At 39.0% G+C, this 72089-nt stretch overlaps 1 protein-coding gene across 1 annotated transcript; it reads right to left on the bottom strand.

Moving 5' to 3' along the window:
* Positions 1-41037: 41037 nt before the first annotated feature.
* On the bottom strand, positions 41038-64578 carry LOC119799272 (tumor necrosis factor receptor superfamily member 14-like). The gene is made up of 7 exons (XM_038309092.1): positions 64320-64578; positions 56143-56260; positions 49170-49263; positions 43259-43384; positions 42830-42985; positions 42100-42187; positions 41038-42015 (listed from the first exon to the last, which is right to left on the bottom strand). The coding sequence occupies exons 2-7, from the start codon at positions 56161-56163 to the stop codon at positions 41970-41972; spliced, it is 531 nt and encodes a 176-aa protein (XP_038165020.1). The 5' UTR covers positions 56164-56260; positions 64320-64578; the 3' UTR covers positions 41038-41969.
* Positions 64579-72089: the final 7511 nt, after the last annotated feature.

The raw sequence follows: 72089 nt of genomic DNA, 5'->3' as shown, positions 1-72089 counted from the left end.
CTCTATTGTCTCTTACCAAGAATATAATCCATATATGTAGCCTACTTCACTTTTGTTTTTGATCCATCGCCATGCATTCTGTCATGTAACAACTTTTTACATTGTGCTAATAAAATTACAATAAAGGGGCCACTTGTCTTCCAGAAAATGTGTCTGTCTGACTTGTTTTCTGTATGTTTCCTGCACATCGCTAACCTTTTCCCAAGCTCATAATGCTTTCTGCAGCCACGGAGCAACTGCTGTTAAAATTAAATGTAACATCTAAGTAACATAGTACCTGTTTTCTGGATACACCCCCAATGGAAGGTGCTGCACCCATACCTTGTCTCCTACTCCACAATGAAAATGTAATTAGACTTCTGCACATTTGGTTCTTGTTCTAGTACACATAAGTAAAGGTATTGACTACTGATCAAAGGTAGTGTGAAATAGATAAATAGCCGCCTTTTACGTGCGTCATGATGGTACCGCAAGATGAAGGCTGATTGGTTTAAAAACACGCGAATTTTGACACGTAAGCAACACGTGATTATTGCGTTGTTTGCGCGCTGTCAACCTGTTGTCTTCGCCTTTTAATCAGCCACACGTGGTTAACTATGGCAAGCCAAGAAGGCCACTTTTCGCTTTGAATTACAGCGTTAAGATTGAAATTAACCAGCAAAAAACGCATGTTCTCCCGAGATTATGCCGCTTTTTACGCTGTCTTTTACCAACAAGCGCCGCCTTTTACGCGCGTCATGATAGTACCGCTATGGAAGGCCGACTGGTTTAAAAACGCACGAATTTTCACGCGCAAACAACGCGTGATTAACACGTTGTTTGCACGTTGTTTACGCGTTGTCAACGTGTTGTCTTCGCCTTATAATTGGCCACACGTAGTTAACATGTTGAGAGCGCGTAAAGAACGCGTCAACTACGAGTTGACGACACGTCAAATACGCGTCATCTACGCGTTGATTTCATGTGATTTTAAGCCATTTGGCCACGTTACCATTTTGAGCTGGTGAGTGTGCTTTTTTCCCATTGGCTGCTGAGTAGTAGGGTTAAACCACTTCTTGAAAGCCGGGGGTGGTTTGCCTGCAGCGCATACCACTCTATTCTCTTACCTTCTTCTGCTTCTTGAAGTGTATTTTTCAGTTGGCGAGAAACTGAAGGGGCGCATTACCGCCACCTACCGGTATGGAAATTGATACAGAAAAACATATTTTATCTTTTCATTTATTTCAGCCTTAAATTACGTCACTTGTGTAAATAAAAAAATATATACATATATAAAAATGTTTATACTTTTACTTCAGAATCTTTCAGCAAAATATTTGGGAGTTTAAATTTTTTCTTTCATGTTTTCTAATTCATTTTTTTCTATTTCACATGCCCCACATTCTAATACATGTTCTATTGTTTCCATTTCTCCACAATGATGACATCATCCTGTATCTTATTTTTTTTTGTTATTCCAAATAATCAAAAGTTATTTTGTCAATTTATGAACATCAAACAAAACCACAAGTACTTTCAGAAAAAAATGTCACAGTATAATGTTTAAACCCAGGGTTTGGATGAACAAAGGTAGTCAATAAACAGAAAGAGATGCACTATTATTTCTTTAAATACAAAACCAACACTTCCATGTGAAGAAATCAACGGTTTAGCAGATCACAAGGGAGTGAAATGTAGCCTCCATGCCTAACCTTCTAAAAACAACAACCAAGCATCCTGTGGTGAAATGCAGTTAAGTGGTTTTACCATTAAGCAGTTCAATGTGGATAAGACATTACTGCTCCAAAATGTCAATCACAGTTTGCAGTATATCTATTGCTAAACTTCCCATCGGTTCTTCCAGAGGGTCCACATCCTGTAGTTGTTGCATCTGATCATGGTTTGGATGAAACTGGTTATCAAGAATAATTACTCTTTCTGGACAATTTAGAGGGGGAACAACAGCAGTGGCATCTTGGGGAGCAGTGATGAATCCAAAATACTCTGCCATGGGCATAGGTTTGCATAGGGATCATACCAACCATCATACCAAAATTTTGGATCAACCTACTTGTCCCTACCAATAATTCGATGTGAACAACATGTTTATAATTTACTATACAGCATTGTTGCAGCAGTCGCTTCTTTTCCTCTTGCGGCTCCTCGGTATGTGTGCGCGCTTAAAGAGTGAAATAAAATGTAAAAAATTATGCTAGAATACAGCGGTTACCAAAACTAAATATTATCTAGGCTAAAACAGGCAAAAACTTCTGATTGCAATTTTCGATTAATCGATGAATCGGACAAAAAATATTTTTTATATTTTATACTCTTTATTCCAAACTAAACATTTTAGACAGAACAAACAAGCACACAAGTACAGGTTGCTCATTAAATGTAATGGTGCAATATGAAAAATAAATGTTTGTGTTAAAACTACGCAAACTTACATGAGAAATGTAGCTGTACATCCACAAAATATAGGCTACTTTGTTTCATAAAGCGCAAAAAAAGGCATTTTTTTTTTTAAAAGCCCCTAAGGGCTTCAAACAATAGCCCCCCCCCCATTTCAACAAATGAGTTTTTTTAGACTAGAAGAGTTCTGCCTTTTAAGACAGGAAAGTATAGCAGTTAAAGTTGCTTCTTGAGAAAATACTGAACCATAGAGATAAAAATAGCCCTTTGATTCAAATTATAAATTGTATTTGGAATAAAAATGAGAGAACTAGGGGTGCTAAAAAACACATCCTCCAAAGACAGATATTTACATGGGAATGTGGCAGATAATTAATTGACATATTACTGATCTTGTTGGATTTTATTCTGCTTTACTTCCATAAATTGCAGGATCTTTACTTTATTTTTGCCAGAAGATTTAAACTTTAAAAGCTTTGCCCTCATAATTTGCAAGTTAATTTATTTATAAAGTAAATGTAAACGCTGCTTAAGCTAATTCAAATGAAATTAAAAGTAAAATAAGTAGCCAACCTTATCACTGTCTGTAACCTACTAACACGGTAAGGAAAGCATCAGATGAGCTACCTGAGAAACTAACGTTACGTTTCCCCACTTTAAAACCAAACAAACATGGTGCTTCCGTGCCATGTTCATTTGTTTTGACAAAAGTTGCATGTTACGACTTTTTTCACTTTACAAAGCGCAGGCTATTTTAATTATTGTGATCAATTTGCGCCGTCAATCCCGGTGCATGCGCGCTTCATTTGCAGTCTGGACGCTGAGGGTAAACATCCTGCGGCTCTGACTGCAGCTGAGAGGGACTCCTGTGGGAGAACGGGGGGAGGCGGCCCACGGCAGAGTAGGAATGATACATGCTTTCACGTAAGAGTCTGAAAAGTCGCTGAGTTGGCAACACTGCACCTGCGGTGCTGGCTCGCTCTGCCGTATTTTTTCTTCTTCCCCCGCTTCAGTCAAGTGGATGTGATGACGGCGGCGGCAGATGACGCATTAATCGCGCGACACAACTAATCGATGATGAAATCCGTTGCCAACGCTTTTAAAAGTCGATTTTTATCGATTTTATCGATTCGTTGTTGCAGCCCTAATTCTGAGTCAGACAGGAGTTCAGAAAACTGCTGTTAAAATGAACAAAGACTAAACTGTCAACATTTCTGATTCTTTCACCAATATTTCTATTTTTTTCATGGCAGTTCAGGTATAAATAGCAGGTTTTATTTATTTTCTAGATCATAACAACACTAGACGGATGCTGAAGATCTGCTATTTTTGGTTTCCCACATAAAAATAGTTTTATTTAATTGACTTCTACTTCTAGAAATAGGATAAAGGCAAAATGGTTAAATTTTTTTACAGTCTTGGTTATAATTCCTGCTCTAAGTGGGTTGCTCTGTTGGCTAAAGGCACATTTTAGTGGCCCTATACTCCAGTTAACAATTAATCAATTACTAAATTAGTTGATGATTATTTAAATAATCCATTAATATGATTAATTGTTTCAGCCCAAGATAAAATACATTAAATGGGCGACACAGAGTAACTACAGCCCAGATGTACAACTTGTAGAGTGAAGTTAATATTTCAAAATGCTCAGTGTCATTTCCTCTTATAGTTCCAGTGCTCATGTAAATACAAAACATTTATTTGCCGTCCCTTTAATGTGTTATTTGGCGTGATACAGAGAGAGCATATTGGATAAAAAAATAAGAGTATGATTTACCTCTGTTTACCTCTGCACAATTCTATATCTTCAAAATTAAACAGAGGATAAATTCCCATATAACAGACATTTAGACTATATTTGGTTAAATAGGCACTGTCTTAGGTCACTGGTAAGTTTAAATGCAAACATTTTCCGAGTGGAAAAAAGTCCTAATTCTACATTCATCAGAGCCAGTTATACTTTAAACATTGATAAACAGCTTATCAGATTTGTATTAATGTAGCAATAAATGCTTCTGTTCTCTTTAAACAAAATGTGCCCTGATGCTCACATTAAGCATAAAAAACAGAGCATGCATATTTTTGCAAAGGACCAATGACATCAGACCAGTGAAACTGAAGACCAATAGTGTCCCTATCAAAGTTGAAACCAAACCTACGCCTTTGACTTCTGCCATGGATGTGTTTCCAACCTCAGAATTGAGGATTTGAGTCTGAGTTTGTTAAACCTGCTTTGTGAAACAGGACTCAAGCATGAAGGTCTAAATATTCCTGGATTTAAAAAGAGGGGGATCAGACATTTTGTACCCAGGCGACCTTGCGCTAGTAATTTTGGCCTGCATATGAGTACATCAAAAACAAAATTCATATTTGCAAGCAAAACTTTCACTGATAAATAGGGATCACCTCTTTCTGCTGCCACTGAGTGTGTAGGTGTCAAAAGACAGCATTCAAGGGTGCACCTTAATGATAAAAAGTTTGGGACCTATTTCAATATATGCATCAGGGTCATCATTATTATTTCCCCAACTGTAAGTTCTTCTCCATTGAGTTTTATGTTCAAACTGATTTGACACCAAAGACATTGTTACTGACCCACTTGTCAGGGCAGCAGTATCAATAAACTTGAGCCTTGTTGACGGATTTTGAGCAATTCCAGAATTGGCTCTCTCTAGAAACTTGATCCCTATTCCTACTCAAAAGTTGAATCAAATATTTTTCACTTTAGAGCTCTGTGAATTATTATACTTATGTGTTTAATTAATGAGTCAATGCATCAAATGGTTTTCCTTAGATAGAAAACTTTAACTAATATGACTGTGTGATTTGATTGAATTGTCTTTGTAAACTGCCTTGAGATGACATGGGTTGTGTATTGGCGCCAAATAAATAAAATGAACTGAATTGAATGCACCAGAACGTTTCCATGTTTGTATACTGCCAAATGGAGACAAACATACTTGTCAAATCTAAACAAATATATTTTAATGTACGGTAATCTCAAAACTAAATTAGTGATAAAAATAAAGCCTACTTACCTCAGATTTTCGTATTAAAACTTTTCTAAATATAAAATACATTCAATCTTTTGTGTCCTCAGATTGATAATATTCACATGTCAATTTCCATAAGAAAAAAGGACTGGCAAACAGGGCATGCTAAGTATATGATATGACCCCAAACATTAAATTTAAATCAAAGTAAAAGCCTACATTTTACAAAAAACTGTAAGAAAAAAAATTTATTTATATGACAGAATTTATAGAAAATGAAGATAAAGTAATTGTTGCCATATGGTAACATTGTTCAAATTGCTGGTATTGTTGCTGAATTAAGTGTGCAGCTATTTGATTTATGAGTACCTTTGATGATCAAACTCCTGCTTATACCTTTCAACAAAATAAGTACTATAATATTATAATGTGACATTTTTTCAGAAAGTATGTGCAGTTTTGTATGAAGTTCATAAATTGACACAGTATCTTTTCAAATTAACCAAAACATAGATTGGTATTTTATTCTGGTGTAACTTAGCAGCTACTCAATTGTTGATGACATGATGTGAAATTAAGGACCACTGATTGGTGTAAAAAGAAATGATTTGCAGTGAGAGAGCAAAGCAATGTAATGTATCCGTTTAAAAATATATTTAGTTTTACAGTTTATTTTTGGCTTAACTGTGATCCAAGTATAATCCAACTGTGAGTTATTTTTTAAGGCTTCTTTTCTTACAAAGGAAGAACAGTTAAGACCGTGCTGGGAAAATGAAAAAAGAATAGAAAAAAGGAAGATGGTATAAGATTCAAAAGGTTGGGGGAAATGAGAAGAGGAAGGAGAAAGGAGGCAAGAAATAATGATTAAATTATTAAGGTTTGGCCACACAGGACTTAATGATACATTATTTGTAATAAAAAAAATAAGATACAGGATGATGTCATCATTGTGGAGAAATGGAAACAATAGAACATGTATTAGATTGTGGGGCATGTTGTTGGGATCCGGAGGCTTGCCCACAAGAGGGTGCCAAGGATCCCTTCCTGAGGGCTTGTGCTCACCTGCAACACCTGTTTTCCATCTGCTCATCAAGAGGTCCCTACTTAAGGAGGTAGAGAGCTTCACTCCGGTGCCAGAGTGTTTGCCAGTTATGGTTAGTAAGTCTGAGCCAACCTGCCTGTCTGAATCTTTGACTCCCTGAAAACCTGAACCAGAACCTGATCTGTTTTGTCTTCTCTGCTTCCCAGGTTGAACCTGTCTGAAACCAGAAACCCTGAAGAGTTTCTCTGTTGGAAATCTGTCTGTCTGATCTCTGAAGAACCCTGGAGAATCATTCCTGCCAAAGACCTGCCTGCCTGCTCTCTGAAGAATCTGGAAGGGAAACTCAAATCTGTGATCTGCAAGCACTCAAACCAAGCTCTGCCTCCGCCAAGCCCTCAGCCTGCCGACAGCCTCTGGACGCTCCTGGTTCCCCCCCTCAGCCGCTAAGCTCTAACTCCAGAACAGGTACAGACCTGCACCTTCACATCCTGCAAATTACCTGGACATCTGCTAACTCCTCTGTCCCCCTCTGCAGTGAACCCAGTCGTGACCAGTCCTGGATCGGATAACCCCCTGCCCATTTTATTGTACAAATTCTTTAATAAACCTTTGAACTTTTTCCCAGTCTCTTGAGTGTTCTGCGTTTGGGTTAGGAACCTGAAACCAAACATGACACATGTGAAATAGAAAAAAAAAAATGAATTAGTAAACATGAAAGAAAAATTAAATCTCCCAAATATTTTGCTGAAAGATTCTGAAGTAAAATTATAAACCTTTTTATATATGTATATATTTTTTTATTTACACAAGTGACATAATTTAAGGCTGAAATAAATGAAAAGATAAATACGTTTTTCTGTATCAATTTCCATACCGGTAGGTGGCGGTAATGCGCACCTTCAGTTTATCGCTAACTGAAAAATACACTTCAAGAAGAAGAAGAGAAGAAAGTGGCATGCGCTGCAGGCAAACCACCCCCGGATTTCAAGAAGTGGTTTAACCCTACTACTCAACAGGCAATGGGAAAAAAACACACTCACCAGCTCAAAATGGTAAAGTGGCCAAATGGCTGAAAATCAAATGAAATCAACACGTAGATGACGCGTATTTGACGTGTTGTCAACGCGTAGTTGACCCCCTCAACGTGTAAACTACGGCTCTGTTCGAAATCCTGGGCTGCATCCTCCAAGGACGCGGTCTATCTCTAGACTGGATCCTTCGAAGTCCGTGAAAATAAGGAGACCGGAAGAGTTTTGGCTGTAAATACGACCAGGTCTACCCTTCGGCGGGTTTTACCGCCGTATGCTCTGTTGCTTAGCAACCGTGAAAGTTGACACACAAAGCAGGAAAAGAATGAAAACCGAAGTTTTCAAAACTGTTTGTTTATTTATTTATTTTTTATTATAAAGTGAACAAAGACTACACTCACAAGAATCCAGAGTGGAATAAAGGTTCCAACCACCGGGAGCAGGAACAAATAGAATCAAATGTAATGATAGAAACCTTAGTCAGTTAAATAACCTGCTGCTCTCATTCTGCACATCTCTGATGTTGCTGCTATTTTCAAATATCCATTACTGTAAAAATGTCCATAGCTGCATATTGGTTATTTATTCTCCAGTTTTATATTGTTAAAACACTTTACAGTATTTTATTGTTTATATTTTAACTCTTCCCTATTATGTTATTCTAATACATTTTTCTAAGGTCCTCATTTGTGTGACTATTTTCAATAATCTTTCTGCTGCTGTAAATTTGCCCATTGTGGGACAATAAAGGGATTTACTATTCTATTCTATAAAAGGGTTAGAAATATATAAGTAAATCTAAACAATGTATGTATAAAAATATATCTGCAATATCTCAGATATTCAACAACAAAAAATACTTAGTTAAGCATATTGTGCAAAACAGCAATAAAAAATAAAAGGTAAATATGAAACAACTTTCAAAACTATTTGTCTCTGTATGTCTCTTTCTGGTATATTTTGTGTCGTATAGATGAAATCAGTAGCCATTTAAAACTAAGCAATATTGATACAAGAAAATAAAAAAAATCAGATTTATAGTCCCCACACTGCAGATATATTAGAATCTGTCCTTAAATTACAGCCAAACCCATTTAATCAGTAACAGATAAAAACCTTTAGATAAATCAAACATTACCGCCACATATCTGACTCAATAACCATTAAAACAACTATTTTCATTCATTTCAGATGGAACTATTCACAGACTAGATTATATTAAACTGAACTTCTAATATTCATCACTGTTCGGCGCCAAGTAACATTTCCTCTGATCACGGAGCAGCCGGCTTGCTTGGACTCGCAATGAATCCTGGGATATCCAAGAATACCGAGGATACATCGGACCCGTCCTTCAAATCGGGCAAAAAGAAGGACGCATTTTAAGGCCGCATAACGAGGACTCTTGGAATCCGACCAGACCTCGGCGCCGCGCTATGACGTAATCGTTCTCGAATCTGGCCTTCTAAGGACGCGTCCTAGGTTTTCGAACAGAGCATAAGTGTGGCCGATTAAAAGGCGAAGACAACACGTTAACAACGCGCAATCAACGCGTTAATCACGTGTTGTTTACATGTCAAAATTCATGTGTTTTTAAACCAATCGCCCTTCCAAATGTTACGCCTTTAGCAAGCATGCGCGATTCACGTCGCTTGCGCTGTGCGGAGATGCAGGGGAAACCGTATCTAATGGGGAAACGCAGCTCGACGTAACACCAGTATTTGGGGAATATCCAACTTAAAACTAACGCCAACAATGGCATGGAGCGCTCGGGTCGGTGGAACATAAAAGGCTGTGGTTAGAGCTTCATTAGAGTAGGATTGTACAGTTGAATTTGTTGTTTATGCTACTTTTGTTTCTGGAATATTAAACATTTTCAGTTCATGTACAGGTCACCATTCCCACATTAATGCCACATTAAACCAAATACATCATCTTGTCCAAACATTTCTCCGATTGTAGAATAATATAGTCCAGGTGTGAAGTTTCTCAGTATGGGGAGGATCTAGAAAAATATTTATGGGGTGGCGAGAGGGGGGCAGGAATTTTTGAAGGGTGGCAACATATGGCATTTGTTTGCACTGAATTTAATCACAGTTATCACAGTTTGGTGAAAATAGTATGTACAGTAAGTATTTCATGTGAAACAGTTCATATTAGAAATACATCGTACAATGTGATCTCACTTAATAAGGAGATAGAAGGATGATAACACTACTTCTAGAGGGGCATTATGACAGGAAAGGTATTAAGGTAAGACACAGGTGCTGAGTGGCAGATGTGTGAGATTGACTGTCAGAGAGGCAGCTTTGCAGCATTTGCACAAGAAGAAACTTTAGAAAGAAAAAGTTTCCCATCAGAGATCTATGGACTGAGCTGGACTAAAGTGAGCAGAACTACACAGTAGAAATAAATGGGTCAAGCAGTAAAGGCAACATGAAGGGAACATTTCATGCATGTAAATATGCTGTAGATAGAGCTGCTGTATCAACAAATCAACAAAAAGGCAGGTACTGTATGTTACAACAAAATCTCCACAAATCTGAAAAGTAGCAACATAAAAAATACGTTTTGCTTCCAGTCTGAAAAAGTACAAAACCTTTTGTGAGTAGGTTCATACAGGTCACTTCTGGATAGTTTCATACTATATATACAAAAACAGAAACAACACTGCTTCATATTAAGCAGGATTTACACCAGTATCACATTTTTACTTTACTTTTAACACTTTTGGTTTTATTAAAGGAAATATCAGATTTTCTCAGGTCCTAAAACAAAATGTAGCAGCTCTGTAAAGGCTCACCAGAGAGCATAACATAAAGTTACCATGACTATAACAGCTGAATGCGGTAATGTTGCTCAGCAAAACGCTTCACTAATTTATCCAAATTTGTGCGTTTTGATTTGAGTTTAACCAAACTTGATCGTCTCTTTTCTGTCATAGTTGACCGCAAATATGTCTTTATGAGCCTGAGACGTCAGGCCTAACTAACATCATAGATAGAGAAATAACGTTCTGCAACCTGATTTTTATCATCTCTAAATCAGCATTGCAGCTATGCTAGCAATATTGTGCTTTCATTATGATTTAATTCCTCAATAGATAGTTAATCAGTTTCTACCTGTTTCATCCTGTGTCTCCTCTCCCTGTGACCCCTGCCCCATTCTGTTTTCAAAACAAATCAGTCTCAGTCGCTCTCGCGTCATCTCGTGCTGCATTCAATGCCAACATTGGAAATTACTGGTCGTAATTCTCAAATTATCCATAATTTATAAGCCTCGCCATACCTACAACCAACTGGGGTGGCAGCAGGGGTGGCAAGGCTGTCATTTAGGGTGGCATTTGCCACCCTATGCCACCCCAGTAGATCCACCTATGTAATCTAGAGCCAGACGCCGACGCAGCGCTGAAACAGGTGTCGACCGTTTCCCAAATCGAAAGAAAAATTCAGTTTCATAAAACACGTATAATGACTGAAACAGTAACTGTTATTAACACCATAGATTATTAGAACCACATAATTTAAACTTACACTTAGTAAACGTACCTTTAGCAGATAGTAATGCTGATATTCCTCCACTTTGTTCAGTTTCTGGAGCGAAATCTTTTTTCTCCTTTGAATATTTACTTCCTTGTGTCGTGAGCGTTCACTGCGCGTAATATGCCAAAAAGTGACACTCTGCCAAAAAGTCACACTCTGCCAAAAAGTGACACTCTGCCAAAAAGTGATCAGGCGCGTCCCCGCGGAGTAACAGGAAGAGGGGCTGGTTTACAACAGCATTGAACCCAGCATTTCTATGTTTCAGTGTCTTTCTCGGTGTTTTAGATTTTTAGATCAAACACTATTAACACCAGTAAATCAGTTATATTTCTATGACCAAGGTTACAGCAGGTTTCTCCTCTTCTCATCTGCAAATTCTAAATGGACTTTAGCAATAAAAGAACCTTTGAGCATGTTTCTGCTACGTTTGATTCAATTTAGTACTACTCTGTCACCTTACTGAACTCAATAAACTACTTACAATAAAACGTTTTTGTCATATAATTTTTTTTATGGGGGATATTATTTATTGATCTTGAAAAATGTAAGTACAGATGCACAGTACAAAATGCCAAATTAAAAGGAAGAATCAAAGTTTAATCTTGATTTGAATTAAGGATAAATTAATTAATTAATTAATTGAATAGAGAAAATATGACACCTTAATTCCCCAAAAAGTGATAAAGAATTATTATATGACTATTAAATTTTAATTCCTGCCTAACTAAGACATAAAATTAAAAATATCTTGGTGATCCTATCCCCTCCAAATCTAAAGTAATCCACAAAATACACAAACAGGGTATTTTACTTTCCAAAAGAGGATTGACGCTTTTTTAAACCTGTAAAATGTAAATCTTGTTCGTGAAATTGCTTTTTTCCAACTCTAAGTCATAATATGTCATATATCTTACTCAACACACCCCCTCATACATGGAAATAATCCACAAAATATGACTTTATTATTTGCCAAAAGGTACGGAGCCCCTAAAGCAAGGGTGGGCAATTCCAGTTCCTGGGGGCCGGTATCCTTCAACTTTTAGATGTGCCTTTGGTTCAACACACCTGAATCAAGTAATTAGTTGATTGAGAAACCGACTGCATACTGAGGAGGTAACTCAGCCATTTGCTTCAGGTGTGTTTGATAAAGGAAGGATGTAAAACCTTCAGGATACCGGCCCTAAGGAACTGGAATTGCCCACCCCTGCCCTAAAGGGACACTGAAGAGAAATTAAAAAAATTATACTTTCTCGTACGCATGACTTAGTTTCACGTGCACACCTGATATTGTCTCTATTTTTGTGTTGATGTTAAAGAGATGGCTGGCGAAGGTTTAATAAACTTTTTGAAAACCCAAAATATTCCCGACAATGTCGCCGAAAAACTGAAGGAAGATAAGGTTTGTTAATCAACATACTATGTTTGTAAAACATTAGCATAATATTTAATTACAGTGTTGTAATATCATTTTAATAGGCAAATTAGCAATAGCACGGCACTTGCCATCACACCCTTCCTCTTCAATCAGATACTATTTCAATACTATTTTACAGTTTTTTTTTTTTTCAATAATTATTAGTTTGTCTGTGAGATTTTCACCAGGTTCGAACAAGAAATGAAGGAGGAACAAGACACATGAATGTTCAGAAAACTGTTACAATGGGGGAACTGTTGGAAATGGGAAAAGGCCTGTTCTTTCCAAATGGAAAATCTCCCAAAGGATCAGCAGAGGATTCCGTCTTTGACATAAGTGATTTTAGTCATGAAAACGTTCCACTCAAAAGCAGTTAACCAAATGTAAGAGCAGACCAAGGTAAAAATGCTGTGAATTTACACCTGCTCTTGAGAAAAGGAAAAATATCTACTGATGAGCAGTTTTCACATATATCTTCGGATTTTCAGGAAACAGAGAAAGGCAATCAGTGGTTCGGTGTTGTAATGTAATTCCAAATAAAAATAATGCAGTTGGATCTAAGGCATGTAATGATTTATTGTATTTAGCCATTAGCCATATAACTGAATCACAAAGCAATGAAAATGTAATTTTTTGCATTAGTGAAGTAAACTTGAAACGTTTTTAAAATCCTGTGGTGGAAGAACTGTGGATTTTTTAAAGCCCAGATTCAGTTCTGTTGCTTCAGCAACACTTTCTATTCACATGGCAGCTAAATTTTAAAAACATGTCAATAAATATTCAGAATGTATGAACAATAGTATAAAGCGTGTATAAGCCTGCTGAATAATGAAACAGCTTTTCATTAAAAGATAAACATCACAACTTGTTCATTCAATATAGGACAGGACAATCCAGAGGCAGTCTGCAAGGAAACAAAGAAGAAGATACCATGAAAGGACAACCGATGATCAAAGGAATCAACCAGGGATATCTGCAGGGTCCCGATGTTATACCCACTTTTTCAGCACATGAAGAACATGGAGAAGTAAGCCCTAATGGATTTATCAAAATCCCACTGAGGTGATGCATGTTCTACTTTATTTAAAAAAAAAAAATAAAAAAACTCTGGCAATGTAGGAATGAAACATCTTATTTTATAATTATACCCAAAATCACATAGTCGGTACTCACATGCTATTTTGCTAATGGTTAGGTTTAGGGTTAGGGCATTGAATGGGTTGAAAATGACTGAAAATCAATGGAAGTCAATGGGAGTCAACACATGGTCCTCACTACGATGGCAGAACGAGTTGGGCGTGTGTGTGTGTATCGTAATAAAGTGATACATTATCACTATTTAAGAAGAGGGACCAATTCAGCAATTCTTAGCCAATGTAATAATGTTAATTTGTAATGAGTCAGACTATTACATCATATTCATTCATTTAACTTTTTAGTATGTTTCCACGGTGACATACAATATTAATATTATGTTTTCTTACATTTAGAAGCCAATATTGCATTAATACATAATGCACCAGATTACATAAGTATTACAACCTATAAGTAAAACGTTTTGAATGTAGGAAACACTTAATGACAATGTCTTAAATTTGGTGACCTAGAATGATAACTTAATGTACTTTTTTCTTTTAACATTTCAGAAATAAAATGAAACAGTTCACTATAAATTGATTGATTTTACTGTGTTTATTGACAGACAGACAAATCAAACAAGCAATCCCAGTCACCTTCGCTTGAAATAATCTATGAAGAAATCCCGGATTCTTCATTTGAAGCTTCTGGAACCCATCTTCAAGAAGCTGCAGACAATTCAGAAGCTGAGGATGATTGTTTAATTATATCCAACACTCAAGATGCAGATAAAGTTCTTCAGTTTCCTCCAGTCATGGCTATTAATGTATCTGCTGAATATCTTGAAATTCAATTTGGGCCAGTTTCCAGTCATGATGAAGAGAGTCTAGACTGCAACCTTCCTTTGAACCAAGATGACATTAACTCCTCTCAGGTAAATATAAAACAACTTTCTAAACTAAGTTTTGTCTCTCTATGTCTCTTTCTTTATTTTGTGAAAATGAAATCGGTAGCCATTTAAAACTAAACAATATTGATACAAGAAAAGAATTCTGTTTTTAAATTTAATTTATGTTCAATCCAGACATCCCAGGTTCCAAAAACTCATTTCAGGGAGATATTGATCCTCGGTCAGAGTGCATCGGTGCAGCTCAGAAGGTTTATTAATGGAATAGAAGCAGGTACATTGGAGATGATGGTACAGATGATGAGGTTTACATTTGGTTTTTTAGGGATATGTATATGGATGTGTGGTTATCTGAAACAGAATAAACAACAAAGATACATATTTATAGCAATGCAGGCAAAACGGGTGCATATAGATGCAGAATGAAATTGACTTGTAATACCAAAGAAATCCACTGGAGGGCGCCATAACATCACACAGGCATTATTGGTCGAACGTAATAAACATTTAACTGACAGAACCGTCGGAAAATATGAAATGAACGGCAATGCCCTCATTTAATAATGATATGGCAATATATCTAGCAAAGTGTGACAAAGAACTTGAGTTATTATAAGTATACTCTTGCATTGTCAGTAACCAGAGAAACTAAAGGACAATTTAACCTCCTGGGATAAAACTGACAGAAAAACACAATATCGGACTTGTATACTTACATCGTAAAAAACGCACACAGGTTTCATACACACTGGATTAGAGAAGGATTAATGGTGGATGCTATTTTGTGCCACCGAACCACCCAGAAGCACAGAAAACACAACTTGCTCAGCTGCGTGAAATTAGAACTACAAAATGAAGAGATGCATCATGGGTAATGCGGTACTAAACAAACGGACGGACTTTTAACATTGACAGTCCTACAAACCAAAAGCTTGAGTCAAAACAATGATTTAGTTAATCACAGTGGTTTGATGTTCAGTTTCTGTATTAAAAACTGCAATTTTTAAGTTAAATTATTTTCAGAAATTCCTGTTTTACCATTTTCAAAAGGAGAAATTTACTTTCCCAGTTTTAGAATTAACCAAATTCTAAAACTGATTTCATCCCTGTATTTTTTTATACCACAGAACCCGATAAAGGGTTAGATATTGACAAAATAATGTCAGTTCTTTTGTTTAATAGGTGATGATAACTTTCAGTTTTGTTCAGAAGATTTTCATATCCAAAGTAACATTTTGAATATTATGTGAACAAATAAACACACAAATGTTCAACTTGCCACTGAGTTTGTTTTTGAATAAAGGTCAGGTTTCTGAATAAAGTCAGAAAAAATTAACTATATTTGCCTTATTGAATAGGCAAGGTCATAGCAGTCATTTCTAAAAGAAAGAAACACAATCTTCTTAGATAAAATTGTTTACAAAGATACTGAACAAACATTTGTAAGTCACTAAAACTTATAGACTAGTTCTAGTACTAGTTCTCAAATGCAAGTACAGATCTATTGCTTGGAAACCATCAGATGGGAGCTGCAAATGTGACTCCACCATCAGAAAGTTGCAGAGATTGTTGTCTGTGTCACATGGTGTTGCTTGTCGAAATGTAAGGTTTGTAGTGCAGAGTTGTACATCATCACTGTTTATTGGGGAAATGTAATCTCTGGTTGAGTAGAGGTCTGGAAACCTGTACATAATTTAAGGTCGGCCACTTGGTACTCTGTCATGTTTTGATGGTTGAATAATATGTGAATCCCACACAGAGGTCATCTCATCCAACTCATCCTGATAAAACCATGTACACAGAGTCAACTTAGTTATGACATTTCAAAATGTGTCCTTATACTTTTCTAGCCTGGGTGCCAGTCAGAACTTAGTCCCGCCCACAAGGTTTGAGTTCGGGGAAGTTCGGTCTGGCTCTGCTCCATAGTAGCGCGAGTATTATCGCCCACTGTCAGGCGATCCAATCAAATTGTCAGGGCGGGCTTTATACGATGATGGACAGATGATCAAGAGTAACGTAATCAACCACGTGACCAAAGCGCGCTAGGGTGACAACAATAATGGCTGCCGCTGGAGAGTTTGGGTGAGTAGATTCTGCTATTAGGTCTTTTCTAGAAGATATCGACAGCAAATTAATTTTAAAAGAGGAACAGAGAAACGCGATCAAGGCTCATCTTCTTATTCTAGGCGTGAAACTGCACGCTTTGATTTTTGTGGACAACAACTATGCCTCGCTTAACATACGTCACGCACTCCGTTGCTCTTATTGGTTGTAGATCTATCCAATTGAGTGCAGATGCATTTTTTTTCCTGGTTCGTTAGAAACACGCCCCATAATCACAGCTCTATGGAGCAGCATCAGACTCATTCTGACTAGAATTGAGTAGGACTATGTCAGGCTAATACTTTTCATTTTAGTAAGAGAGATTAAACAAACTCGGTCATAACTTAGAAAAGAAATTATAAGAATAACATTATTCCCTAATTTCCCAGTACATGGACATCAACAGTCTAATTTTTAAACCAATAGGAATAAAATGCACTATTGCATAATGCCAGGCAACCATAAAAATAATACTTATATTAAGGAAGTTGCCTTAAAAAGTTGCTACAATATTAGGAACAGGCACGAGCAATCAGTCAGGAACTTGTTGGTGGTCTAAACTCAGGGAAGCGGATTTCAGCTTGAGCTGCAGTTTTCCGCTTGATCCTAGAGCTCAATGAATGTCTGTGTACTGTAGCGTACATGGACGTAATTATGGGGGGGCGGGGGGGACATGTCCCCTGCACTTTTTCAAACGTCTGTTTTGGTCCCCTGCACTTTTTACTGTCCAAAAACAATGTTATGCTCCGGTGCACCAACACTCGTCGAGCACTAGGACCAAGCAGAAAACCACACCTCAAGCTGAAGCCTGCTTCCCTGAGTTTAAACAGCCCACAGGTTTCTGATTGGCCCACTGTGTTTTCTTGTCTGTCACTGCTTTCAGTTCGGAGAAGCCCCCTTTACACACATCTGATGCACCCCTGAATTGGGTCTGTGATTGGAAGGACAAACATGCTGAAGTTAGTTATATTTTTAAAAAATTCTTGTATCCCACACCCCAACCCTCCCACCCCTCACACACACTTCTGAAATCAAAATGTCGTCCATGGTAGTATAACATTGTTTTTGGACAGTAAAACGTGCAGGGAACCAAAATAGACGTTTGAAAAAGTGCAGGGGGACATGTAACCCCCACCCCCCAAAAAAAATCAAAAATTAAATCCATGTACGCTGTTTGATCCCTGTTTTATGTACTTCTTTCTTATCAAATGGGCTGTTCAGAATTAACCCGCTGATTCAAACCAGTTTTGATATCTTGTACTATTACTGTGGAAATAATGCGTAGCAACCTGGAACGTTTCTTTATGTAAAATAACCAAGATAACTCTGAGTCTTACCCGTATAATGCCCAGGAAGGAGAACTTTGCCTCGTCTGTTCCTGTTTGGCTGTGACTCCATCCTGGAGAGAAATATCAGCTGTGCTGCTGCCATCAACACCTTTGTTTATAGATGTTGGAGATCGGCCTGTTTTCCAGTGTAGTCCTGTTTCTCTGACCGTGACTGGCTGGATGTGCTCTCTTCATCCTCTGACATGGGAGCTGGCTCGGAGCTCGTCTGCCTGGCTGTGTGTTTCCTGGACCAGCTGCTTTTTCTATGTCTGCTTCTGTCTCCTTGAACCCCAGTGGGCCTCAGCAGATGGCCGCTCACAATGAGCCTGGTTCTGCTGGAGGTTTCTTCCTGTTAAAAGGGAGTTTTTCCTCTCCACAAGCATGCTTAGTGTGAGGGATTGCTGAAGAGTCAATGAGTCGATGCAATCAACTGGTTTTCCTTAGATAGAAAACTTTGAATCAATTTGACTGGATGATCTGGTTGAACTGTAAAGTGCTTTGAGATGACATGTGTTGTGAATTGGTGCTATAGAAATAAATTGAATTGAATTGAACAAGGCTTCTGTCCAAGTATCCACCGTTGTACAAACCACGATCCTTAAGATCAACCAACAGAGAAATATAGAACTCCATTGACTCCCTCCTGAGGAAACCCCACCAGCTTTCAATTCTCTGGTTTGATGTGCTTGCCCCCTATATGTAGCTGTCAATGTCAGAGTCATCCTGTATATTTCGCCTTAGAAAACGTTGGAAGTCCCTCACTCTGACATTCTCCGTGCCCCTGTCACCTCTGACAATCCTTGGGCAGCCAGTCTATTTTCCTAACTGCGTCCATGAAGTAGCCTCCAATAATCTTTGGGTCACTGCTGGTGGTGAACGCATTCATCCATATGATTTTCCTAGAAAACCCATCAATACAGCCATTTATGCATATTCCAAATGGTTTCAGTTTGTCATAGGAGTCTAAATGCCAGATGTAATTCGGCCCCTTTGCAAAGTAGCTACGGCGATGAAGACGTCTGGTTCTCCTAAGATCCACACCTCTTGGATCAAGTACTTTTAATATAACACGGACCTCTTCTTTTTTTACCTTTAATCCATTCTCCACACATTTGGTAAACATCCATCTATATCCATTCAGCTGACCTGTAGTTTGGAGCTGTGTCTGAATGAATTCCACAACATATTCAAGGTTTGTGTATCCTTTACGCCGAAATAGACCGCAGGAATTCAGGATGCGTTTTATGTGACGTTCAGACACAACATAACTGTGACGTCTTGCAAGCAATGCAGCGATGTCTTTGTATGGTAGCCCAAACTGAAAATATAGCTCAATGAGTTCATCTACATCCATTCTATGAACACGGTTGTCCGAAATACTCGTGCAATCATGCAAGAAAATATCAGGTGCGCACGAGAAACTAAGTGGCGCGCACAGGGGTCGGCAACCGGCGGCTCCGGAGCCACTGGGGCAAATGGAGCGAATCATTTGCTTTCATTATCAATGCGGAAGGATTGCCTGTATTTTTGCTTTGTAATGAGAGGTTGTCAAAAAATAAAAATCTGGAAAGCCATTTCCATGGAATGCTAAATACACAGCCGACCACCAAGCTGGGAGGGAGAGAAAAAGTGTGATTGCAGAACTTCTGGATAAATGAGAGGAGAACAAAGATGTGGATTGCATCTCCAAACTCCACTACTGCTGCTAGTTTGGTTGCAAGGATGGAAAACCGTCCACAGATCAAAAAGGTAGAGCTCTGATGCAGGGATGGGAACTTTCTTCTATTTTTTCCCCAAATCCTAAAAACATAAATCACACCAAGGAACGATGGTGACGGAGGATGTGAGATCTCAGAGGTAGGGAGCAATAATCTGATGGAGGTCAACTGCTCCCAACAGAAACACGTTCACTATAGAAAGATTCCTTTATTGTGTTTCTTTAATTTCACCAATACAACCATAGATATCCATAATAAAGGCTAGATGTCTTACGGCGGAGTCTCAAACGTCATCACCGGCGGCCATCTTGCCTCAGGCAGGCTTTCTGGTGTGCTCTGTGGTACCTAATGTAAGGTGAGTGATCAGCACGAACACAAATACTCTTATCTCATTGAATTCTTGACGGATTTACAAACAGTTTGGTTTCTTACAAACATTATGAACGTGGCTATAATTCTTGATGCTTGAACATGTTGAAATTGCAGATTTTCTTGTCGAAAAATGACTTAATCGTGCAGCATAGTTGTGCATCACGGCTACTTGCGCAAGTTATCAAGGCTGAGACTATTGGTCAATTATATAGGTTTTACTGACACCAATTACGATTGTATGACAATTAATCTTTGGTGTAAATTACAATCTTTGTGGATGTGGTTGTAGTTATTAGTTGGCTAATAACAATAATCTGAGTGTTGTTGTATTTTCATTATTAGCCTAATGTTAGCTGGCTAATAACAAGAAGCTACAAAGTGAGACCTAACGTTCGTAAGTTAGCAGCTAACGATACAGTTTAGCTAGCTGCTAACGTTACCAGCAACTTTACATCAGTGGAAGAGGCAGAATTGCACATGATTTCCAATCGATTTGGTTTGTCAAAACATCTTACATTATGTTACAGGAATTTGCTGGGTTTATTAAAAGGAAGATGCCAGACTTTTGCTATGACACAAGATTGTTGTTGACTCAAAGCTTTTATAAGTTTGTATTAGTTTCATTTGGACAACTTTTTATAAGTAGTTTAGTGTGGTTGTGTTATTTTCAAGTGCATACATACATACATACAATTACCCCAAACAAATTTCATTTAGGTGTGTCTTTTTGTGCTTATCCTTAATGTTGAAAGAACGAAAAAGGGTTGGAAATGTTGACAATAATTTATACATCTGGGAACATTTCTCACGTTTTTAAGGTTTCCCAAAAACAGAGAGATGAGGAGGCTGTGGGAACTTGCCCTAAGAAGGGACGGTTTTGCTGCAAATGACAGGCGTCTTCACTGCACTTCAGGAGTGAGGATTTTGACTGAACAGGGCAGACTGTCCGACTTAAAGATGGTGTTGTGCCAAACATTTCAGCTCATCTTCAAAGGGCATGTGTATCATTGAAATTTAATCACATATTGATATACCAATCTTATACACTGTGAATTGTTGTTGGTCACTTTTGTTTTTGTTTCTGCAGGTTATATAATGTGTAAGCAGGAGGAGAAGATCTTCCATCCCCATTTGCTGACATTCCTGCGCTAGTACATGACCACAGCTACCTTCCTGTCCGCTTTGATGGCCTTGTGGACAACGCTCTCTTGTACATTACACAGAAGCTCAATAAAACCTTCCTTTTCAAAGGGCTTTAGCCAAGCTATGTTTTTTGGGTCATTTTTTAAATCTCTGTCTTCCATGTGTATACCATCACAGTAGTGTAGGTGGGGATTTCAACATGCTACATCTGTATATACTTGTGAAGGGGACTATTGTACCAATTTTAATAGCAAATAAATGTCACTTTTATAATGGTTTAAAAATAGGAACTTTTGTGTAATTACCCCTGATATATAATCCGAATAGTCTACATGAAACTTCAAAGTGTTACCTTTAATTTGAAACCTGGATTATGCTTCTACACCAAGAGGTTGCCACACAATAAGCCTTTTTTGTCAGTATTTCATATTTTATTATAACAATAATATTCATATTATAAAAGTATGTATGTAAATATATATAAATTAGGACTGTGAAATAATTAATTACACCCAAATAAAAGTGTTTTATATATATATATATATATATATATATATATAGATATATAGATATATATAGATATCTATATAGATATAGATCTATATCTATATATATAGATTTATATATATCTATATAGATATCTATACATAGATATCTATCTATCTATATATATAGATATCTATATATAGATAGATATCTATATATAGATATCTATATAGATAGATATATATCTATATCTATATAGATATAGATCTATATAGATATCTAAATATATATATATATATATATATCTAGATATATATCTATAGATATATATCTATATCTATATAGATATCTATATCTATCTATATAGATAGATATCTATATAGATAGATAGATATCTATATATATATAGATATATATAGATATCTATAGATATATCTCTATATATATGTTGCCATTCAGTACACTGAGTTTTAATAGCATATATTGATTTAACATAAATACCTTGTCCATGTGTATATTTATTGCACCTGTATGTTCTATTCAATGTTCTTTTCATATGAAATTCCATGGTTATAATTATTCAAAAGTGTGCAGTATCATAACTACATGTCTGACTTGTGTTTAACAAACCAAACAGTTTGAGAATCGTTAGACAATTGAGGAAGTTATGGTTATTTCAGTACATGCGCCTTTAAAACACAATGTTACGAATGAGCAAGCTGCCTGTGGCAAGATGGCCGCCACGTGTGGACGTCGACCCCCATTGGCCAGCAGCGCGGACGAGACATCTAGCCTTTATTATGGATATCTATGAATACAACAGATTTATGTCTTGTTTTTTTTGAGACAATTGGGTTGCCGACCCCTGTTTTAGAGGGTATATCTGCTGGTATACCGACATAGTTTCTTTACTGCGTTGCAGAGTTTATTGCAGAGTTTATTGTTTAACACTTCAACTTTCCTCTTCACAGAAGTCAAATTTTCATTGAAAAGCTAACAGCTTTGATGTTGAAGGTGAGTAAATGGGATATGATATTTGTCATAATCCTGGCGCTGATGGTTGGGTTTTTTTTCCTCTGCTCCTGCTCACCTGCCTAATTGGCCCTGTAGCTGATTACAGCCAATCTGATTCACCTGGTCCCTGCAGCTATTTAGGCTGTTTGCTTTCCTGCCAACAGTGTTGGGTTATTCAACCTGTGTCAGTGTGAGTTACCCAAGCTGTCAAAGTAAGTGTTCTGTTCTGTGGAATTCTTCTAATTTTTTTGCCCATGTGCTTTTGGTTTTTGCCTTTTTCCCTGTCTGCCCTGCTCAGTTTGGTTTTTGGCCTGACTGCCTGGATTTTGCCTGTTATCGAACTTGGACAGTTTTTCTGACCTCGGGTTGGATTCTCCCTGGTTTCCTCTTCGGCTCTCGGATCTCCTGGTTTCTGACACTGCACTGGACTGGTTTTCGGCTTCGCATAATCCCTCACGGACACTGTAGCTCGCTCTGCGTCGGCTGGCGCCGCCTCCCCCGCACTCTGTTCTCTGAAGTGGTAACGACCGCAAGCGGTGGACTGTTTCCCCTCGGGTTTCTCCTCTCTGAGTTTTGGACTGAACTCTCTACCAGGTCAGTGACTTTTTGTTGTCTTCTCCACTCTTCATTCTTGTCACTGACTTGAGAATCCTGTCTCAGCAGAGAATCAGAGAACCCGCTCTGAGGAGCTTCCATCGTCCTCTTTCTGTTATTTTTGAAATAAACCTGTTTTGAAACTTTCTGTTGTGGACTCTGGAGCTGATACAGTGATACAGAGTTTATGGATGGGGACCTGGCCAGACGACTCGGCATAAAACTTCTTCCCTCGCCGGACCCACACAAGGTACTAGCCTTGGATGGCCATCAATTTAAACATTAATCTCTTATACCAGAACCGGTAGAGCTAGTGGTGGGTGGTAACCAGGCTGAAGTCATTTCCTCCCTAACCAATGATTTACCTCAGGTTCCAGTTGCTTTAGGTTTAACCTGGCTTACAAAGCACAATCCACATATTGATTGGCAGAGTTTGAAGGTTTTATGTTTGGCTACTTCCTGTCTTGGTTCCTGCCTACTCTCAGCCAAGTCAGTTAACAGTGAGGATGATGACTGTTTGTCATGATTTTATCAAGAGCTCTGACCAACATGGAGAAAACCAAAACAGAGAGACCAGGGAAAAGTTTAACAGGTTTATTTTGTTGGATGAGATGAGTCCAGTGCTGCTCTGAACACTGTTCAACCGGAACTGGAAAGTGAGGGGAAGACACTGCGGTTAGTTCAGGCTCAGTGGGAAATCGGACTCTTGATACGTAGCTGACTCACGTTTCCAGAAAAATTGTGTCTCTTATTGAATCCAGTCAGTGTGGGTTGTTCCAGTGTTTGTCTTGTTCGATGGAGGACGGACCGTGTTTACCCAGATAGCGGTTGTTCCTTGGTGAATGGAGAAGCTGACTGCCACATAGATTTCCTGCGGTACTTGAACGGGCTGTTGTGGAGAAGCCCCAAATGATCTTTGGGGGAAAAGGTTGATCCAAACCACAAACTTGAATCCTCAGCTCAGTTTGGTTCTTAGAAGATTCTTCCAGGGGATAGAAGGTCCGAAACATCCAGTTTGCAGAATGACTTCCTGCTGAGAGGCACAGACAAAAACAGCAAGGTTAAACTCAGGTAGACAAAAACTCAGTTTGACTCAGCAAAACTCAGCTTGGCTAGAGTACCAAAAACTGGCAACACTCTGGCGTCAAGGTAGTGGCAGTCAGCAGCCTAAAAGCGCTCCGTTAAGGAGGTAACCCTCCGCAGGTGTGTGAGGAGGCCAACCAGAACCAAGCGCCACCCGGTGGAGGAAGGAAGACAAACACAAACCACACAGACTGGAATCCTAACGCTATTATACTGATCTTTCTAAGGTTCCTGAGGAGTATCACTGTATCCGGGGTTGTTCTGTCAAGCTGCCGGGTAGCCCCTCCTCCCCTCCCATCAGCAGGGAGGCACCAGGTGGAACTAATCTCCCAGCAATTTGGGCGTGCCAAGGACCTCTAAAGAAAAGGACCAAGAACTGCTGCATGGCAGAAATGTAAGCAGCTCATGTTTGGAGACAGCCAAAATTCAACTCCATTGTGACTGTGCAAACAAGTCCTTCTACAAAAACTCTGAAAGACAACCGGTAAGAGTCTTAAAGCCCTTGATTCTCTAGCTGGACTTTCAAATCAAAGAACTTTATTAAGGTTAATACGGACTGTGGTTGGACTGTTATTATTATTTGTGGAAATGTTTATGTTGGTATGTTAACAAATTGATTTAAAGAAAAGATGGTTTAAAAGTTGCATTTGTTTGTAGAAGTACATTTTGTTTTCTTAAATTGTATAGGATAACATTAAAAACTTTTGAAAATGTAGAAGTTAAAAACTATAGTTTGCTAAAATATTTAAACTAGCTAAAAAAATATACTGTTTAATTTATTGGCTAAAATTTAAGATTTAATTCATTTGGCTAAAATTTATCAACTTAATTTGGCTAAGAAATAAAAAAAAATAAGTTACTTTAAATTGTTGATGTATTTAAAAAAATATGTTTGTTTATTTTAGAACATGGTGGGAAATATTTTATTTAAAAAGGGCTAAAATGCTTAAATTAATGATGGGTACAATTTTGTTTTAATCTTTAATGACTAATTGTTTTGTATTACCTTCTCTTTTTGAGGTTTTTCACCTGCCTACTGCCAATTTTCAATAAATAAATAATGAAATGACTATCAAATGGCTGTTCATTGAGTGAAATCCAGTTGGAATGTAGAGGACTATCCTTTTCAAGTGGGGAATTGCACAAGAAACCACATTAATACTTGACAGGGGTTTTTTAATAAGAGTAGCGCCACACTCTACCTCCACACTGTCCTTCTCAAAGTGGGATTGATTTACTAACCGGTGGCACATCCCCTAGGAGAAGGTTATTTTCTTTATCTGCCCCTGAGTCTCTTGGCATGGAGAAATACTTCTCTGAGTCACTTAGAGCAGATATTATTCGTCCCTCTTCTTCTCCTGCTGGTGCAGGCTTCTTTTTTGTGGAAAAGAAGGCCAGATCCCTTTGATCATCGCTGCCATGTCCCTCTGATCAGCTCAACTTTTGATCAGAAACAGGGGGCTTAGATTTTTTCTAAGTTAGGTCTCCATAATGCATATCACCTCTTGCACTTCTGTGAAGGTGACGAGTGGAAAACTGCTTTCAACACCCCCACCGGTCATTACGAGTATCACAGCTGATTTTCATTGAAAGCTGATGAACAGGTTTTGCTTAACTGCAATCATAAGATTTAGCTGTACAAAAGCTGGGAAACCACAAAAACTTGCAGGACAGCATCCCTCGAGGACCGACTTTGGACACGCCTGCTTCAAACTTTTAAAGCAAAAATTAACCACTGATTAACCAATTTGAATGTTTAAAGCTGTTTATATTTGTGTTTACGTTCTAAATGAGTAAAGGCAGGAATATATGTTAATAGATTAAGATAAATTTCCAAATGATTCATTGCATAAGGTAAAAAAAAGACTTAAACAAACTTTATTCTCATTTTATATGTACAGATTTTATTGCATACTGCTTTCAACATTGTAATGTAATATCGCAGTTGCAGTAAATAAACATTACCAATATAAAATGCAGAAGTGATCAGAATGTAAACAATGTAGGAGAAAAAAGAAACTGTGCAAAAGGGCATTGATATAAAAATGTTCAGTGCAGTGCAAAAGTACATGTGGTGCCAAATACAGAACAAACATTTAGTTGTGTCCTATTTTAAAGGATCATAAATGTTCAGAAAAATTGATACTGCAAAATAATGTGATGCCGAGTCTTCCAGTCTGAGGCTCTGCAGCCTCCACACCACACAGTGAGACAGCTGGTCAGAACGGTCTATGGTGCTTCTGGAGAAGGTGGGGAGGATGGGTGGGAGCAGGAGGGCTCTCCTCATCTACAGGAATTCCAAGCGCTTCTGTACCGTTTTGACCAATGAGGTGGTGTTTCCAGTCCAGGTGAGGGTGTCTGTGATGTGCAGCCCCGGTTCAGATATATGACATATGCCTTAGAGTTCAAAATAGCTCTTTTGGAAAGTAATATACACTTTTTGTGTTTTGTGGATTACTTTAGATTTGGAGTGGATGAGATTAGCAAGATGTATTTAATTTTATGTCTTAGAGTGACTTTGGGCAGGAATTAATATTCATATAATAATTCTTCATCACTCTGCTGAATTTAGGTGTGCTATTTTCTCTATTCAAGGAATTTATTTAGTATGGGAAGTTCAAATCAAGATAAATAAACTTTAATTTTCCTTTTAATCCTGCATTTTGTACTGTGCGTCTGTACTTACATTTTTCAAGATCAATAAATAATATCCCCCATGAAAAACTAAATATGACAAAAACGCTTTATTTTCAGTAATTTATTGAGTTAAATCCATCACAGTAAAATAAGGTGACAGAGTTGTACTAAATTGAATCAAACGTAGCAGAAACATGCTCAAAGGTCCTTTTATTGCTAAAGTCCATTTAGAATTTGCAGATGTTCACGAGGACAAACATGCGAAACGAAGCCATTCATGAGGAGAAGAGGAGAAACCTGCTGTAACCTTGGTCATAGAAATATAACTGATTTACTGGTCTTAATAGTGTTTGATCTAAAAATCTAAAACACAGAGAAAGACACTGAAACAACTCAGAAACGTTAGGTTCAATCCTGTTGTAAACAAGCCCCTTCTGTAACTCCGCGGGGAGTGTCACTTTTTGGCACAACACGCGCAGTGAACGCTCCCGACACGTAAATATTCAAAGGAGAACAAAGTTTTCGCTCCAGAAACGGAACAAAGTGGAGGAATATCAGCATTACTATCTGTTAAAGGTACGTTTTCTAAATGTAAGTTTAAATTATGTGGTTCTAATAATCTGTGGTGTTAATAACAGTTACTGTTTCAATCATTATACGTGTTTTATGAAACTGAATTTGCCTTTCGATTTTGGGAAACGGTCGACACCTGTTTCAGGTGCCGTCAGCGTCTGGCTCTAGGTTAAAAACTACAATACTTAAAAACTTCTCACCTGGACTATATTATTCTACAACAGAGAAATGTTTGGACAAGATGATGTATTTGGTTTAATGTGGCATTAATGTGGGAATGGTGACCTGTACATCAGTGGCGGCTGGTGAAAAATATTTTTGGTGGGGCTGATATAGCCTAGTGTATGTCTCCAACTAATCCGGAATAAGAATTCAAATAAACAATTGGAAATGAAATACAATTTAACAGTAATGATTTATTTTACTATATAATAACAGTAACAGTGATGATTTTGGTCACTGTGACGGGGTTCTTTGGCCTCCAAGAATCCAGGCTCAGTCGGGTTACCGGTGTTGGTGATTTATTGAGCTCAAAAACTCAAAACAGGGTGCAAAAGAAACTAAACATGTACAAGATATTCTGGGCCTCAGCCTCCCTCCAGTTACCAGCAATGTAACAAAGAAACAGAAAACAGAAATTGCCGCTCTTCTTCCCACAGCCCTCATTAAATAGTTTAAGCCCCTCCCCTCAGGCCCTCTTATTTCTGATTTCTTCACATTAATCAGTTTTGTCCATATATTACCTCCACAAACAATTGATATACAAAAACTAAACATTTTTACAACTTAATTCCTTTACACAGATTCATTGACTTGTTTAATTACACCAAACTGGGTTTGAACCCAGCAAAGACGCCGCTAGATAAAGATGAAAAGTCCCTAGCAATTAAACACAACACATGTACACACACCACGCGCAACAAACCAACCGCACACAAAACCACACACACACCACACACACACAAAAAAAACCCCACACACATGGTTTAACCCCCACTAAAATTTTTAAAGTTTTGCACCCTAAATTTACAAAAAGCGGGGTAACCAGGAACAGCTTGTGTGTTTTAAGTTAATGGGCTATGGGCTCAGAAACGAGTGTATTTTCTTCACAAGCACAATATAACGGGAATGTGTGTGGGGCCCACGAAAAATTTTTAAGGGAGGTTTTTTTTAAGTGAAGAGGTGGATTCGTACAGTAACAAAAAACCAGACATAAAAATTTTCCCTCCCCCTAAACGGGGATTTTTTTTTTGGCAAACGAGTTGAAAATAAGGATCTCACCAAATTTTAGGGGGAAAAGTGCAGCTCGTTACGTTCGCCATTTGTCCTTTTTAATTGTCTCCCTTTTGCGTTTGGGGTGCAGATGCCCTGTTAAAGGGCAGTATTTTCGGGCCCCCCAAGCCCAAATTAAAAATTCTGAGGACGCTGGTTGGCCATTAAAATTTTTAAAAATTCACCCTTGCACTAGTATTTTGTTTGGGCAGTTTCTATGAAAATGTGGGGAATTCTGACCAGGGGCCCAAGCCAGGGGAGGGTTTGGGTTTCTGTCTGGGGAAAATCCAAAAAATGAATGCCCAGTAAAAATAGGGGATGTTTTTTAAATATCTTTTGGGTTTTGCTTGTAGGTCTGTAGGGGTTTTTAAATTTCTTGGTGGGGCCCGAAAGGAAAGTGCTATTTTTTTCGCTGATATTTTCGACCAAATTTTACATTTTTCCACTGTGATTGCCCAAAATTGTCCCTTGAAATAAATCCACCCCCAAAAAGTCTTTGAAGATAAAATAAAAGTTTGGTGTTCTTCTTAAAGTTTACAAAACGTACATGAATTAAAAAAAATTTTTCTTATGATGAAAAAAAAAGGGGTTTTTTAAAGTCTTTTAAATAAAGTTAGAGCAAAAAAAAGAAGACTGTTCATTTCCCCGGGGGGTTCCTTGCAATTAAAAATAAACTTGCGAGGGGGGGGGAAAGGGGGGGGGGGGGGGAGGAACCCGGGCCCCTCCGCCATCCTTAAAGGGAAAATTTACACATTTTTTTAATCCAAAACCCAAAATTTAACCTTATAAATATGAATTTTTAATTCTTTTAACTTTGACATAAAATTTTTAATCTTTTTTTATCATGAAAATTTAAACCATCTTCAAATTAGAAATTCAAAAAAAATTTTATTATTATTTTTTTTAAGCATTTTTTAAGAATTTCTTTTTTTTTAAATTTAAAAAGTCCCCTTTGGCCGCTACAAAACCCGGGCCCCCAAATTTGCTTTCTACCCTGGGAAAACAATTACAAAAAAAGAAGTAATATAACAGCCCTTTTCGGGCCTGTTCTTGAAGAAGGCGGTTTTTTGGTAAATTGGCCCCCCCTTCAAGTTCGTTCTTTTTTCGTCTTGACCTCCCTTCCCCCGGGACGCCCCCCAATGCTCACCACCACGATTTTTCAAAATTTTGGGGCCTAAACCTGTTTTCTGGGGGGGGTTTGATTTTTAAACGATCAAGACTCCTTCCCCTTTGGGGTTGAAGTTCGGTTGGGGGTTTTCCATTTCTGTCTTTTCGGGAAAGTTGAGGAAGGTATTCTCTGGTCCCAGCTTTTTTCCGCACAGATCGCTCTTTTTGTACTGGGATTTGGGCCTCCATTTTCTTGGTCCCAAAAAGCATCGCCCTTGCTAAAAAAAAAGAAAAAATTTTTCCCCGGTGGAAAGGTTTGGGGTTTTAAAATTCTTGCCCAAAGAAGAGCTGTTGTGGGGGTAAAGCTTGGGAATTTTAAAAAAGCCATTGGGGCCGTCGTGAAAGGCCAAAGTTAAAAAAGGCTTCAAAATTCGGAAAAACCCCGTTTGAAAAACTTTCCTCGTCAAAGCTTTTGTTTTTCAAGGTAGCTTTCAGGGGATTTCCTGATTGAAAAAATTTTACCCTTTTTCCAAAAAAACTCCCCCATGGTGGGTTCGGAAGGGGGGATTAAAAACATCCATTTAAAATGTAGGTTTTAAGCAGGCTGTTTACCCCTAACCCTGTCCCCACATTCCCCCTTTTAAAAGCCTTCTTCTGTTATGGTTTCAGCTGGCCCAAAGTTGGTCCAGGTTTCTTAATTGCCCCATTTCTTTTTCCCCCCTGCCCCCCCCTTCCCCCCTTGGGGGCGTTTGAAGGTCGTAGAGTTGAATAAAAAGGGCCCGGTCCCCAAAATTGAAAAAAATTGGGCCAAATTTTCAAATGTGGCCCGCACGACATGCAAGAAAAGGTGATCACCCCCCCGAAATCTTTTGGACGCCCAACTTTTCCCCCGCTTGACGATAAATGTCCCGAAAATAAAAATCCACCCCCATTTTCGGGTGAAGGGTTGGGGTTTTCGTTGGGTAGAATCAGTTTCTTGGTGGTTTTTCCCTTTAATTTGGTGGGGTGAATGACCATGTTGTCTTCGACGGGGAAAGAAACACTGGGGGAACACCCATTCTTCAAATTGAGATCGGGGGAGCATCGTTAAATCCAATACCCTTTGGGCCCGTTGAGACAGGACGTGAAAAAAACTTTTAAAAAAAAACTGGTGCCCAAAAGGCACTCATGGTGACCCTTGAAAAATAAATTCCCAAAGTGATGGTTTGGGCCAATTTAAAAAAAATTGGGGATGTTTTGGGGTTTTCGGCTGGAATGGATCCCTCGGCTGAGCCCCCCTCCAACGGAAGGTTTCCTCCTAAAGGGTTTTTGGATTGAGTTTAAAGAGTGAAAAATTTTTCCCTGAGGGAGCCCTTTCCCCTTTGAGGTGAGTTTATCTCTTTTTGGGAAAAGTTTATTGCTTTGGCAAGGGAACCAATGATGGGAATTCCCCGCTTTTTGGGTAAGTCATCCCTCCAAAGGGTAATGGTAAAAAGTATTTTTTTGAAAAAAAACCCTTTTTGTAGCTAGCTCTCCTTTTCCCCCAATGTTGTTCATCACTGCAAAAATTTCCTTTAAACTTTCTTTTCCTGAAAAGTTCCCAAAGGGGGTTGTTGAGTCTTTTGTAAAACCTCGCTACAGCCTTTTGAGCCGTACCATGAAGAAAAAGTTTTTGGGGAAAATTTTAATTGGGAAGGGGCTTTCAGTGTTTTTTTCTACTGGGGGTTAGCAAAACCAGTTTACTTTTTTCACCTCAGGTTCCTCAGCCTTTGAGCCCCTTTTTTGGAGTTGGGGGTTAAAATGGCCACCCCCCCTTTGGTTTACATAGGAAGCCAGGCCAGAAAATCCGGGCGCCCGTTCTTGTTGAAGGCGCTCACGGCTTGCCCCTTGATGCGCAATCGGCAGGATTCAACTTTTTTTGAATCCTCCCGATTCCCCAAATTGATGCACGTTTGTTGCTTCCCAGGATTATGGCGATCCGGGTTTGCAAAAAAGGTTTCAAAAACCTGATGTTCTATTAGCTAAGTACTTAAAGAAATGCAGTACTGTCTGTCCAAAACTTGGATTCTGTCAGTGGAACCCTGAAGCTCTTCTTCAGCATAACCCCACTTTCACAGCAAAGGGCCCACCCGGGCCGTCAGCTCCCCAACGGGGGAGGGGTATTTGGTTTTAAAGGGGCGCCCCCTTTCCCTTCCCCAGGACGAAAATGAATTACTCCAAATTTAGTAAAGCTGTTTGTTTTCCCTTCTGGACCACTTTTTTCCATTGTTGGGGCCGGGGTTTGTTTTGGCCAAGTGTCACCCCACCCTTTTTCTTTGTCAACACAAATTCTTGCAGGATGTTTTTTCCCGGGTAGTATGGGGGGCGCCCCAACTTTTCTGAGCGGATCGTAGACTGAGCTAAATTTTTTGACAGGATTCCTCTCGGGTTTGAGAGGCTTTGTTGATATTGCTTGAAATTTTGAATTGATCTTAAAACCGGGAAAAAAAACCCACTTTTTTGTAACCCCCCCCCCCAAAAAGGCCTCTTGAATGGTAAATGTAGTTCCGGGGGGGGTCAAAAATCAGATTTTTGAATTCCCGTCGCCCGGTCTTCAAGTGGGAAATGGTTTAAACAAAAACATTAGGGAAAAAAAATGTTAGTTGTCCTTTTTGTGGAGTCCAAAAAGCCTCCTTTTTTAAACAGATGGCTGTAAATCATGGAGTAATTTTAAATGGTTCCCTTTTTCCCTGGTTGCCCAAAAATTTTAGAAAAAATTTTGCCCGAAAAAATTGGTTCAACACTTCCCCCAAAAAGCTGTTGCTTCGAATGTCCCTCCTTTTGGGTCCTCGGCACACCTTCTTAAGGAAATGGGTTTCCCCGCGGCTCCCTGAAGGGGATGGGGGGTGGGCTCCCCGAAAAAAAGTGTATTTTTTCAATTCTATATTCCTGCGCCCCTTTTCCAATATGTCTCCATCGGGCCCCCCCAAAAAATTTTTTTTTTTTAAAAAAAAGAAAAAAAAAAAAAAAAAGCCCTTGAAAATTCCCGGTGGGACCCTGCCTGGGTGGAACTTGGGAATTACATCGGCCATGGTTCCCCCAAATTGGGCTTGACGAAACCCGGGTTTTAAGACCCCAACCAGGCTGTGGTCATTTTGGGGGGCCCCCCTTAGGCCCCAAGGAAAAGCTGCTCATTGGTGTGGTTCCTTGTTTTTGAAGTGCCGCAGTGGAATCCCAAACTCAAAATTTTGTGCCCCTTGGGGGGGGTAGACGGCATGATGCGGAAAAAAAACCCCAAAACCTTTCCATCACTCCTTTTCAGTTTTTTCATCGGGGACTTTGGGACCGCGAACCCCTTTGTGACCCATTTGGTTCAGAAGGGGACGTATTCTTTCGGAATGTCTGATTTTTCTAAAAGTTTCCCTTTTTCTTTGTTGAGCGCCCGGGGGGCCCTTTGTCTTGCTTGTTGTTAGGCTTTTTTTTACGTCTTTGTTCTTCAAGGGAAAAACCCGATAGAGAAAGTGCCCATTGATCGCTTTTTTAAAATTTGGGGTAACTTGTTCAAAAAAACAGTTGATTTTCCCTTCAACATCTCAACCCGGCTTTCCCCTTGCATTCTCAGGAAAATCTTTCTTGAATTGTTGTCGTCCACAATTCTTCAATTTCGAGCCCCCGAACCGGGTTCATTTGGATCTGGGGGGTTGTCCCTCTTTTTTGACCAGCCCCGTTGCTTTCGGGCCAAACGGCCCATTTCACAGCCCCCCCCCAAAGGGAAGGGGGAAAGGGAACGCATACGGCCCAAATTTTCAGGGCCGGGATTTACTTCTTTGGTCCAAAGCCTTTGCGAGGGTAAAGTCCCAATAGAAGATCGTTCACCCCCTTTTTAATTTGGATGGAATTTGAACACCTGTAAGGGCCCCCGGGGCCACCTACCCAAGGGTTTTTGAGTTAAAAAGGGTTTTTTCCTGATTAGCAGGTATGGCCTTTTGTGTGAATACACCATTGAGCTCGACAAAGCCCTTTCCCCCGTCCAGATGCTGACTTTTTAGATCTGGAAAGCAGTTTGCATGAGACTGCCTTGGTCCCCCAGGGGTGGTAAGTAGGATGTTAAAATTTTTTTCCTTGCAAGTTAAGTTTTTTTGCTAGCTTGTTAGTGCAAAAAAGGGGGCGTTGCTGCCCGGATTCCCGGAAAAGCATTTTGCAAGTCAGCACCTTGTCACCTTTCTTTGCCTTCTCTCCCTTTGGGCGATGGCGGGGACGGGGCCCCGTAAAACCCGGCCCCCGTTGAGAGCAAGTTTCTCCCCGCATCCAACAAAATCCCTGATCACAGTTTGGGTCTTCCCGTGGGGAAAACTCCTTTTTTTGTTCCTCCCGTGAAGCCCCCTTTTTTTTTTTCAGTAAATTGCCCCTTTGGTTTCCCCCCCCCCCTTTTTGTAACAGGTAGGGGGGTTTAAATGAACACAAATCAAAAGTCCTCTTTTCTTCACAGCTACTGCTCATGTGTCCCCCTATTAGACAGCTGAAAAAAAGGGCCTTGTTTAAAGGAAAATTCCAAAAATTTTCCCCTTTTTTTCAACTTTTTTCTGAAGTTTCCTGCATGTTCCATTGTTTGATCACCCGACAGAAGTTTCAAGGTTTCACGAAAAACCATGTTCATTTTTTGGTTTCTTCTCTTTAGCTTGCTTGCTGTCAGCACCAGCAAAATGTTTCACTTTTCGTTCTGTTCTTTTGCCTTTAGTGGCTAACGCTTTTGATATTTTTTTGACAGGGTGGCTTTTCAGGTTGACGCTTTTTGGGGCTTTTCCGGGGATTTCACCAAACCCGGGTTGTGCCTGCCCCCCTTTAGCCTTTTTTTTGGTAACGAATGGCACCAGTCTTTTTAAAATTTGTTCTCGATCTTTTTTTGAATGTTTAATGGCGAAGCTCCTGAATTTCTCCCTCAGCCTGTAAGGGGAAAACTTGGAGGGTTGACTGTGCGCATTTGGGTTCCGGGGAAGCGTTCTCAAACTCATCCAAGTACTCAAAGTCCGACAAACGCATTGTTAAATTTTGTCAGAAAAAAAAAAGCATATGCTTAAGTGCTCTAGCATATCTGAGGTTTATAGTAGGCCAATTTAGGCCCCTTTTAAGGTAAGCCATTAGGATGTTGTAATTTTTCACCCCAAAAGGGTCCTTTAATTTAAATTTTTTTTCTTCAGGATAGCCCCCGGTCTGGGGGCCATATTTTAAAAAACTGGCACTAGGTCAATTTGGTGACCCCCTTGGGGTTTCTGTTCCAATAGTAAGCCTATTTTGCTGTTTTCCCGTTTTGCTCTCTTTTCGATGCTCCCCCGCTCTATGAAGAAAACGGTACTCCCTGGATCTCCTTTAAACCCCTGGGAAAGTTCGGTTATTTGGAGTTTTAGATAGCCTTTGTTGCCCTTTTTTAAGTTTTCAAATTATTTCGTTTTGGGCGTTTTTATGACAGAAAATAGGTTAAAACTGCATTGCTGAATTGCCCCTTTTAAAGTGACCCTGCCTTGGGCTTGTTACAGGCCTTAAAGGGGCAGCAGACGCTGGTGTTTCAAGAGGGGAAATGCTGTGCAACAGGGACTGCATTACGCTAATTTCCCCTTTGGCTGTGTTGAGGGGTAATAATTTGCCCACTATATCTATTTTAGCTCAGATGTTGTCTTTTTGAGTAGCCTCCCGTGAAATTTCCCCTCTTTCTGCCTTTTTGAGCCTTTGGGACACAAGGAGGGCCCTTTTTCTTTTTTCTTTGCCCCGGTAAATTTTTCATCTGACTCATTCCCAAACTCTGCCCCTTTCAACTCCAAAAAATTTTTTTCGCAGCTTTGGGGGTGTCGTCCTTTTTCCTTTAAAACCTGCATCTCATTTTCCCCCAGAGCTCTTTTTTGTTTAATGTAGCTGCTTTTATTTTAAAGCGTAGCTTTCTCTAATTAACTTTTTTTTCCCTTAAAAGCCGAACTTTTGATATCACAGGAAACAGAAGAGACAGAACCCAGCTTTTTTAATCCTTCTGGATGTAGGGGGCCCCCCCAAAAGGGGGGCTATCTTCAGGATTTATTTCCCTTGTTACTTTTTTTGCATTCTTTGCCAAAAAAAATTGCCCTCCCGCATCCATGAATCAACTTCTTGCACAAAATTAAATGTGTTTTAAAATCTTGGCTGAAACCAATCCCTTTGTTTTGCCTTTTATGTTTTCTTTGCATCCAAGCTGATGTATTTACTGGGAATTTTTCTATCAGTCTTCATACCTGTTTAACAGTTCCTTTTGGGGAAAAATTTCGCGTTTGCATTTCTCCAAATTAAAACAAAGGGTTTAAATTTTTTTCTCAGTCAATTTGCCTTGCTTGGCTCCCTTTTGGAGTGAATTTTTTTTGCAAATTGTATTTTCCCAAAGGGCACAGTGTTGTTTAACCAAAAGTTTTTCCCCCCGGGGGGGGGCTTACCCCTCCCTTTTCCCTTTTTCGTCTGTCATGTTTCCTTTTTTTTTTTTTTTGAAAAATCAAACCGTTTTTATTTTATTTTATTTTCCCCTTGCGAAAGGGTCCCCCTAGCAGTTTACTAGGCCAAATTGTCCAATCACCAAGTCACCAAAAAATGCCCGTGGTAAACTTGCCTTGCTTCAGAAATTCCCCTCGGTAAATCTTTTTGATTAAATCTTTTTTCCCACTTCAGAAAAACCCCTTTCCCAAAGTTTGTTAAACCCAAAGGAACAAGCAAGTCTTTTTTACTAATGTGAGGGTTTAAAATTTGGTTGGGGGGGAAGCAAGGGGAAAAAGTTTTTTTTCTTACGGCCCGATTTCTTCGAATCCAAAGTTACAGGTTTAAACTTTCCCGTGATTGTCCATGTACTTGAAATAAATCCACTCCACAACGTCTTGAAGATGAAAACTGAAGTTTAGTGTTCTTCTTAAAGCTTACAAAACGTACATGAATTAACAAATATATCTTATGATGAAAATAAAAGGGTTTAAAGTCTGTCATAAAGTTGAAGAGCAACAGGTAAGAAGACTGTTCGCTTCCACGGTTCCATGCAATCTTAATAAACATGCCAGAGGCTGAGGAAGCCGGCTCGTCCATCCTTAAAGCGACAGTACACATTTTTTAATCCAAAATCCAAGTAACCTTATAAACATGAATTCTTATTCTTTTAACTTTGTACATAAAATATTTATCATTTTTATCATGAAATATATCCATCTATCAAATTAGAAATTCAAATTAAATTATTATCTATCTTTTTAAGCATTTTTAAGCAATTTCTATTTATTTAAACTAAAAGTCCACTTTGGCCGCTACAGGTACATACTCTAGAGAGTAAAACTGACATGAGTTAATTTCTAAAAATATATTTTACGTTTCGCTCTTCTAATCAGGGAGGGCGGTGCCCCAGCGCCCCCTATGGGCCGGCCGCCACTGCTGTACATGAACTTAAAATGTTTAATATTCCAGAAACAAAAGTAGCATAAACAACAAATTCAACTGTACAATCCTACTCTAATGAAGCTCTAACCACAGCCTTTTATGTTCCACCGACCCGAGCGCACCATGCCATTGTTGTGCGTTAGTGTCTACAAAACAGACACCTGATCACAACCACAGCAAGCAAGACAGTGAGCTACAACCGCATTTTCCTCAAAACGAGTCTTCTGTCATGCTGAGAGAATCAGATTGGACCCTATGCAGAGCTCGCTCCTCTACAAATTCTTAGAGACCATCTGCAAGTTACAACACCGTAGAAATAATCAGAGAGAAATATTCAAAAGCGTCACCAAGGAGAGGTGGATTATTGTCAAATTCATTTCATGTGTATCTAATCTCATGTGTTTCATATCACATTTATTGGATTTGAAAATAATACTTTTTTGAGGACTTTCCAAAAGTCTAGCACACATAGATTACCTCATCTGGATTATACTACAACTCTTACTTTGGGAATATTTGTTTAACTCTATTTTTAGATTTGTTTTGTTATTATAAGCATATATTTATCAATAAATACACAATTATGAACTGTAGCCACAATAAAATCACTGTACACATCATTCACACATCATTCACACCCTACTGCTGATACAATTTTTATTATATAAATTAAATTCATTTTCATATTTTTGGGGAATTATTATTTTGAAAAAATAATCAATAACTATACTACTATGAACTCTAGCCTCACCAAAACCACTGTAAACCTCATTTGTACCTTATTGATAAATACTCAAGACCTGTCTGCCTGGCTGTGTGTTTCCTGGACGGGGCCGCCTTTTACAGCTGCCTTTTTGTATCTCTGCTTCTGTCTCCTTGAACCCCAGTGGGCCTCTGCAGATGGCCGCTCACACTGAGCCTGGTTCTGCTGGAGGTTTCTTCCTGTTAAAAGGGAGTTTTTCCTCTCTACTGTCGCTACAAGCATGCTTAGTGTGAGGGATTGTATTTGAGTCAATGAGTCAATGCAATCAACTGGTTTTCCTTAGACAGAAAACTTTGTATCAATTTGACTGTATGATCTGGTTGAACTGTAAAGTGCCTTGAGATGACATGTGTTGTGAATTTGGCGCTATATAAATAAACTGAATTGAATTGAATTGTTTGTTTTGCACTATTCATTTATTTATAAATATTTAAGTTCCCTTACTTTATTCAGAACGTATTAAAATGTTGTTACATAGTTCAGAATTGATATCTTATGACCACTAACTTTAAGTGACTGGATTTCACTGAACAGATTTTTTTTTTTTTTGTTTGTTTGTTTCTTTTAATGTTTTTTAGAATAATTACTGTGTGTTTTTGTTTAATGTTGAATACATGAAAATAAGGTTAGATGGTCAATTGGATGAATGCATCCTACAAAATGTAGAATGTCTTTAGTTGCAGGACATTTTCAGTGAGAAAGATAGATATCTCATTGGACTCTTTATATAAAGAACAAATAATGTAAGTATATTCCATTTTTTTGACACACAAAGCAGGAAAAGAATGAATACAGAGGTTTTCAAAACTGTTTGTTTATTATTTATTTTTTTTAAAGTTAAAGTGAACAAAGACTACATTAACAAGAATCCGGAGTGGAATAAAGGTTCCAACCACCGGGAGCAGGAACAAATAAAATCAAATGTAATGATAGAAACCTTATTCAGTTAAATAACCTGCTGCTGTCATTCTGCACATCTCTGATGTTGCTGCTATTTTCAAATATCCATCACTGTAAAACACACTTTACAGTATTGTATTTTTTATATTTTAACTCTTCCCTATTATGTTATTCTTATACATTTTCTAAGGTCCACATTTGTGTGATTATTTTCAATAATCTTTCTGCTGCTGTAAATTTGCCCATTGTGGGACAATAAAGGGATTTTCTATTCTATAAAAGGAGTAGAAAGATATAAGCAAATCTAAACAATGTCTGTACAAAATACATCTGCAATATCTCTAATATTCAACAACAAAAAAAAATTAGTTAAGCATATTGTGCAAAACAGCAATAAAAAAAATTAAACTCCTATCAGATTTATAGTCCCCACCCTGCAGATATATTAGAATCTGTCACTACTGTTCGGGGCCAAGTAACCTTTCCTCTGATCACGGAGCAAATCCCGATGATGAGACATTATTTCTTTCATTGTGCTATTCATTCATTACAGGAATTGTTAAGCATTTTTAATAAATACATCTTGAATAAAATTATCGTTTGTTATTGGAGTTATTGCTGTTGACTTTTACTGAAAAGCATTTTTAATCAATCAACTGTAAATATAATGTTATTGTAGGATTACATAGGCCTATGTTAAGTGAGTTCATGCCACAGACATCTCTATGCATGGGAACAGAGATTACCCCCCACCCCCCGCGCGCTCCAAGGTGTCCTGGTTTTCCCAAATGAAAATATGGTCACCCTACCCAACATAATGAATACTAAATCACATTTGCCCTTATAATTTTTATTTATCTTTAACCATCTCCCAGTTCAAATCTTTTCTGCAGCCTTCACTGTCATTTTGATTTTTTCGTTTTTTCTTGTCGTCTGTGCAGTACAATTAATCACTTCCGCCATGAATAGAATAAAATTTCTCTTTTTAACAATTAGTGGTTCTTCTTCTAAATTTTTGGACATTTCTCTAGAGGTTTGGAATTTGCCGTGTGTTGAACTGTTGGTTTGGTTTTTCCTGACTGAGATGGGATCCTTTTAGCAGCTTCAGCATAGGATATTCCGAGCTCAAATTTCATTTTTTTTTATTTCCTCTGACCTTTTGCTTGCTTGACAGCCGCGATAAGCAGCAGTATGTTCTCCACCACAGTTACAGCATTTTATCTTAGCTTCTTTTCCACATTTTCCGCATTCATGTTCTCCTGCACACCATCTACATCTCTGTTTTCCTTTACAAACTGCTGCTATGTGACTTTTTGGCAATTAAAACATCTCAAAGGTCGAGGATTGTAAACGTTAACATTATAGCTGATGTAACCGATAAATACTTTACTGGGTAATTGCTCTTCCTCAAATTTAATTAACACAGATAAACTGTCAGATCTTTCTCCATTTCTAGTTGTTTTTAATTGTTTTACTTCTTTTACTTTTGCACCGCTTATGTTTTCTAGAATTTCTTTGTCAGAAACTTTTAAAGGGACTCCTCCAATGACTCCCCTGCTGATCTTTTTGTTCTCCATTAAGCTGCACTGAACTCTTATCCCGTCAATTTTGTTGATCCGTATTGCTTTGCCTTGCTGGGCGCTGTCTCTGCAGTTTATTAGCTGGTCTCCACTGTACAGGATTCTGGCACCTCTGACTTCTCTAACAAGTTTATTGATGGTTTTTGTTAAGTGAACCGGATTCCAATTTGTAAAAGAGGCTGCCTGATTAACGACTTTGAATATGACTTTGTATTCATTTTGTTTTGCTGTGGAATGTATGGATTGATCATCACTGGATTGTTCTGAACTGGATTCCCCTTTAACTGATCTCTGTTTTTTCCGCTTTTTCTCATTTTTTGATGTTGCTATCGTCCAACCTTCTTCATTGTCACTATTTCCCTCTTCCATCCCACAAGAATCACTTCCTGTTTCCTCACTACTCACGGCCCAGGACATTTCTCCACAAGCGGCTTCAAAACACGCACCATGCACCAAAACCCTTCCGGTGCTTTCAAAATAAGACTATATTAAATGTTATACATAAGAAAGCTTATAGTATATAATTTAGAAACAATACGCAAATATGAGCAATGGCTTCCTAAGGAGCCAGAACATTTTATTTTTTTTTTATTTTTTTTAAGACAATTTAAGACACCCTTTAAATTTTGCTTTTGAGGCTTTCAGGGGGGCTCATGGGTTAATTGGAGGGGTCGAACCGCCCCGGACCCCCCCATATTTCGCACTCTGGGAATGATGAAAGCAGCAAGGCTTCAGATCCTGATTTTAGAGCTGATTATTAAAATTACAGATGAGATTCTCAGAATTCTGGTTAGTCTGAAAACTGAACAAAAAGACTTTTTCATTACATATAAAGTTATTGATTTACTGAAGGTTTCCTCCAGTAATCATTATGGTTTCCAGTCACAGAGCTGATAAATTTACCAGTTTATATTTACTACTCTTTTTAAAACTGTACTTTAGATAAGAACTGAGTTAAATTTACAAACGGTTGAACAACTATCTACCCCCTGAAATTAAGCAGTTAGTATTCATTAAATATGTTTAAACACATTTCTAACAACATTAAGTTGTGTGTAGAGGATCAGTAACTCTGGAGGAGCAGAAAGTTTCAGTCGTTCTTTCTGGTTGGGAGTTCAGGGAATTTTGTTCTGCTTCTTTTTTTTGATCCTATTAGTAGAAGAAAAGTCAGTGATTTCTTCAATAAAGTGAATATTTCTATCAACATCTGTTCAGTTAATAAACCTACATACTGTTGGGGGTTTATTGTTTTTTTTTGTGAACTTATCTGTGAAAAGTAAAATATTACAGTTATTAAAACAATGATTAATTAACTTTTAATTATGTGCAAAGAATATTTGATGTAATTTTTTCATCTTACCTAATAGTCTCATTTTTTGATTTTATCAGATATACAACAATATAAAACAAAAATCCATTCCAGAGCAAGGATACTATACAGCACACTGAGCAATATTCCATGCACTATTGCTTCGATGTTTATCTTTTCTCCACATTCAGCATCAGATTAAGTATTTCCTGCTTTTATCAGCTGAAGGTTTTGTTTTTCACATCTGCAGTAACAGAAACATGCATCCAGGTTACTGCTCTGCTGAACATCCTGCTGTGTTTAAGGCGTTTCTAAAAGACTAGCTTACTGTGTGTGTGGCTGACAGGACGACATTGATCCATTAGAAAACGTTCCAGCGACGCAGTCAGAGCAGTCTGTGTCTGTGGAGGCTGTTCCTGAACAAACACAAACCAGTTTGCAGGAAGTTGGTCAGAAAACTCTGATCAGATGTCCAGCTATAATAAACATGTAACTCAGTTTATCTTTCTTTATCGTCTGACTATAAATATAAAGTCAGCAGTCATGTTAAAGCTACAGTGTGTAATTTTCAGCGACATCTAACGTCCAGACTGCAGACCGCAGCAAACTGAACATCTCCCCCCACCGCTTCTCCCCCCCAACAGTACGGCGAGCGTTACGGGACAAAATGTCTTCCACGACGTCCGCATCACCTACCTTCTCAAGTGATGAGGTTTGTTTACATAGATAATTTTAATACTGCCATCTATTGTTCAGTACCGTCTCAGTTCATCTCTCTCAACTTGCCATAGTCCCTTTGAGTGTAATGGGCGATCTCGCAATCGCTAGTTTGTTGGCTCTGCGCCGCCGTAGCGCAAATATATCTGCCTCCATCGCTGCGAGACCCGCTCCTATGTAATTATACATAACGAATTCTAAGGCAAAGCAAATATTAAGGTTAAGAGGCTGAGCCCGTAGATGATGATAAATAACATAGTTATGTATAATATATTACATTTCTGACTGTATATCCCTGTAATTATTACACACTGTAGCTTTAAAAGCAGAGGATGTCCAACCTGTCCTCCTGATGAACTGTCCTGGTTTACAGCTCCTGTGTCTCTGTGCTGCACCACAGCCTCCTGGTTTAAGGTCTGTACAGAAGAATCCCTCCATTGGTTCACAGACTGTGTCTGCAGCGCGTCTACATTCTCTCTTTACCTTCAGACCAGCTTCTGAAAACAGATATATATAGACTCTTTTATAGATATATCCTCTGCAATCCAGTGTTGCAGACACCTGTTAATCATCCATTCTTTCCTGCTGTGATGCAAGGAAACATCTTAAACATGCAGGAAAGGGGTCACAAAGGAACAGGGTTGGGAACCAGTGGTCTAAAAAACTGTTTTAAGAAAGCAAGAAGTCCTGAGAAGTGAAACACCAAAAATCAAGTCATCCAGCTGCCTCTATTTGAATTCACAGTAAAAAGAAAATTCACATGAATGTACCTGAATCACAGGTAGAACATGGAGAGCATTTCTTCAGACCATTTGGCTCGTCCATGTAAGTCCCAGCAGAGCAAGGCAGACAGGATGTACGTATGAACTCTGTGCAGTCTGTTTCAACCCGACGCCCTGTTGGAAAATAAAACATGTTGTTCCTTGACCATGTGTTGTTTCCATGGTAAGCAAACTGCAACAATTAATACTGTGTTTAGCTTTGATCTACGGTAGTGAGAGGTCTAGAGGTATATTCAGAACCAGATATAAAAACCAATGATAAAGTAAAAGTTAGGCCAAAACAGCTTATTCTACAGAAATTAAAATGAATATTTCAACTTATGTTCTACCAGGAATCAGTACACTGTGTCGAGAAATTATAAATGTGTTTCTTATTTTGAAGCAACCATTTAATCAAGTTTTGATTACCTTAGTTCATTTATATAGCCCAGTAATTGATCTAAAATATAAAATAGCTGGTCAAAAGCAAATATACTCATGAATTTGTTAAAATAGTGAGGTTTAAAGCGATACTGTAACTTTGCCACTAGGGGCGCTAGACCTGGAACTTCCTGGTTTATTACCCCTGTAAGCCTTTCACAACACTGAACTGTAGCTAAATGAACCAGTCTTGTTTGCTGTTTTGGTATTTGATAGCAGCAGGGTTGTCAACTCTCACCCATTGGGAGTGAGATTCACCCATCTCAGAGTCTTCACACACTCTCTCTCCATATTCCCAATTTCTCACACTAAAAAATGACATTAAAACTCAACTCTGTTCCACTTATTTATGTATAAAATTACCAGTGATCAAATGCCAGTCCATGTCTTTATGCAACCTTAGTGCTAACACAGAGGACTTGACAGATTCATTTCCAGTCTGTATTCCCACCTATTCACTGTGCTAGATATGAAAAAGACAGTTGTTATGAGATAGCTATGTCATTTTAATTTCTATTTTATCTCATCTGGACTAGGATAATTCTCTTCGTAAATTATTGAAGATTTTAAGCAATCTTGTGTTTGAGTAAATATGAAAAAATACAGCAGCTAGCTTAAATTATTGATGTGGATCGGATCACATTAAATGGTTTGTTTTCTCTTTACCTGGTGCTTTTTTAGTCCCAGTTTTGCTCACAAGTTAAATAATTATTGCTCAGTCTAGTTTAATAATCTCCTGTTGGCATTTAGGAGTAATTAAACCAACACAAATATTTTAATTTTTAAAGCTTTCAGGTTTGTCTCTCAAACCTATAGGAGGTCCACAAAAAGTAAAAGAAACATTGCATTTTATTTTTTAAAAGACCAGCGACCAAAGAAAAGACCAACAACATTCAGAGAGGATGTGCAGAACAGCTCAGCTGTCCTAAATTCATAGAGGAAAAACAACAGGGATGTTCTCATTTTATTATCACTTATCATATTCATTTGTCTTTATTTTGGTCCATTAAATATGTTTAAAAACTTTATTTCCGTCACACCTTCCAAACTGAAACATCCAGAGATGAAATGTCTCCTGTCATGGTGAGTTTTTATCAAACCTGCAGCCTCCTAGAAGGTCTGAATTGTTTAGCTGTTTTTTCAATTGTAAGAAAAACTAATAACATAATGAATGAAGCTTTATAATCCTTAGCCTATTACCAAATATTCATACACAGTTTGCACAGGTTTCACTTGCACTGGTTCCTGTATCAGTGCCAGTAATCCAGTAATAGCTTATTAGTTTCCCATTGTTTAATTTACTGCAGAGAATAATTAAAGAACAAAAATGTGAAATTCTTAGTTCAAAGTATATTTAAGATGCAAGTATTTTAGTAGGGCCCATTCTGCTTTACTTCAGTTCTCTAAAAAATCACCAGAATCTAGAAAATAATGTATATTGTGAGAAAAATGTTCCACATAACTAAAACCACTTATTATTATCCAGTAACATTTACAGTGCTATCAAAGTTCCACATTTTTCCACTTTGTTTCAGTTAAATCCTCTGAAAATCTTCAACCTATAGCTGCACCTATCCTCCCCATCTAACATGACAGGGTTTTCTGTCCAAACTATTTCAAAATCTCACCCCAAGGTTTGGTGAAAAGTTGGCAGCCCTGTAGCAGGTATCCTAACGTCCGCATTATTTCATGGTTGAACTCGCTTGTTCTACACTTATAGTATCGATAATGATTATATAAATAAATAGTGTCTAACCTGTGAAATTTCAGTACAATAAACAGCCCTTCTGATACACAACAACTAAGTGACAACTTTTGAGTGGGCTGCACCCACAACTATATAGATACTTTTGAAAAATTAGCTTTTGGGTAGTTCTGATAGTTTAAATGATTCAACTCTGCTGCACAGTAGTTCCCAAAGGTTCTCCATATTCCTTCTCTGGTTCTGACAGATTAAATGATGGTATTAAAGGAGAAGCATCAATAACTAAATAATGCAGCAGATTATCTGTGGTCCTGGCTCTTCCTCCTTGTCCCTTCCTCACTTTCCTCTATAACAAAGATTTTACTACAACACAAGACCATTCCTTGTCTTCAATTATCAACTAAACTGACTTAATCTTTTATTTTAATTGTTTTCTTTTAAACTAACCTAACCTAATATAAGCTATAATTTTAGATGTGCCAGGTGAATAAATATCTGTTATAAATTAATCAGTTGATGACTGTGATGGGTATACACTAAGTGTGTGAGTCTGTAATGTGTGTGTGTGTGTATTTTAGATCCATGTGCATGTAGGGAACTATTCTGAGTCAATGGTAAAATGGGCCTAAATATAAAATTTCTTTCCCTGTATTTGAATAAAACTGTAAATGGGAAAACCAGCAGTTTGAGCCACAATTCTGATGCATTTAAATACTTCAGTGGTATTGAAATGCCCAGAATATTCAAATTTGCTGTAAAGCTCGATACAGCAATGTGATATAATGAGGCCTCGCTCACAGCAGTAATGAGACTGGAATGTCCACGAAACACTTACAGATACATAGTGCTAAATATTGACACCAAAAAAATGATTTAAAGGGAAACACGTTTTTTTTTTTTTTACATTGGGCCCTTGATTTTACATTTTTACATCATGTTTTACTCACCCATATGAGTTTTGTGTAATTTAGAGCCGTTCTGAAGATATTCCGTTCCAAGTAACGTCTTCCTATGGGCAACGACTTGAAGGCACAAACTAAACTGTTCATCATTTATTCTTTTTGGTACGCCAGCATTCAGAACATGGAGGCCAATCACTGTCCCCCAGACATCCACAGTTATTTTTTTTATTTGTATATGTTTTAAAAACAAAGCGGCATGTGTATGACGTCATCAGCGCGCGCCGGCTACCATTCATTCATCCTTTCCGCTGAACTGCTGCTAGTTTTCCTCACATGCCTGGAAGATGTCTAGTGTTGCTACCACAGATGATCTCGCTCTCCAAATGGTATTGAACGATTCAGATTAGCTAGAATGAATAGAAGGGGTAGAGCGTAGCCGCCCGTAGCCTAGGCTGCCTGTCACGACTCCAGTCCGGATGCGCGGATGGCTTCATACACACTCCGCTTTGTTTTAAAAAAAATATAGTAAATATCAAAAATATAACCGTGGATGTCTGGGGGACAGTGATTCACAGTTTTGGGCACGTTACTTTGAAAAAGTAATTAGTTATAGTTACTTCTCCCAAAAAGTAACTAGTTACTAGTAAAAGTAACTATTACTTTTGTGTTTCTCGCCCCCGTAACCCTCACCACCCGGACCCCACCTTCTCGCCATGTGTTTCAAAAGCCAGCTGAATAGAGCGGACGACAAAGACAAGAACCTGCAGAGAGACATCAGGGGGGAACGCTATCTGACGGGGTTTATAGGCCCGTCAGATAGGGGAACAGTATCTGATGAGGTGTAAATATCATCAGGCTGAATTACCTCTACTCATGGGTGTGAGGTTTTTAAACACGACGTTCAGATCTGGTGAGTTTATGAAATTAACTGGGGATGTCTAATTCTGAAATCCTGTGTGTTTGGGTTGTTATAGATACTCACTCACTCACTCACTCACTCACTCACTCACTCACTCACTCACTCACTCACTCACTCACTCCATCCATCCATCCATCCATCCATCCATCCATCCATCCATCCATCCATCCATCCATCCATCCATCCATCCATCCATCCATCCATCCATTCATCCATCCATCCATCCATCCATCCATCCATCCATCCATCCCAATTTCTCTCTCCATATAGGCTAACATTTGACAGTTCACTCTTTCCGTAGTTCTCCTGTGGCGCAAGCACAGGGTGACTGTTGCGCACCTTTAGCGAGCATGCACGTTTCCTGTCGCTTGCACGGTGAATCGTGCCGCCTGCGCTGTGCGGAGATGCAGGGGAAACCGTATCTGTTGGGGAAGCGCAGCTTGACATAACACCGGTATTTCCATCTGGAAAACGCTGTTTTGCTGCTGGAGTCCTCCTCACTCTCCATCTCTCTGTGTGTGCTGTACGTTAATACCCGCCAGCAGAAACACCCACCTTGTTAGGACTCCTGTCTGTGTGGTCTGTGTTTTTGTGTGTTTGTCTTCCTTCCTCCTGCAGGCGGCTCCTGGTTCTGATTCTCCTCCTCACAAACCTGCTAGGGGTTACCTCGCTGCTGACTGCCACTACCTCGATGCCAGAGTGTTTGCCAGTTTGGGGTACTCTAGCCAAGCCTAGTTTTGCTGAGTCAAACTGAGTTTTTGTCAACCTGAGTCTTAACGTTGTTATTTTTGTTTTTGCCTTTCGGTAGGAAGTCATCCTGCAAACTGGATTTTCTGACCTTCTCTCCCTGGAAGGACCTACTGAGCTTCAAACTGAGCTGGGGATACAAACAGGAGGTTTGGATCCACTTTTCCCCCGAGGAATCGTTTGAGCTTAACACTGAGCAAGGTATTCATCTGCACCACAGTCCGTTCAAAACTGAGTGGCAGTCAGTCTTCTCCGTTCATCTACAAGCAACCGCATTCTAGGTAACCCTGTCCACCCTCCACCATATTAGATTAACACCGGGACATATTCCTCAACTACTGGAGTCTAAGAGTCAACCTATTCTCTGGAAACGTGAGTCTGCCTACCCTTCCTCCTCTTCAAGTTCGAGAAACAATTTTCCCACTGAACCTGAACTAACCACACTGTCTTCCTCTCACCTTTCAGTTCCGGTTGAGCAGTGTTCAGAGCAACACTGGAATCTGGACAAAACTTCTCAATACACCTGTTAAACTTTTCCCCTTGTCTCTCTAGATTGGTTTATCTGCATGTGGATCAGAGCTCTTGACAAGATCATGACACACCTACCCAACTGACAGACGGAAATCTCACTATACATTAGCCAGTCTCATCCTCCCCTCTCTCATGACAAGGCACGCACAAGTCCTATCATGAAAGAAAGGTTCATTGTGCGACCTTAGTAACGTGCAGTAACGGGGTGTCTGCAATGGTAACTGCGTTATAGTTACAGTCAAAGTAATTAGTTAGATTACCTCTTACTAAAAAAAGGTAATGGCGTTAGTTACTTTCAACGGCCTTACTCCCATCACTTGTGATTCTCCTACATGTTATGAATGCTGGTGTACCATAAAGAACACATTGTGAACAGTTTAGTTTGTGCCTTCAACTTGTTGCCCATAGGAAGATGTTACTTGGATATAACACAAATCTAATATCTTTGGAAAAGCTCCAAATGACACAAATCTAATATGGGTGAGTAGAACATGATGTAATAACGTAAAATCAAGGGGCCAATTTAAAAAAAAACACCATTGCCCTTTAAGCCAGAGTAAATACACTCAAGGACTATCAGGCATACATACATACAGAGGATTTTATTGCATTTTATCTCGTTATAACAGAGCCCACATCATCATAAATAGTGAATAATCATTAAATGGAACCTACCAGGAGGACACATCGGACAGCACTCATTTCCTATCCTGTATTCTGTTAGATGACATGTGATTGTATGGACTATGAAGGCTCTCATTAGGATTATCTGTAAAGAGCAAAAACAGTTTTATATAGATAAGGCCAACATTTTCCGTTTAAAATTTTTATTTCACTTAGGGGTCATCTGCAGTTTCAGGTTTTAGACGTAAGATTGTGTTAATGAACACAGAGGAATACCGGTACATCTTGTAATGCTCCCACTTCAACTGTTTGAGACAGAACCAAAAATAGTCAGCCAATCACACTGCAGTGTGATAGTACAAGGCAAGACATATAGTTGTGATGAAAGCAAGAGCTGACCACCCCACAGCTAAAACCAAAATAAGCAAAGTAGGGGGACGTATGAGTAGCTGCTGCTATCACATCTGTCGAAATCCATGATTTCATCTTTGAAAGAGGAACAGCAAGAGCACCAGTTGTGGTCAATTTGTTACCCTTATTGGTTGAAACCAAATGATGGTAGGCCAGCACTAGGTGTGATGCCAAATTAACTTGGAGGGTTCTGCTGAATGTCCCTCTATTCTCTTAACAAATTTGATTGGAAGAGTCCAAGGCTAATATTGTGAGGACCTAAACCGGAGTACTACATTTTATGATCTGGCTTGTCAGGTTACTTTTCACAAGCATCTAAGAACTCAGAATAGTCTAATCATCAGTCATAATGGGTTAGTGGTATGACAAAAAGATAAACAGAGGGAACCCAAATGGCTTTCTTGTCACTGTGCTAAGATTCAGCAATTTTACTCCAGGGGGAAAGTCATGCACACTGAATAGTCAGCCAAAGGCTTGGACACAGAATTGCTATGGAGCGACTTGCAGTTTATTTATTTTTTACTTTTAAATTTAAAACTAATCTATTGGCATGTGGCTCCCTGGGTTCCCCAGATTCTCCCGTACAACAAAGGAAAGGAGAGACAGTGTTCTGGAACTCAGTCAGAAGCAGCGGGAAATCAGCGCACAATCAGAAAGAGCATCAGAACCAAGACAAGGAAGCCAGCCATGACCCTGGAGCTAAGAAAGCGCAGTTTGAGATTACGGAAGACAACAGTAGATTCAATAAGCTTGCCGGGCAGACGGGGCACCAGAGCAGGGGAGAGCTGGCCTCTTGCAAGTTCAAGAGAAAAGTGGAGGAGCACAGAAGTAGATCGAAGTAGCCTGTCAGGCAAACATTACACTAGAGGCTGTGAATGGCCAGTATGGGGGCAGACGTATGTCAGAGAGGTCAGCCAAGGAGACAGAACAGAGAGAAGAGTCAGCTGTCCGGGCCTAGCCTCTAGAGGCAAACTGTGGGAGATCGAAGGAATAAAGAAATAGATCAGAGAAGGCAATGGCTGCCCAAGAGCTAGGATGATGAAAAAAATCAGCCCACAAATCTCTTAATCTCCCCGCTTCATGCTTTGCCAGCATTATTTTCTCCATCTTCCATTTTTCCTCCTTTATTTCTCAAGTCTGGTTGACAAATTGTGACCAGCACAATCACAGAGATGTCTCCCTCATTAGATAATGGTACGGATCAGGAATTTTGGTAGCCAAATTCCAATTACAAAATTACAAAAAAAGTATCTGCTGATCACAGCATCCAATCCATCAATCTTTTAAATGCTGTCTCATCAGTGTTGCTTTCGTCAGTGATGGCTTACGCTCCTTTTTTTTCATTATGATAATGAAAACTGCCGAACTAAACATAGATCTTTGATGGCGAAAACTTGATTAGTCATCGGTGTGATTTTTCGTCAACAAGACGAGACTAGATAAAAATAAACAGGGAATCGGTCAGACTTTTTAAATCCATCAATGTGCTGAAATCTGTTAGACCAGTTAAGTGGTATCAGCTGTGCTGCTGTGTCCTGTTTGGTCATTCCGCACACTTGGGGCGTGCAGCACTGCATATTCTTCATGACCACAGATGGCATGTACAGATGGAGATGAAAGTAATAAATAAATAATAAACCTTCTTTAATTTCTACCAAATCCCTAAATTATATTAAAAACATATATTTCATTGCATACTGTTTATTTTTGGATAAAGAGCCAGGTGAAAAGGTACATAGGTCTTTGAATATTTCTTTCATTGTTCTCGTTTATGTCTATTTAGATAAGATGTAAATGCTTCCTTGTATTGTCTTTAAAACATTTTCTCTGTTTCCTTTAAATATGTCAGCATTTTAGTTAATATATTCATTCAATTAATGTCTGGATTGCCATGGCATTACAAGACAATTATATGGGTTCTCTCTGTATTTTTTTTATATCAAAACCCTGTGAATTTGTAACGTCAGGGTGAGTTGACGCTAACAATTTTTTTTTTTTATTATGAAGGATAAATTATCTTTAATAATTAAAACAAGGATGTCCACTATGAAAAACATCTGGTTTACAGAAACTGGGGGGAGGGGAAATTATTTATGTGTTGATTGTTGACACGGTGGGGTGTATAGGTAATATGGCAAGCCAAGAATGCCACTATTCGCATCTAATTATCACGTTAAGATTGAAATTCACCCGGTAAAAGCGCCCGTTTTCCCGAAATTTCGCCACTTTTTTCGCCATCTTTTACCAACAAGCACCCGTCCGTCATGATGGTACCGCAAGACGCGTGTTCTTAACGCACGTATTGACAGGTCAAAACGCACGTTCTTGATGCGCGTTCTGACCCTATCCTAATATGATAATAATGTCCCTCCTTCTTTTTCCGACAGCCGATGCATTTGAACTTGTTGCATCCAGTTGCTGATCAAGGCAGCCAGACCAAGAAAGTTCAGCACAGATCTGCTTTGTGGAAAGCTCTGCACAGAGCTCTGTGTGGCAGCATTGCCAAAGTTCACGGTATAGTCGTTTCAGAAAGCCTTAAGTTAGGAATATATCCACTACATGCACTTTGCTGTTGCTTTGAATCCATTTCCATGTCTATTTTTATGTAAAAACGCTTTTTATCGACATGCATCACTAACTAATGTGTTGTGCTTTACAGGTATTATTCAGAACAGTTCACCAGTTTTTGCAACTGAGAAGTGTCGCAGTGGTTGAAGTGACCGCATGTAATGCATAGTTTTTGCTGCAATACAGGTTTGAAACCGGCTGAGGCAGTTCGACTTCTCCCTTGATATTTCCTCTTGTCTCTAACCAAGCCCGTTTCGTATTTTTATTTTTATTTAAGAATATAATCCATAAATTAAGGCTACTTCACTATTGTTTTTGACCCATTGCCATGCATTCTTTCATGTAAGACTTTTTTTCATTGTGCTAATAACATGACAATAAAGGGACCACTTGTGTTCCAGAAAATGTGTCTGTCTGACTTGTTGTCTGTATGTTTCCTGCATATAACTAACCTTTTCCTAAGCTCATAATGCTTTCTATAGCCCTGGAGCAACTTTTTAAAAATTAAAGCTTATAAAAAAATAAAGGCTACTCTTAAGCTATCACCTTCAATGTCAGCATGGATGTTAAAATCTCCCACTATGATGACCCTGTCAGTATTTTATACCAAATCAGAAAGGAACTCTGAAACCTCATCTAAAAATTCAGAGTAAGGACCTGGTGGACGATACAAAGTTACAAAAAGAAGAGGTTTTCTTGCTTTGCAGTTTGGATCAGGGAAATAAAGAGTAAATGTTGTAAGTATTAACAGCCTTTGGAGTAATCAGTAGGTCAGATTGAAAGATTGTTGCTACTCCTCCTCCTCGCCCAGAACTTCTGGGAATGTGAAAATATTAATAACTAGTTGCCTGATTTATGCTCACATAATCCTCTTGCCTCAGCCAGGTTTCTGTAAGGCCACATAAGTCAATGTGATTATCACTAATCGAGTCATTAACTAGCAGACTTTTAGAGGAAAGAGATTTTATGTTAAACAGACCACATTTGATAACTTTAACATGTTCCCCAATTGGACTTATTTTATTTCAATTAGATTTTAATGATTTACTCCTTTGGGAATCTTTGCTAATTTATTAGATTTTGGTCATGGGCAAGACACTGTCTGGATGGAGTAAAGAGTGGGTAACAGTAGAGAAGCTGCAGAGATGTGTGTTAAACTACAACTCTGCTTCCTGGTCTGCACCCTGGGTGTTCAGGGTTTTGGAGGACTAATAAATGTGGCCAGATTCCTAGAAAGAAGAGATGCACCATGGGATGGATGCCGTCTCTCTGAATCAGACAAGGCTTTCCCCAAAAGGATTGCCAATTATTAATGTATTTCACGTTGTTTTTCACCTAGACAATCAACTGTTAGTACTGTCCCCACGGCTCCTGAGGGCTTTAGCATTGCGGTGGCTGGTGCTACTTTATTGTATCTGTTATCCTATCTCCATTGACAACCGGCTAAACATGTCATCACTGGTCAGATGAGGGAGGGGGTCAAAGAAAATGTTTTGTTTTGGCAAAGTTACACAGTGAAGCAATACTAATTTTAGTGACCTCCGATCGGCATAACCGGGTGTCATTACCGCCAGCGTGAATAACAATCTTACTGTATTAAACCTTATCCTTAGCCCCCCCGGCAAACATTTGATTATGGTCTGACTATGGAGCTGCCAATTACCAGAGTGGGCTTCTCAGTGAATGTGTAACTGATCGGGGAAAATTGGTTAGAAACCTGAATAAGTTGGTGGTGACCAATGTGCAGAAATCCATGACTATACGCTTTCTGCGTACAGTTACCCAATCGCCTGTCTGCTCAGGCACTTTTGGAGGACAGCTATGTGAGGGGCTACTTGCGTTATAAGAGCAGCCAGTATTTCCTCACAACCCTGTCCTCTCTGAACACTTTTTAATAACCTTCAGGATTACTTTTTCAGAGTCATCTTCCCCCAAAAGAATAATTCACTTTAGTAGATCATTATCAGATAGTGCAGTTATACATTTTAAAGAATCTGTTTCACTTTCTCTCTCCTCTGTGTCGCTGAGCAGTGCTGCAGAGTGCAAAAGCTTAGTTTATTCCCCTTCACAGGTTGATGATTATGTTGATGGGGTTGCTAGTTCTCTGCATGCTGCTTTAGACAATGCAGCTCCTTTGAAAATGAAAAACATGAAAAATAGAAAGCTGGCTCCTTGGTTTAATGCTGAGCTACGCACTTTGAAGCAAAATGCTAGTAAACTGGAGAGAAAATATCACTCCACAGGCCTACGGAAATCCTTCCTAGTCTGGAAAAATAGTTTACTGCTGTATAAGAGGACCCTTTGTAAAGCAAGAGCAGCATACTTCTCCTCATTAATAGAGGAGAATAAGAATAATCCTAGATTTCTTTTTAATACAGTTGCCAAACTCACCCAGAGCCATAGCTCTGTTTAACCGTCCATTCCACCTACTCTTTGCAGCAATGATTTTATGGGATTCTTTATAAATAAGATTGATCTTATCAAAAATAAGATCATTAGCACTCCTCTATCCACGATTGGTTTGTCTCTGGAGGGTGGGGCAGCATTTGAGGTAGCATAGAATCTGAACCGGGTTTAGACTGCTTTGATCCAGTTGAACTTTCAGAGTTAGCAAAAAATATTGTCTTCATCTAAGCCTTCAACTTGGATGTTAGATCCAGTTCCAACCAGGTTATTTAAGAAGGTATTCCCTTTGATCTCCTCCTCCATTTTAGATGTGATTAATCTATCTCTGTTACAGGGATATGTACCTAAGGCTTTTAATGTCACTGTAATTAAACCTTTGCTTAAGAAACTGTCTCTTGACACAGATGACTTGGTCAATTATAGACCTATATCCAATCTTCCTTTCTTATCCACTTGACTTGAATATTTTATTGAAATTAAAGGAACAGCACTAGACTGGTTTAAATCTTATCTATCTGATCAATTTCAGTTTGTTCATGTTAATGACAGATCTTCAACATGCTCAAAGGTTACCTGTGGAGTACCACAGGGATCAGTGCTAGGACCAATTCTCTTTACTTTATACATGCTCCCAATCCGTAGAGTTATTAGACAGCATGGGATTAATTTCCACTGTTATGCTGATGATACCCAGCTATATCTGTCTATAAATCCAGATGAAGCTAACCCATTACATAGATTACAGGCATGTCTTGAAGACATAAAAACCTGGATGACTCTTAACTTTCTCCCTCTGAATGCAGACAAAACAGAAGTTATAGTCTTTGGACCAGAGTCTTTGAAAAATAAACCGATTAGTCAGTCACTTCATTTGGATGGGATTAAACTGATTTCAGATAATAAAGTAAAAAATCTTGGTGTTATTTTTGATCAGGACCTGTCATTTAAATCCCATATCAAAGAGGTTTCTAGAATTTCCTTCTTTCATCTGAGGAACATTGCAAAAATTTGAAATCTCCTGTCCAGGGGTGATGCTGAGAAACTAGTCCATGCATTTGTTACTTCAAGGCTGGACTATTGTAATTCTTTACTATCAGGAATTCCACAAACTGTAGTTAAAAGCCTTCAGCTGATTCAAAATGCTGCAGCCAGAGTTCTGATGAAAATTTAAAAAACTCCTTTGTTTTTTCAGTGTGGTCCTGTTTCTCTGACTGTGACTAACTGGATGCTCTCTCTTTGTCTCTGACATGGGAGCTGGCTCTGAGCTCGTCTGCCTGGCTGTGTGTTTCCTGGACGGGGCCGCCTTTTACAGCTGCTTTTTGTGTCTCTGCTTCTGTCTCCTTGAACCCCAGTCGGCCTCAGCAGACGGCCACTCACACTGAGCCTGGTTCTGCTGGAGGTCTCTTCCTGTTAAAAGGGAGTTTTCCCTCTCCACTGTCGCTACAAGCATGCTTAGTTTCAGGGATTGCCTTTGAGTCAATGAGTCGATGCAATCAACTGGTTTTCCTTAGATAGAAAACTTTTAATCAATCTGACTGGATGATCTGGTGAACTGTAAAGTGCCTTGAGATGGCATGTGTTGTGAATTGGCGCTATAGAAATAAACTGAATTGAATTGAATTAAATTATGTGAGATTACCAGCAGTATAAATGTTGCCATCTCAGAAATAACAGATCACTTCTTTGGAGCTGAACACGTGGTTTTATGTAGCCAGAAGATGAAAAGAGATGGGACACCCAATGCTGAAAGTCAACATCTGTAAAAAGGAAACAAACATTAAGTTTATTATTAGCATGTTGACAAACAGGGTTGCATAATATTAGGAAACAAATGTTTAATTGAGTATTTTTACTGAATACTCAAAGGGTAGAACTTGTTTTACATAAACATGTTAATGTCTTTATGCTACAGTTTATGCAAACAGAAAAAAAAACTAGAACTTTGACTCCACAAGAGGAAAGACATAAAAGTAGCATCTGGCTAAATCTGCTGTTCTAGGAATAAAACTATTAAGCTGGAGTTTCTTAGTAGCTATGATGCATTAAACAGCAAATCATTATCATCAACGTATTTCTACCAAAGAAATGGTAAAAAATCTTTACCTACTGGGTCATCCCGTAATCCCAGGACCGGGTCCTGGGTCCTGGGATTCTTGGATGTGAGTGTTATGTGTGAATGTGTGTATGCCATTTTTTTTTATAAGTGTCTGTGTGTAGTGAGTTGGGGCACTAGGGTGGGAAGGCATGATGCAGACGTTTTTTTTTTTTTTCACTTTACGTGTCGGGTTGGGGTTAGGGTTTGAACTGCTCCCTCTCCCGAGAAAATCCCAAGTCTCCGCAAAGTGTGGAGCCCATTTCCCCCATCTTGCACCCCTCTGCAGGCTGGCGCTTTGGCCAGCCGTTACATTGGTGATGAAGCAGACTGAAGCAATTTAATCATTGTCTCTTTATTTTTCTCCTCTTTCTTTCATCCTTTCTCCTTTTTCTCCTGTTTTTCCTTTTCTGCTCTACTTAGATTACAGTGTCCATATAATCTGTAATACTCCCCGCATGAATTATAATAACGCTATTTATATACATAAATCAAACCCTATGGTGATAGCTGTACTGCTCCACTTGTGAAAGTAAAATCTGTTGGGCTCTTTTTGGCATCAAGACAATTATTTTTATTGCCACATCGCCAGACAGGACACTGTGAAAAAAAAAAAAAAAAGTGGAAATGGCCTGGACTTTTGTATTATTTTATCAGGTCAAAGGATCCCAAAGGGCTTTACATTGCATTCAATCATTCAGACATTCACAAAAAGATCCAAATGTCATGCATATTTTCCAACTTTTAAAATCTCAAAAAAAGAGAAAAAGGCAACTAGATGCGTATACTATCCTTTGGAGCGAATTAATCAGGCATTGTAAATCTTAATGTTACCATATACATTGGCATTACAAATTAAATGAGGTAGAGACCTTATCATGTCAGCTAGTATTAATTAGTATCAATAAGTAATTTTTGGGCAACCAGTGACGTCCAGAAAAGGCTGGATGGCAACTGAGGAAGATCAGTGATGCTGGAGTGACAGCTGACCTCCAGGAAAGCCTGGCATGGGTGCATGAGGCTAGCAACCTCATGTACAGCACTTGCAAGAGGGCACCAAATCAAGCTACGAATGACCACAATGAGCAATACCCCCAGAGTCTCCCGAGAGGGGGGGAGGATGAGAGACTCGCAAGGACAGACACATCGGTACAGACCAGGACTGATACACGGTTAACGAGAAGGCTCACCCCAACCACACTGACAGGGACGGCACCAGAAGTGCGATGCCAATGTGGCAAGATATGCAAGAACACCAGAGGGTTAAAGATCCATCAAGCCAAGATCAAGTGTGGAAAGGAGGCAATTTTGTTGCAGCGCAGGGTGGAGACACCTCGTCAGACGCAGGAGAACCCCAGTCAGGAAGCACCCCACAGCACTGGAGATCTCTTGGCAATGGCTTTGCCTTTGAACCACACAGTGGTCAACTCTGATGCCTCACAGTAACCTCAACCTGCAAAGGACAGAATAAAATGGGCGAAAATGAACAGCAACAAGGAGTGGCAGTAGCTGGATGAGGACCTCTGTAAGATTTTTGAAACTGCTCTGGTAGGGGCAGCAGAACAGAAGATGGCAACGATGATAGCAATCATCTATAATGTGGCCAAGGAGCGGTTTGGTGTCGAGGATAGGAAGACCAGTACTCCTATTGTCCGGCAACCAAATCGGAGGGAAAAGGAGATGCAGAGCTTGTGGAGAGAGATAAAGGCACTATCCAGGCAGTTCAAGAATGCCACCGAAGGGGAAAAAGAGGGAATTAGAGACCTAACATCAGGGCTTCGTGAGCAGCTTCGCAGGCTAAGAAGGGCAGAGCAGAAGCAGAGAAAGAAGAAGGGGGCAAAGAGGGCACAGTTCATCAAAGACCCTTATAGGTTCACTAAAACCTTATTAGGAGAAGCAAGATCAGGATCACTCAGCAGCTCTAAGGAGGAGGTTGAAGAGGCTCTGAGGTTGACTCACTGTGACCCACAGAGGTATAAACTTCTTAGCAGCCACCCAAAGATCATCAAGGTGCCACCCCCCTCAGAACCTTTGGTGACCAGAGAACTGACCTGGAAGGAAGTGGAGGAGGTGGTGAAAAAGGCAAGGACAGCATAAGCCCCTGGACCAAGCGGAGTGCCTTACAAAGTGTACAAGAAGTGTCCACTTCTGCTACTTAGACTTTGTAAGCTCCTCCGGACAATCTGGGCAAAGGGCAGCATACCAACTACCTGGAGAGTGTCAGAGGGCTGCTTTGTGCCAAAGGAGAAGGACTCTTCTGAGATCGGACAGTTCCGCGCCATCTCTCTGCTGAGTGTAGAAGCCAAGATCTTTTTCTCAGTCTTGGCGAGAAGAATAACTAACTACATGACAAACACATTAACACCTCGATCCAGAAGGGGGGGATTCCAGGGTTCTCTGGATGCCTGGAACACACCACCATCCTCAGCCATCTGATCCAGGAGGCCAGGGGGAGCAAGGGCAACCTAACAGTTGTCTGGCTGGACCTTGCAAATGCATATGGGTCCATGCCCTATTCTCTCATCAACAAGGCTATGGAGCAGTACCACATCCCCAACAAGATCAGGCAGATGATTAACAGCTACCTGGGGTCATTCAAGCTGCGGTTCCAGACTGCCAAGTTTACCACCGCATGGCAGGTACTGGAGAAAGGCATTGTAACAGGATGCACAGTATCCCCCATTTTGTTCATCATGGGGATGAACCTTCTGATTACAGCAGCAGCAGCAGAGGCCAAGGGACCATCAGTGGGCAACGCAGATGAAACTTCTTGACCAAGGACACAATGACAGAGACGGATATAGCTGAAGTTTGTTTGTACGATGAATTCCATACATTGTAGGCCACAAAACCCTAGAGAAGATCATTACCTGTGATTTAAAAATCAGCATATTTTCAACAGTGCTAAATTGTTCTAATACCACATAATTAGGAATTTCCAAATATAAAGCAGAATCACCATTTTGCTGAAGGAATCCTGACACTTGTTCTCCTCTTTATGTTCACGCAAGACCCTAGCAAGTGATGCTAGCAAGACACATCGCAGCAACTTAGGACTCCAGCCTGTTATCAGGCAAAAAAGGAACCAATGAGTGAAAAGGAAGATTCTGCTGTTTGGTAAATACATTTTAAATCAGGGGCCTGTGTCACGTTTAGTGGAGGTTTTGAGGACCCAAATGCAGAGAGGAGCAGGTACCGATAAGTTTGGATGGTTTAATGTAAGTCCAAGGGAAACAGGCAAAAATCCAAAATGCAAAAATACTGAAAACCAAACAAAGCCAATAAACGTCAGGATAAATACTCAAGGGAAGCAAGAAAATAGGAAGCAATTAACATCTTTAATAAACACAAGAAACAAGCACTGAATGAAGGCTCTGGTGCTCTTTTAAGCCCAGCACTATGATTATCAAGGTTACTTTCACCTCATTAGGCTAACCAAGTTCTACACAAAGATCCTCTAGAGTAGAGATGCAGAACTCGCACTAACCCACACATAGGAACCCTGACAGTCTGTTGATGAAAGTGATATCTGCAGCATCTCTGAGAACATCTGTACAACTTACAGAAGATCATTACTTTAAATTAAATCCTGTTATTGGCTGAACAGGGAAACACGGCAAAAGAATAGGCGTAAACTGAGCATATAGCCAAGATAGGCAACCCCTACTGACTAGGGGCCATGGTGGTGGCCCAGGCTACAAACAGGGTCTGTGCATAACAATCAAAACTTTTAGAACAATGCTAAGAAACACATCATCAATCTCTGCTTTCCCCTTTACGTTTACTAAAGTGGACTGTGCCATCTCATCAGATAAAGGATTGTGGAAAGGCAGTTTCCCACTTAAGTGAGCAGCAAGAAAGATCAGAGAGGAATGAGCTGAAGCAGAGCTTTTAAAGCAAGCTGCAAAGGAAGAAAACATTTTAAACAAAACAAAATTGGGCTGTAACCCTGGATTCTTTCTGAAAAGCACCAGAGGTGCATTTCACAAAGCAGGTTTAATAAACTCCAGACTCAAATCCTCAACTGAATCAGTCTAACCTGGTTGGAAATTCAGTTTCATAAACTCTTGTGTGAATTTGTTTGATCAACTCTAATTAGGTTCAGAGTTTAACGCTTGCGTAACAAGTATAATGAGCCATTATCTGTGGAGTCCTGATCAGATGAGTAACCATGGCGACAGGCGCCAGGAAGAGCCTATTTCACCCCATTGAAACAAGAGGTTTTTATACATGGAGAATGTGTATAAAAGACAGAGAAACAGCGCTACACCTGCAAAGGAAAGGATAATGGTGAAGGACAAGATTGCTGCTCAAGTTAATGCATTGTTTATTATGATGTGCCCTATGGCTGGCTGTTTAATAATTTATTAAAATAACTCTCCTCCCTGTTTTTCCATTTGTAGATCACTCAAATAGGATTCTTCCAAAATCACATTCTTAGAAGGAACTGTTATAACAGATTTTCTAAATTACATTTCTGTAGCAAAAACTGAATATTAGAAAGTAGAAAAAGCTAAACTATTCTACTAAGAATTACATTTCATAAACATAGAAATGTTTACACATTTGGAGTGGCCATTTTGACATTTATCAGCTTGACTGGATATTTATTTATATTTGTAATACATTACGTCATAATCAAAATAATAAGAATGCTGACCAGCAACAATAGAAATATATAGATCTGAAATTAATTTCTAGACATCCACAATTGTTAATTTAGATGTGAAGAGTGTCATTTTGTTTGAAATGGTCATTTTGACAAGAACATTTTTTTTGTCAGGTAACAGAAATACATATTCAACCAAACTAATACATATTAAAACAGTCGCTATAGGCTGCTATAACTACAAAAACATTATGGGAAAACTGATTATTGCTTGAATCGTAATGTATCAACGTATCTATTTAGGTGCAATCACATGGCAGAGACAACAACTTCGCTTTAGTCTGCATCAGGAGCAGAAAGTTAAGAGTCATCCAGGTTTCACTTTCTTGAGACATACCTGTAGTCTGTCATTAGTCTGCACTTTTTGGTTTTGTTTAAGTTTTTTTTTTTTTGGTTTTTGAGTTTTCAGTTACACTTTGATTCCTGTTTTTCTGTGTTTTCAAGTTTTTTGGTTTCATATCTATTTCTTGTTTACCCTTTGTTGTCCTCTCGTGTCAGTCTCCTTTCCCTAGCCCTCTTCTATATTCTTCTTTCCACACCTGCTCGCATTCAAGTAATTACTCCAGTCTTTCTTCTGTTTGACATATATAATCCTCCTCTTTGGTTACTGTTTGCTGGTTCGTTGTTGTTTCTTTGTGTCTTTTCCTATGTTGGTGATAGACGGGCCAAATAAACCAATCAGATCAACGAAGCATATGATGTACTAACAGTTGAACCTTTAGGTTCTGTTGTTTCATACCAAAACAGCAGGAGTAAATACAGTACAGCTCTTGTGGATGCAGAGGCAAGAATTTCTCACCTGAAAAGGTAGAAGCAGAAATTACCACAACAGTTTTTGGGGACTGTCTTGCTGAATAAACATCCAGTGCTTAGAATACCCTAGGTGTTTGTACTGGACTAAATTCTTTAAAATTGGTAAAGGTCAAAGTAAAGTCAGGGTAATTTAAAATCTACGATTGGAAGTTTGTAGAAGCGCAGGATCCAACAAAAAAAAATAATAAAAAATAATATAGATTTTATAGTGGTATGCCATACGCTGATGGAGATGAAACATCATACCAGCAGCAACTAAAAAATATGTTAATGTCAGGTTTCCAGCCACATATCTCCACATGGGTGAGAAAACATTTAATCACACTGGCAACGTCTAATATAAGCAAAGTACATAAGAAAGTAAGTACAAATAATATTTGCTCTGTGGGACCCTAAGGGACTCTGGGAGGCCATTCCAGAGTTGTGGGGCAACTGCCTGGAAGGCCCTATCTCCCATGGTGCAGAGCTTGACTCTTGGCTGTTGCAGTCGGTTTCATGATGCGAATCTCCCGTTCCACCACATCCCAAAGATGCTCTATTGGATTGAGATCTGGTGACTGTGGAGGCCATTTGAGTACAGTGAACTCATTGTCATGTTCAAGAAACCAGTCTGAGATGATTCCAGCTTTATGACATGGCGCATTATCCTGCTGAAAGTAGCCATCAGAAGTTGGGTACATTGTGGTCATAAAGGGATGGACATGGTAAGCAACAATACTGAGGTAGGCTGTGGCGTTGCAACGATGCTCAGTTGGTACCAAGGGGCCCAAAGCGTGCCAAGAAAATATTCCCCACACCATGACACCACCACCACCAGCCTGAACCGTTGATACAAGGCAGGATGGATCCATGCTTTCATGTTGCCAAATTCTGCCAAATTCTGACCCTACCATCCGAATGTCGCAGCAGAAATCGAGACTCATCAGACCAGGCAACGTTTTTCCAATCTTCTATTGTCCAATTTCGATGAGTTTGTGCAAATTATAGCCTCAGTTTCCTGTTCTTAGCTGAAAAGAGTGGCACCCGGTGTGGTCTTCTGCTGCTGTAGCCCATCTGCCTCAAAGTTTGACGTACTGTGCGTTCAGAGATGCTCTTCTGCCCACCTTGGTTGTAACGGGTGGTTATTTGAGTCACTGTTGCCCTTCTATCAGCTCCAACCAGTCTGGCCATTCTCCTCTGACCTCTGGCATCAACAAGGCATTTCCGCCCACAGAACTGCCGCTCACTGGATGTTTTTTTCTTTTTCGGACCATTCTCTGTAAACCCTAGAGATGGTTGTGCGTGAAAATCCCAGTAGATCAGCAGTTTCTGAAATACTCAGACCAGCCCTTCTGGCACCAACAATCATGCCACATTCAAAGTCACTCAAATCACCTTTCTTCCCCATACTGATGCTCGCTTTGGACTGCAGGAGATTGTCTTGACCATGTCTACATGCCTAAATGCACTGAGTTGCCGCCATGTGATTGGCTGCTTAGAAATTAAGTGTTAACGAGCAGTTGGACAGGTGTACCTAATAAAGTGGCCGGTGAGTGTATAATAATGGAGTGCTTCTGCAGGTGGGGACCTCTCAGTAGCTATGCTTTATGGGGGATTATGGTTACTTTTAAACGTTGGTGGTGCTTTCATTCCCCTGGTATCATGAGACAGATTCTACAACCCATATGTGGTTTAGATAGTGCAGCTCATCCAGGATGGTACATCAATGCAACCCAAGGCAAGACATTTTGCTGTGTCTGTCAGTGTAGTCTCCAATTCCAGAGCCCTGCAAAGTGAACTTCATCAGGCTACAAATGTTCATGGTTCTGCAAAAATGGTTAGAATTAGACTCCAACTGGCTAGAACCAACCTCATCCTCTGGGCTCAGACCAGGTTTTATATATATCAATCAAACTTCTTTAATGTCAACTACAATTATATATATATTTATATAAGACCAGGTTAGTGACTCACACTTTCATTATCCTCCACCTCCACATAGATATGGTCATGTCCGCCTTGCTGCCTTCAGCGTCCAATGAGGTGTCTACGATTATAATGTCTAATGTAACAACACCCAAGTAAAAAAACAAAACAAAAAGAAAAACTGGACAAACTGGCTTGGTTAGTTGTTTGTTAAGCAGAAGATCCCATGTTTCAAAACAATATAGTTCACGTTTGAAGAGTCAAAGTATTGTAGTTTTTAAGATAGAGCTACTCTCATAGAGAACCAGCTATTTATTCATATATTTAGAAAACTTACCTTTACTGATAAATACTTTCATCCACCCTGTGCTGTTTATTTCCCCTTGACAGGTCAGATGACACTAATTTGTACTCTGATCCACCAACCCCACTCAGCAAGGCAACTTTCCAAGCCTTTCAATCCACAAGATCGATTATATCAATCCCAAGCTGGTATCCGTATGGGGTCAATACTGACGTTATAAAAACGATATTTGGATTATTTGCGCTGTAGCTCCTCTCTCTCCGTCGAACCGCTCTCTCTCTCTCTGTCTCTCTCTCTCTCTCTCTCTCTCTCTCTCTCTCTCTCTGTCTCTCTCTCTCTGCTGCTCAATAGCCCCTCCCCTCCCCATGAAAACCAAAAAACTCAAAATTCGCCATATAGACTCATTGAAAATGGATATTTCTACTATTTTTGCGTAAGAAATCACACCAAGCACGCCACACAGGATTCGTTTAATTTATTTTAATGATTACTACCGCCAAAAGAGTTTTCTGTCTACCAGCAATCCTGCGCGTGCCATCTGGTGGACAAAAATAGTATTACAGCTAAAACTCGAATTTTGAAATTGCATATCGGTTTCATTATATTCAATTGTTGTATACTTCGTTCTATCTTGATGGTTACATTATTAGAAAATAAAAGACTGATACTGTTTGCTGTAGAATGTATAACATCCACTTTAAAAAAGAACGCAAAGTCACTTTTCAGAACAGTCGATCTTTTAAAAAGTGAGTGGAGTGACACTAAAGGATTGTCTGGGATGTGTAAAAGCTATATGCTATAATGAGATAGATACACCACTGGCATCAGTTTAGCAAATAAGCCATAAATACAAAATATTTTTTTTTGTGAATAAGACATCTGTTTTGTCTTTTAAAACTGTCTCATAATTTACTTATAACGCTTTTGTAATAAAGAGTTGTTTTTTTTACTTTTATTTTATAAACTACACCGTGGGTCCTTGAGGGATAAAAACCACTGACAACTTTACTATCAGGAGTAGAGCATTGACCATAGGAAACAGTGTTGCCTGTGAAATTGGGGTCATAAATGAAATGTTTTTTCGAGGCCTCCTGAAAAATAAATAAAAATCAACCTGAAATAAATAAAAGTTTATCCTGAAGTAAATAATAAATTATTATTAAAAATACTGAACTGGAAATAAATGGAACAAAAAAAAAAAAATTACCCTGAGAGAATTAAAAAAATATTGACAAAAGTAATCCAACCTGAAAATTTATTAAAAACCAACAGTTTTGACAGTTTCTCCAAACTGTTTGTTTTTTACTTTGGGTAGAGAGGTGTGTAGACCTTCAAAGCTTTTCTTCAGGGTTAATTAGGGAGCAGGGGCGGTTTTGGACATGTGGGACCCTAGGCAAAGACAGGCAGGAGACCTTCTGAATTGAGAAGACAAGACATGAAACAGACCCATTATACAAATACAGAAATATTTAAATTTTGACTGTCATTATTGATACTGTCAATTTTTTTTCTTTAATTGGAGTGAATAGTTGAATACATTTTTCCCACGACACTAGTCTTAAAAAGATTCAAAAGCAGTTAATGCAAGTACAGCTACTGCTTCTTCTACTACTACTACTGGTAATAATAAAAAAAGAGAAATCATAAAAACTCACTTCTACTTTATATACCATAATATTACTAATACTAGCATCAATGCAACTATTAGTACTGCCTTTTGAAGTACTACTACAGCTTCTACTAATATTGAAAAAACTATTCCTGTGAATGATTTTCCTGACAGATAGTGCTATTTATCTCCTTGAAAAGGAGAAAACTACTTGACAGCATGAAATGATATAACACTACAGCTAATATAATATATTTTGGCTCCAGTTTAAGCTTATATACGACCATAAAGTGGGCTTTTTTATCCCCTCTTCTACAGCAGAGTTGAAAGCATAGGGCGTTAACAAGGTGTTTAATTAATGAGAATCAGGGTCACTGGAAAACAATTTGCCAGTCTGAAAATAGAGACTAAAAATAGAGAAGCCTAAGTGGCAACGTAGGTATTTGTGTCAGAAAGTTCTCTTTTTAACAACCTTCAAGGGACCCATGAGTTTCCTTGTTTTTGCCTTTATTTTCTTTATTTTCATTCACCAGAACATGATGTTGACTGGACACATGTTAATATTTTATCTTCTGTAGCGTACCAACATCTGAGTGATCAGATGCAAGGATCACATGGTCAGATTACCGGTGGTACCTTTTTCCTTCTCTGCCTGATGATATAGCTAAAATGTGCATCCATTGCACATTTGGACTCCTGTGTGCAAAATGGGGTGTGACAAGGCCCCTATGCAGAGCGTGTTATGCGTCTAGGTAGGTGCGGCCCCGATAAGAACCATCTCATGTCCAATATGTTCTTCAGCTCTCTGCTGGGATCTGAATTAGCATCTAATCACAGGTCACAACTTCTACAGAATCTAATATACCGATAAGAACATTTTTGCTATAGGAACAAAAATAAGATTCCTGGAGAACATAAGAACCAGAAGCTGTGTTGTGCCAATTCATCAGAAGATCATGATAAATAACTAGAACTGGAAGTTAGTTAATTAATAGGTCATTCAAATAATTTATTATCAGTTGAATGATTATAACTGTAACCTGCTTACTGACCAGGGTTTTAGCCCCTTTCCTAAAAGGTTGGACTCCTGAATGTGGCTGTTAAAAATCCAGTTGTCTTTCACCAATTTAGTCATTTAGGCTGTAGCTCTTAGCAACGTTATTAATCACCAACCAAATAAATCTGTCTCTGTTCAGTCAAATGCTACTGAAAGAAGAGTGAATATTGAAAATAAGCAAACTAAAGAAATAAAGGGGGAATAGGGGTTTAAGACTCCGTAAAAAGTCTGTGATGTTTGATGTTTAACCCTTTAAAGCCTGATCCAACAATAAAACAAAACAGAAAATTCCTTTTTTTGGTTTGAAGTCCTTATTTGGCCATTTAACAAAATATGTAAAAAGAAAAAACAGAAATACATTTTTGATATTAATAATTTATTACTATGCGATAAATCAAGATTATTTTTTGTGTCGTCTTCTGCCCTCTGTTATCAGGTATATCTTATTGTGTACAATAGGATTTTGAGCAAAATTTTTACCATTAAATTATGCAAAAGGAGTCAGATGCAAAATATTTCAGAAACTGTATGTATTGAATATGATACATTTGGCATTATAGGGTTAAGGCTTATTGCATTTAAAAGTGTCCTTTGTAATAGCAGCAGATAAATGTAAATTAACCCTGATACACACAGAGATGTTAACTGCAGTCAAAATGGTGAAGTTTCATTCAGTTTATGGTAAAAAATGAATAATGACTCAGGAAAGCATTAAACTTGTCATGATGGGTAAACAGAGAGGCCCAAGATGCAGAACACTGACGACTCAGAGGGAAAGTTTAACAAGTTTATTGTTGCACAAGCATGAGTTAAATGAACTAGGGGTGGGTATTGGCAAAGAAGTCACGATTCGATTCGAATTACGATTCACATGCCACGATGCGATTCTATCACGATGCATCACGATACTTGAAATATTGCGATGCATTGGGATATTTTCACTGAACACTGTAAGAAAAAGATACAGCCCTTACCAGTGGCTGACTGGCTGGGTGTGATCTGGATAGTGTCTTCAATTGATACATAACTGAAAGCAACTGAATTTATACATAGCTGTATTTATTGAAATTACTTTTGGAGGTGTTGCCATGAAAACAAATACTGGACAGAAATATTACTATTACTGGCATGGACACACCAACAAAAAGATCTTAGGATTCATCAAACTTAAAATAACAAAATGAGGATAATCAGTCCGGACATGCTTATGACACAAAGCAGCAGGCGTCAACACATCCGCAGCGACATCTGCTGGACTGGAAGTTGTATTCCACTTGGTTTGATTGATGTGCGCCAACCATTAATGTATTTTATTTGTTCATTTTTTTTTTAATAATCGATTCTTGCCTTCAAGAATCGATTCAGTAGATCACAAAAATTAGAATCACGATGCATCGATTTGACGATTATTTTGCACACCCTTAAAATGAACAGTTGACTGGTTCTGGTCTGGGACTGGTTCACTGGAGTCTGTGAGAGAGACAGTTGTGTTAGCGAAAGCTTGGCTGGGATTGATCTTGGTTGTGTTCAGGTTTGTACCTTGAAGTGCGCAGAAGAGGCTTTGGGAGCGGAACTGTTGGGTCCGGACATGATTTGGTTCTGCAGAGTCCGTAAGCTGTTTCAGCGTCTTACTTCTAGAGACGAGTTTGACCTTGGCTTGAGTTTCCAGCTCGGTATCCAGAGCTGCTTGGAAATCCAGAGAGTGAGTCTTCAGGTTTGGCTCGGAGGGCAGGCTAGGCAGATTAAGCTCTTCCAGAGCTTCACAGGAGAAAAACAGGAAACCTGGAAGCAGAGACAAAGGGTTAGAACCCAAACAGGACTCAGGAGTAACAAGGTTCTCAGAGGATCTATGGCTTAGGTGCTAACCACTGATTAAGACACTGTGGCGTCGAGGCAAGGTCTGAAGACAGCTTAAGTAGTCTGGTCCTCCAGATGAGATGATCAGAAGCAGGTGCGTCGACAGCTCAGCTGAGAGGAACCAGGGCGGACTCTGCTGGAGAAAGTTGGCATTTCTCCAGCTCCCAACAAAACTATGATGAGGCAGAAAGACCTGTTAGCTTAGCTGGCCCCAGGGGGTTCTGGTTCTGGTCGGGTCCAACTGAAACAAAGACAGGGTTAGCTCATTATGCAGCAGTTAGCTTCAGCAACACGTGACTTGTTCGGTCTGTAGTGGGCGTTAGCATTCAGTGAACCCTTTAACCATCAGCAGTTGAATCAGAAAGATTGTTTCACATAAAAACACCAACACGGCTATCTATCTACCTATAGAGGGATTATTTGTTTATCAACACGGCGGATGCGCGCGCATCTTGACTGCAAAAAGTGCCGGGTCCTTTAAAGCGTCTGGTTGAATGTTGTGATTATACGCGGTTATTTAGCAGTTGCAATCTGCTAGCTAGCGATGTTGTCAGCGTACTTCAACAGTTTATCACCTAGTGATAAAATAAGTTATGCTGCTAAATTAACACTAGTTAATGGAATACGTCTTAATGACCCATACGCGTTACATGCCGGTGAGTGGATAAATGACGAGAAAAAATGGCCCAAAATTCAGTGGCCGGACATTCATTCCCACCTGTGCAAAGTGCAATAGGCATTTCCACTACGAATGTGCAAAAGTAAAAAAAAAGGCTAAAGAATGGTATTGTGATCAGTGCAAAAAACAGAAAAACTAGAAAAAATGCACTCTGACACAAAGAGTTGTAACTGTACCTGTGCTTACCATTCAAAGTATGCACTAAGGTTCTCAGTGTGCATCATATGACAAGATTGTTTAATATTGTTATTTTCATTATTGGTTACATGCACAAGAATAAATATATTTCAATGTTTCATTGACTCTTGAATACTTTATTAATATTTACACAGGGTTTACACAGGTATCAGCTAATTGAATTGTATTCTTTTCAATGGCAAAACACAAAGCAAAATATCTGCATATTTTATTTAAGATTTTGAAATATATCATACAACAGAGGAATGAGGAAAAATCTCAATATTCAAAAGCAATCTGGATACAACACACATTTTGAACCAAAACTGCTGCAAAATGTTTTAAACCACAGCTTTTGAATGTTCAATGAGCTTATGCAGTGAAAAACCGTAGGCAATCATTTTTTTTCAAAAAAATAATATTCAATGATATTTAAACCTCAATTCATAGATGTTGACAACATTAAGGCCTTAATTTTGGCACAATCCAATTAAGGGCTTTTAATTTATTTTCTAGGGACTATGCATTTGCAAATGTTTGTCAATGCTGCACAAACAATTACAATGTCATCTAACAGGTCCACCTGTGATAAAGGAATAACAGTAGTAAGAATTCGGAAAGTTTTCCATCTCCCTATTATTCTTTCAATGTGTATTCTAACATTGGACAAACGCCTCGATGTTTCCACCTCTTGAGCAGACAACTGCTTTTTACCTTTGGTAAAGTAAGGGATCCTGAGGGTAGCACCACGCAAGGCAAGCTCATCTCTAATGGTAAAACCACGATCTGCTAGTATCTCATCATTTACTTGTAGAAGGTCATAAAATCCAGACTAGGCTGTAAGTTGTTTATCAGAAACACGCCCACCCCAACCTGCAGACAGAAATGTATTTGCTCCTGCAGGTGACATGCCAACCAAATACTTAACCGTGTCATGGCTCTTATAATTTGAATATGTTTGCGCTCTGGCTGTTAAATTTGTTGGTCTGTTAATAAAAATTTCTGTGCAGTCAATAATGCACCTGCAACGCTGGTATTTAGGTTTGAAACATTTTGGCATATTCTTTAATAAAGCATGCTTACTTGGCAACTTGATTAAAGGTTTCAAAATCTGAGACATAATAGGCAGCCAACTTCTTAAGATTTTAGAGATGTCACATTCGTTAACATTAAATCGGAATGCAATATCCTTGTTGGTGAGTCCTAATCTGAGTTTCATGAGTACAGCCAAAAGATGATCCTCTAGGGTCAGAGAGCCACGGATGACCTGAACACTGTCCTTAACCGTCTGCAGGACCCAATTAAAGAGGGCACTGGTTAGACCTGTGAAAAACAGCACCTGTGCTGCTTTACACTTCAGTGACACAAAAGAGAACTGTGCAGTCCCGAGCATTTCTTTTACAGTTTTTTTGGATTGCTTACACACTAAAGTTAAAAGTAGTACACTATTAGCAAAACCTTACACTCAAGAACCAAAACATCAGCCCATATTTGCACAACTATAAGCACATTGTCAACCTCACACTTGTTGCAAAACTCTACACACAGTGATTTGCAAAACACTAAACACACTTAACATACATTACACACAAAATTCTATTATGAAGTCACTTCCTTGCAATACCAAAGCACTGACTGTCAAATTACCACACCTTCCAACCAATTGATTCAACACAGTCATCAGGTGTGCAAACACTTGTTTGCTTACAGTTTTTTACAGTCGCTAGGACCCATTTTTCAATACTTAAGTCACTTTTTCAAAACTCTTCACACAGTTCTCCAAACCAACTTTCAGCTTGGCACAGCAGTTCATTTCACATTCAAAATGCACTAAAACTACCAAATCACTTCATACATATCTCAAATCAACACATTCTTCCATAACTCTAGCAAAGGTTGACAGCCAACAAACACACTTTGTCACCCACAAAACAATGACCTAAAAAACACTAACAACATGTAGCATTATACAATCTCGGTTAATAATTCACTGCAATAGAGGTTACTGGAATGAATCAGACATGATGCAGAATGCTTCAATATATTTTATGTCTTTTATTTGTTTTTAGGAGTAATTCCAAAATACAAGAATTTGTATTCACATCATCCACTGATACAGATACAATAGCAATGCTAATCTACTCGGTCTTCTCCATTTGGCCACAGGTTCTCATCCACATCACATCTTATGTCATCTAGGGCAATACACCTAGGAAAGAATCTTCTGGCATGCCTGATCCATCCCTGACAATCTTCTGCTGATATGTCCAGGCATCCAGCATTCATTGCGTCCAGGAGGGACATTTGATTATGTGGATGGTGGTCATAAACCTTCCACCTCCATGAGGAAAAGAATTCCTCTATGGGGTTGAGGAATGGAGAGTAAGGTGGGAGGAAAAGTGACACCATTCTGGGATGGGCTGC

This window comes from Cyprinodon tularosa, unplaced genomic scaffold (genome assembly GCF_016077235.1).
Source record: "Cyprinodon tularosa strain WSP-4 unplaced genomic scaffold, ASM1607723v1 ctg1178, whole genome shotgun sequence".
NCBI classification, from domain to species: Eukaryota; Metazoa; Chordata; class Actinopteri; order Cyprinodontiformes; family Cyprinodontidae; genus Cyprinodon; species Cyprinodon tularosa.
The sequence above is the reverse complement of the archived record's forward strand: the minus strand, read 5'-3'. Positions and strand labels throughout refer to the sequence as shown.

Bases quoted from the DNA above. Each gene is read 5' to 3' on its own strand.
- LOC119799272 (XM_038309092.1), bottom strand. From the start codon at position 56,163: ATGGCAACATTTATACTGCTG. The intron at 42,188-42,829 runs GTTGGACATCCT...GTGTTTGTTCAG, and splicing joins ACAGTTCATCAGGAGGACAG to GAACAGCCTCCACAGACACA. The intron at 42,016-42,099 runs GTAAGCTAGTCT...CTGTTACTGCAG, and splicing joins TCCTGTCAGCCACACACACA to ATGTGAAAAACAAAACCTTC.